The following is a 72,089-nucleotide window of genomic DNA, read 5'->3' as shown; positions in this document are numbered from 1 at the left end:
AACTCAGCAAGACACCGGCCCTCCAAGACCGAGTTTAGACACCCCTGGTCTAGCACATCCAGTGGCGTAGCGCAAAATGCGGAGGCCCCCCTGCAGGGATCACTGACGGGGCCCACTGATGAAGTGGGGTGGGGGGGGATACGTCATACGTCAATTTGCATATCTATGACGTCATCACGTTCTACCATTTGTTTGTTTAACAGCCTATGGTTAATAAAGGGGTATTTATAATTGCACTACACTTTATATAAGCATGTTTATTTTACAATATTTGAATACAGTATGTCATTATAGATGTGTAGTGAATGTGCAGTAATCTCTCATATGTAATAAACTCAGACAAGTTCAGAAACTGTCACTAAAATATCTGTGATTGTGAACAAGAAAAGAATAAACGGTCCAATTAAATTGTTAAAATAAAGGAGAAGTAGATCGGTTTGACTGTACAAGGGAAATACCTCACACTGCCTGTGCTAAATCATTTGTCGTCGGTACGCAGAGGGGTGATCTGCTCTCGGGCTGCAGGTGGGAGAGGCTGCTGTAGGAGGACTGACTGGGCCGCCTGTCAGTGCTGTGAGGTGGGGGAGGGGCCGGTGTAGCAGTTGATTCTGTTCCCTTCTGGAACTCCAGTTCCCCCTCTACGAAGCGTATCCGCTAACAGCGTATGCAGACACACCCAAACACAACTGGATGTACGGAAAGCGAAAAGGGACAAAAGTGTTGGCAATGCTTTTTATGTCTTGCAATGTCAAAGTAGCGCAATAAAATCAATCTTACACTTACCATTACATATTACCTGTGGTTCTTGTTTGCATTCTTAGCTTTTTTTAATGTCTGAGTTTATGTTTTAATAATCCAGCAACAGAAGGAGACTACAAATGCTTTTTCCTGTTAATAAAAAAAAATTAAATGTAGAAACGTTTATTTTCTTGTTTATCTCTTTGGAAATTGCTATGGTATACCTGCTGTAAATTTGTCTCTAAAATGTAAACCTGTGTATGGCAAACATGCTGTCTAAAATAAAATTCCGCTTAAGGAATAAGGAAAAACCTTCTAGATTACGTTGAGAAACTTAATTTTCAGGTTCGCGAAAAATACGAACTTTAAGAACCACTCTGCTTCCCGTACATCCAGTTGTGCTTCTCGGGTACGTTGTTTGCGATCATACGTATGGTGCCTCGACAACAACGCAAACCATGTTGTTTAATTGCGTAAAGGGGAACAGACATTCCAAGGGGAACAGAATCGACTGCTACACCGGCGGCATCACACGCAGCTCGTTGAGAAGAGTAGGGACGGTACAATATGGACAAATGACAATCTAAAAAAATCCCCAATAACACACAAAAAAGTCGCTAGATTTGTCGCTAAGGGGGTCTGAAAAGTTGCTAAATTTAGTGACAAAGTCGCTAAATTGGCAACATTGGCGGCAAGCAATCAGAATGAAGTAGTCCACCGCTTGAGAGGTGTTCAGAGAACACAGACCTGTGAACTCTGGTTCTGACCACAGTTGTTCCCAGCACATCCTGATTTGGCAGAGTCCTGTACATTCAGTCATTCAGCAGAAGCTTTTGTCCAAAGTGACTTACTTGAGGAGGCATTCAGCGATTCAGGAAGAGGCAATACACACAAGAAATGCTGATTATACAGAGGAGCTGTTAGAGCTCAGAGAATGAACTGCTAGAGTAAGGGGGTGGAAGTCCTTTTATAGAGAGAAGGTACAGGTGGTTTGTCGAGCCCACTCACATGTGTCAAGCGCTCTTCAGAAATGCACAATGTGTTTTTAGAGAGATGTTGAGTGATTGTAAGAAAGTGTCTCATGCAAATGTGCAAAAACTGGTGCAAGTGTTTGTTAAAGAGTCGAAGATATGAAAGAGTGTGTTTCTAATGCTGGCTTGTCAAGCCCACTCACCTGTGTGAAGCACACTTCATAAATGCACAATGTGGGTCAAATGTGCAAAACTGGTGCAAGTGGCACACTCAGAATTAAGATTTTACTCAGAAGAAACTCCGCTAAACCCACTCAACTAACTAACCAGAGACAAATGTAGAAATCAAACTGAAAGATTCGGCATTTCTAAACAAAATGTGGCTCAAAACTACAGAGGTGGCGACCACTCTATTGGATAACTAACACAGTTGGCTAATAAGCTGAAATGGGCTGAGAACAAGTGGAGAATGAGTAAAGGATGTAGTAGGGGGCTGAGTGCAGACTTGGTGCAGTTGCAAGGTGAGCTCCACGTGTAATAGGGTTATATTGTATCTCTCCACTTGCATACATTGAAATACTAATGGGAAGAAAGGGGTTAACATTTGTTTATTGTTTTACATGTAGAGCGCCCCCTCTGTTACCTAAAAGAAAAATTCATTGTTGTATGTATTCACCTTATTCTCAGCTGACAAGCGGGCGCTGCCATTTGAATCTTTTTGTCTCGCGACTTCCGGTCACATTCACTTCCATTCATTTTTTGACGTTAACAACTGCTCGTTACGCTGCTTGATGTTGCAATTTAATATTTTCTTATTATATTATGCTATTTGGTCTGCATAGTCATGCAAACATTTGTTTGTTGAGCAAGTAGTTTGACCATTTTCTGCCGTTTATTATTCCTAGTCATTTCTCTCATAGGCGACTGAATCGGAAGTTCTAAGACAATCGCGAAAACAGGTGCACTTCCGCATTTTAGAATAAGGTCAATAGGAGGAAGCCGTTGCACGAGGCTGGTAGATTAGATCTGCGCTCATTTTTCTGTTCAGACTGTTTTCACAACAATGAAATCGATAAAAGATATATCAGAGTGAATATTTATTTACACAACGCAGAAGAGACGCAAAAGACTAGTTACACACGCAACGCTTTTTAATGCCCCCCCCCCCCCCCCAACCCTACTCCTCCCAGTGATGTCACCAACTCTATTGGGTGTGGAGTCTGAGATATGCAGTCTCAGTTTGCAAAACCAAGTCTGCATCAAAATATTATTAATAATTGAAATGAAGACAGGTGTTTAATTGTCTTTTTTTTGTGTGAAATAGCCCTTTGACAACATGAAGAACTTGTGCTAAATATGCCAATACAATGAGCAATAGTAGCTTTCAGTCAAGACAAAGAGCTTAGAATGACTAAGAGGCGACACTCTAGTGTAATTTGGTAATTCGGCGACCATTTTGGAATGAAAACTCTAATAGCCTTGCTGAAAAATCCAGCTTAAACCAGCCTAGGCTGGTTGGCTGGTTTTAGCTGGTTGGCCAGCCTGGTTTTAGAGGGGTTTTGGCCGTTTCCAGGCTGGTTTCCAGCCATTTCCAGCCTGGTCTTAGCTGGTCAGGCTGGAAAATGACCAGCCAAATCCAGCTAAAACCAGCTTGACCAGCCTGGTTTAAGTTTTGGCTGGACTCCCAGCTTGGCTAGGCTGGTCAAGCTGGTTTTAGCTGGTCATCTCCCAGGCTGGAAATGGCTGGAAACAAGCCTGGAAGTGGCTAAAACCCCTCTAAAACCAGGCTGGTCAACCAGCTAAAACCAGCCAACCAGCCTAGGCTGGTTTAAGCTGGATTTTTTAGCAGGGAGAACAACAGAATATTATAAGTCTGTAAAATAAACTATTTAAAGTGCTGATGATTGTGATAGTAAGTGTTGTATTTTAATTTTTCAGATTGTATCTCAGCTTTAATGCACTTTTTAAATAAAAAAAAAAAAGCAGCTGCTTGCCATCGCGACAGTAATGAGATCCAATGGACGGCCGATCACTTTCACTCCAAATTGGCGGAATCCGGGGCTGTTGCTGGGCGCTGCTGTTGCAATGGAACGCTCTATTGAGTGTCGCCTCTTGGTCATTCTAAGCTCTTTGGTCAAGATAAGGAGACACAATTTGTAAGTCATAATGAAAAAAACAAGCAAAGTCATACTCATTTTGCTAGAGTGAGTGTTAGTTTTAGGGTGAAACAATTAATCTGTGCGAGTGAATCCACTGTTCAGTTTGTTTTGATAATCTTTAATCAAAATCTGCTTCAGCTCTGTATTGGCAGCACTTCTGTGATGATGTCAGATTGACGGATTGTTTGAAATATGCTTAGCAACACCCCTCCAGCCATTGCAGCTGCAAATAGAAGATGAGAGGTGGGGCTAAAATAAAGCCACGCCCCCAACTCAATAATAATTTGGCAATTAATTCCTTTTAGCAATGAGATTAACAACCAGCCCTACAATTCTGTTGAGCTTTTAAACCGCACAATCACCACACTATTTCTGATTTTTAATCAACCTATTTCCACATCATATGACTGTGTAAATTAAGTGATTTACATTAAGTTTTTAGATAGTCTGTGAGATGTTTTCAACAAATGTGTAGACCTGCATCGTTATTCTCCTCACACTTCATTCATCAAATACATACATATATATATATATATATATATATATATATATATATATATATATATATATATATATATATATATATATATACATACAACTTATTAGGTTTAACCAAACATGGCTGACACTGTATTTTAGGGGAAAAAAACGAATTTTTGCAGTAGTTTTTATTTGTTTATTTATTTAATTTTTTATTATTAAATATTAAATATTAGTATTAATATTAAATATTAACAACAAATGTCATCAACCAAGCAACAACCCAGGTGGTTTCAGTCATTTAGTCCAAGACAAGTGGCAAGTCCTTCATCAAAGTCCTTGTTCGTATTGCTTTTTTAGTTTGTTGATCCCTCAATGGACTCAAAACACATTTTTATTTCAATTTTAAATTTAGAAAAAAAGTTTTACACTTATAAAACTTGCTCTTGTGGATATGGAATTGGGCCAACAACAACAACAACAAAAAAAAAAAAAAAAAAAAAAAAGGTTCATGAAATAAATATTATTATCCTTTTCATGGAAACCAAAGAAAACATTCTTAATGGTAAATAAAGAATCTGCCTTCACATAATCTTTTATAAAATCAAGAACACCAAAATGTCATTAAATGAGTGAAATAGGGTAGGCTGTACTATCCTAAAGGACTTTTAATTTGTCAGTAACCTGGGTTTAGCGCATCTGATGAACTGTCATTGCAAAATCAGCGTGTTTAAGGTCTGTTTTCTTTAAACTTCACTGGCTGAGTGACATCCGATATAAAGTGGGTCTCAGATTGTACCAGAAGCACTGCATTAAATCACATTTTCTCCGCTATGTCTTTATAGTATGAGCATTTACTTTACCCCAGTATATTCAATGGAGCTTCTGCGCTAGCCTGCAGGATTAAAGCCCTTGAGAGTAAACGGCTTTTCAACTCCTTTTACGCTTCAACAACTAAATGAATGCCAAAGTCTGTTAAACTGATAGTATTTTCATTGTAATACAACATGGATGCTCTAAAACACAGGTGTCAAACTCAGTTCCAAAAGGACCGCAGCTCTGTACAGTTTAGTTCCAACCCTAATTAAACACACCTGGGGCCTGTTTCAGAAAGGAGGTTAAGTGAAAACTCAGAGTATTTTAACCCTGAAATGAGAGAAACTCTGGGTTTTCCGTTTCAAAATGGCAGGTTTGTTAAACTCTAGAAAGCAGGGTAAGTCAAGCCTGTTTCTGAAAGAGAGGTAACTTTAACTCAGAGTCAGTTACTGTGGTAACTTACTCTGTGAATCTAACCTGGTCAGAAGCAGGTTTTATTCTCTAAACTCAGAGTTTCTGTCTGTCTGTCTCCTCCTTTTTAATGATGAAGCGGTATTTCTCGCCTTAGCCTTACGTCTCCACACACCTATTTTAATGCTCATTTTGGATACATGCATAAAAATGATTGATAGAAACGTCATGATGCACATAACTTTTTAAAATATGCATAATAAACACGCATAACTGAGTAGGATAAACTTTTATTCGATAGAAAATGTGCGCATAAACTTAGATGGAAAAACTTTTACTGAACAAATTACAGTATGTACATTAAAAAAAAGATCATGATCATATGATAATGAAAATGTGTGTAAATGGACAAACCAGCAGGCTGGGCACACTGTAACACGTCTTAAATATTGTTTTAGTCATTCTAAAATGCCTTAACTGTTTCAGTATTAGTGTATATTATTAATTACCTCCGAACGTCTGGAGCGTGTCAAGAGTCTCCACGTCTCATGGCTTGAGACACCCCCACGTGTTCATTGTGTTTCAGCATTGTCTTCTGACATCGAGGCGCAAGTACATTAATTAGGCTAAATAAACGACGCAGCTTCTTCTACCACAGTAAATTCTGTTTTTACTGTTGATATTTGGTGCCAGTTTAATCAGGAAGTGACAATTTTTTTCTCTTTGACTCGTTGGATGGAATTTTATTCGCATCTTTTATGCAATATTCCAGTTTTGCACATAAATTTATGTAATATATTTGGATGGAAACATAGCTATTGCCTACATTTTAGTCACACACAGAAGAACTGTACTAGAATGGCTTATCCTTTTTTAATAAATAATTAAATTAAATTCACCTTCGACATGCACTGTAACTAGATTAATGGGATTATTATTCTTTCTAAAAATTATTTTTAGTACTGCTTACCTTCTAAATGTTATATTAACCTCTATCACTTGATCAATAAAAAAGGCAGACACACAAGTGCACTGTTAAATCATTTAAAACTAATAAATGTATAAAAAAGTTTAGAAAAAAAATATAAACGTCATAAATTACATTACTTATTTTATTATACTTAAATATTTAAATACTTAAAAAGTTAAATTAGGCATTAACTTGAGCAGCTGTTTTCCCACGCTAACTGTCTCTTCTTCACTGATGGTTGCTTCTTTTCAAATATATACGCTCATATTTGCTATAACTTTGCATGAGAACATCAAGTTCAGCTGGAGAAAGAAATGGTGATCTCTTTTATAAGATATTGCCATAGTCACTCGTAATGTCTGCGCTCCATTGATAATGCCTTTTTAAAGTCACGGTGCGCGCACTTAACTCTGAGTTGGTCTACTCGAAGTTGATTGACCCAACTCAGATCAGCTGTTCTGAAACCGAAAACTCTGAGTTTTTAATCTCTTGGTAAATCAACTCAGAGTTCAAGTTTAAACTCTGAGTTGTTTGAACCTCCTTACTGAAACAGGCCCCTGATCAAACTAATTGAGTCCTTCAGGCTTGTTTGAAACCTACAGGTAAGTGTGTTGGAGCAGGGTTGGAACTAAACTGTGCAGGGCTTCGGCCCTCCAGGGATTGAGTTTGACACCCCTGTGCTAAAAGGAACTGTATAAAATAAAAAAAGTCCCATTAACCGTTCACCAGAAGTTTATCAGTATGGGAATAATTACTAGCTCCGCATATGCCCTATTATTCCAAAATAAATGAACAGAAATTTCAGGATTCACAAAGCAAGAATAACAGTTGGTGTTAATATAATTCTTAAGCCCTTTAAGATTACACTTGTCTGGAGAGCATCTATAAATTAGTTTAAAGGTAACCACTTATTTAGTTTGTTATAAAAAAAATAATGTGTAGCGTAATGATGACCAAAGTTAATATTTGCAGTAGTACAATTTATCTCACGATCTATCCACTTGTTAGGTTTGACATCACGCGAAGCTGCTTCCAGGTCCAAGTGCTCTATTCAACTGAATGGGGAGACTCATGAAATGGTAATAATAAACGTTTACAAAGTGATTTAATGCTTTCGAAAATTACGATCGCAATATGTCCATGCCTAATATCCGATGGCCAAAAAGTGATTCATTGTTTTATAAATTAAGTTTTTGGTATTTGTTATGCAGCAAGCCCAGAGATTGTTGTGTACACTATGATTTTATATAAAATTAACTTTAATGTGTGATAGGAATAAAACGTGATCATAAACGAATGATTTCTCCACTCAAATGAATGGTGGCTTGGACCCGGAAAGAGTATTACATACGTCATCACTTAACAAGCGGACTGGCTTACATGGAGTGGGCGAATTAGTTAATAATAAGAAAAGTGATAGATTTTTAGTTTTTTATGATAAATATTATGGAAACAGCACGGATACATAAGTCCTCCTTTCCTCTTGCTGTATTTGTGTTATGTATATGTTTAATCTTATTTATTATTTTTTTCTTTCTTTTCTCTCTTTTGTTTCTCTTTTTATTTAATTTTTAATGTTTATATTATTTATCCTGATCTGTTATTGTCATTGTGTTCTTTTGTGTAAATTGAATTTTGTATGTTTGTTATTGAAGTCAATAAAAAATAAATAAATACATGGAGTGGGCGTGGTTTATTACCTGTGCTTCACCCAGCCAGCAGGAGGCGATCAAAATATTACGGCTTCATTGTTCAGCGCCTGAGGTACTGAGAACAGGTTACAAATGATAGCTCATCATCAAAACTCTCCCAATACGTGCTGCAAATGGCGGGCATCGGAAATGATGGATTATGAACAGGTAGGCATTTTTTCACTATTGTTATTTTTTAAAAATGAAATTACAAACGCGACTGAACCCTGAATTGCTGTTCAACAGTGCAAAATATGTTGACAAGAGTGTTTAGATTGTTAATAATTCAGTTCAGATCGATTCTTTACCTCATAATTAACTAAGTTCATGTTGTTTGGTCAGTTTTGGACGAGATTTGATTTGATTCCAGTTTGATTTTGGTTTTATCTGTCTGAGGATAGACTGTTAGAGTGAGGTAAAGTTGGTTTTATATTGGCACATTCGTTCAGTTACAACCTGCGACGTGCTACCTATGTCGTTTACCATGGTACTTTGAATATTCGGTCTGAAATCCCATGTAAATATGACTTCAAAACAACATTAGCTAAATTTTTTGACTTTGAATAATGTTGTACTTTGATAATTCTATGAGTTCACTGTTTGAGTAAGGGATACCTTTTCTGAAATTATTAAGGAGAACGTCTGAATGTGTGAATATAAAACCAATTTTACCTTAATGACAGTTAGCTATCAAGGGAAATTCCCCCTACATCAGGCCAATCCTGTTCCTGGAGAGCTACCTTCCTGCAGATTTCAGTCGCTACCCATATCAAACACACCTGAACCAATTAATCAGGACCTGAACACCATGTGATAATTACAGGCAGGTGTGTTTAATATGGGTAGCAACTGAAATCTGCAGGAAGGTAGCTCTCCAGGAACAGGATTGGCCACCCTTGCCCTACATGAAACCTTATAATGTGTTTAGTTTAACTTGCAGTCTAGTAACTTTATGTAAAGCATTAGCCTTTTAATCTGCCACAACCACTGCACATGAGACTTTTATCATTTAGTAACCAAATGATACACAAATCTAGTAAAAACTAGTATTAAATAGTCAGTAAAACAAGAATAATCGTTTAAAAACAGGTTTTAACCCTTTAACTGCCCCACTGAGAAAAGCATTTTTGGATTGCATTTAACCAGGGGCGTAGATGTAGGGTGGAAAATCCACCAACTACTAAAATGTCCCCCCCAATAATTTAATTAACTTAAAAACATTGCGCTGACAGTATAAACATAGACATGCTGAAAGGGTTCATTCATGTTCTCTCCTCGAGTCGCACGGCCCACAAACACATATGAACATTGTGATTGGCTGTGCCTTTCCCTGCTGTCATGTGGAGAGGCTGCATTCAGATACAAACAGCACCAAAACAACTGCGCTGGGGAATTTCCCGATGTGAAGGTGTGTGACACGCACAAGTGAGGATGGGAGAAAAGCTAAGAAAGGTGGACATAAAGAGCTTTTTTCAACGAAAAGTGTAAGTTACATTTCACATCAAGTTCGCTACTGAATAAGTCCATCATGATATACAGACTGATATAGTCTGTGAACAATATTTCCTGAAAACTAACTTCAGAATAAACACCTACATGTAAACGTATATGACCCTGTCAGTTCTCCTAATCTCTTAGAGTAACATCTCCAATTTCGGTTGAAACAATTTTTCAGAAAAACTACAGCCTGTGCTCCATCTTTTAATAATACTATGAGACATGTTTAATTTGTACGAACAATAAATGAAAGTCTTCATTAAACTGTCTCTTTATCAGTTAATAAACATTTATTTAACATAACAATTTCAGCCCTTCAGCTTTTTGAAAGTTATTTGTTTTCTGAAAAACTGAACTTATTTGCAGTTATTCACCTGACTAATTATTCAATCTGTTTAATTGAGGTATAAATATGACATTTTAGTGACATATTAAGAACTAATTTTTGCTGTATTATCTTGATGGATAGTTTTTATAACTACACTTTTTGATGTACCAAAAATATTTCCTACCATTTTGTCAAATTGCTTTATTTTATACATGTGCATTTAAACGGTAAGTTGTATTACAGTTTTATAAATATTAAAATACTTTGAATTAGAAATTAGAACTTTAAATTCTCATAAGAAATCAAGAGTTCAGATGCCAAAATCTTTAACTGCCATGTAAAAAACGAGCATTATTCTCAGCCTCGTATATTTATGTTCAGTTATTTCACTTTAAAGGCAATGAAAAACACGTATTCGTCACCACACTGCAAAAAATGCTTTTCTTTCTTAGATTTTTTGTCTTGTTTCTAGTCCAAATATCTAAAAATTCCTAAATCAAGGAGAATTTTCTAGACAAACAAAATATATCGTCTTGTTTTGAGAAATAATATGCCAATATTATGTGAGTTTTTCCTTAAATCAAGCAAAATAATCTGCCAATGGGGTAAGCAAAATAATCTTATGTCCAAAGAAAAAACAAGAGTATTTTGCTAACCCCATTGGCAGATTATTTTGCTTGTATTAAGGAAAAACTCACCTAATATTGGCATATTATTTCTCAAAACAAGACGATATGTTTTGCTTGTCTACAAAATGCTTCTTTATATAAGAAATTTTAGATATTTAGACTAAAACCAAGACAAAAATCTAAGCAAGAAAAGAATTTTTACAGTGTATAAAAGTAAAATCAGTCCACACACAGGAGTTGGAGAAAATGCTAAATTTAGAAGCAAATATTAAATGGCGTTTAGAGATTTTTGCATCTAAACTATACTTATTTTTAAAATACAATTTTTTTTATCATACTTTTTTGGGGGGAAATCTGTAAACTCGATTTAAATATTTAAATTAAAAACTGAAGCCTATAGATAAATAACAAACTGGCCAGCGCATTCAACCTTCCTCAGTGAGAATTTGGCCATTTGAATAATAATAATATAAATTCAAACATAAAAATAATCCAACTTTTGGTCTTTCAAACAACCTGACCCCCCCTGACCCTGCTGACTATTTAATTTAAATTAAACAATTATATGAAGAGAGGATTACTTTATAATACATATTTAATAGCAGTTAAATAATAAATAACAATATGATGATGGAACAATTCCATGATGATGAAACAGGTCATGGTCCAGTACTCACTGACTTTGTCAGATGGTGTGAGGAGTCATATCTTCAGTTAAATGTTTTAAAGACAAAAGATATGATCGTGGATTTTAGAAGGCTGCTCACTCACAGGTGAGCACTTCCATTAAAAATCAGACTGTGGAAAGTGTGCAATCATATAAATACCTTGGCACAATTATTGACTCTAAACTTTCCTTTGATGAGAATTGTGCAGCAGTGTGTAAAAAGGGGCACCAGCGACTATTTTGCTTGAGAAAGTTAAATCATTTCCATATCGATAAACAGATGATGAATCTATTTTATCACGCCTTTCTTGAATCCGTTTTATCCTTTGCTCTGGTGTCATGGTTTGGAAATCTTTCTGTCAAGAATAAAAATTCACTAAATCAAATAGTTAAGTGGTCCAGTAAGCTTACCGGGGTATCACTAGCCAATCTAGAAGCTGTGTACACTAGGCAGCTAAAGAGAATTACAAATTAAATTTTAAATGACACTGCTCATCCCCTACATTCAGAGTTTCAGCTCCTTCCCTCCGGTCGTAGGTTTCTAGTATTAAGCTGTAAAACGAAACGTTACAAAAATAGTTTTATACCAGCAGCCATTAGACATTTAAATAAGACTTAAGCAGAGATGTTTCAGTGACCTGTACATTTTAAATCATTTAAAATATTTACTTGGGGGAGGGGGGTGGACACTTAAAGTGATTATTTATTTATTCTTTATGTTTATGTTTTATGTCCTAATGCGCATTTGTTGTTGTTACTGTGCGAGTTGCTTTGTGTGGCACTGTTGTAAGATGAGGACTCTTGACTGCAAATCAAATCTACCTTCGGGTATAAATAAAGTAACCTAACCTAACCTAAAATATATACTATATATTAAAAAAAAACTATATTCATTCTTGGCAGCGGTGTGGGGGATTTGTATTCACTCGTCCTCAGTCCCCACCAATGTCAAGTGCAGACCTACGCCCTTGCATTTAACTCCTAATATTGCTAGTTAACACACTCAATGCGTTTTATTTTCAACACATCTAATATAAAATTTATTACATCATATAAAATTTCAGCTTCTGCTAAATGGTTGATTATGTCTGTTTATGGTAAAAGTACCGGAAGTAATACATGCACTATGAAAATCAGAGAAATATGAAGTGTTTCTGTTTTTTGTTAGTCCTAATTGATGTTGTTTTCAAATACAATAAATCCGTTAATATACAGTTTGCAGTGGTGCTCATTCATTTTTGGAGGGTGCTCCTACATTTTTTCTGGTGCTCCTACATTTTTATAGTTGGGAGCACCGGCAATTTCAAGCTCTGCATTAGACAAATACTGCTTTTTATTTATTCTTATTTTTATTTATGTATTGGTCTGTCATTTATTTACAGTGTAAAATTATTTCTTTTTAAATGTCAAAAACATTCATTTTTTTAAGCACAAAGAGAGACATTTACTATTGTTTGTTTTTGATACTATTTTGTGCTAGGGGTGTCACGATTTAGATTTTTAATCGAAATCGATCGAAATTTATGCTCAATTTCGATTATCGAGTCAAAAAATAGAATCGTCGATGCTGCCACTCCCCAATGTCACGTCAGCTTGGCTTGCCAAGCGGGAAAAAAACAGGCTTGTTGAAGTGCTTGTTAAACTGCAGAAGCAGGAGACCCGTCGACAGAACTTAAACCCTCTCCTCTTTCAATGAAGTCGCCGGTGTGGAAGTATTTTGGATTTCCAGTGAGTTATGTTGACAACGTTTGTGTTGTCGACAAAAAAAAAAAAAACACAGTTTAGCAAGCTCTGCTATGTACGTATTACGGTTTGTCCGATACACAACACCGGCGTCGCGATCCTCCACCCGCCCCCGTTGCAAATCCGCTGGCGAAAAGTACACACTCAGGCCCTGTTTACACTGTCTTTGTTTTTAAATGGCATTTTAGAACGACAACAATTTGACATCCACGGTGGCGTGTAGCATTTCTGAGCAGCCCTCCTTCCTCTCTACCTCTGAAAATGCACATCACGTGACCACACAGACACAGACGCACTCACAGCCATGCGCTCGAGTAGGTCCAGGCAGTCAGAGGACTGCTTCAATCTTTCACTCGCTTGTACTTAGTCATTTTAGCGAACACCTCAGATACTGTTGGCTGGTTCCTGTTGGTTGTGCACCTTTTTTACCGATGCCATTATAACGACACAGATCACTGCCTATTCACGAGTCCCGCAGAAAAAGTGATTGACAGGTGGTAATTATGTGTGTAACTTATCTTTATTCATTTACTGTATGATTTGTTTATGGGTAAAGCAAAGACCATGCAGGTCAGGTAGTTTAAACGTCAGGCTACAAATAATTAATTGGTCATTCATTAATTATTCATAATCGAATCGAATAGTCCTTTAGAATCGAAAATGTAATCGAATCAAGGATTTGGAGGATCGTGACACCTTTATTTTGTGCTGTATTAATTAGTTACTGAGCAGCAATAAGTAACACTGTAAAATATAAGGAGTTCATAAGTTCATCTTATTCTAAACTAGTGGGGTTTCAAATTAATGCATAATAATTGTGAAACCGTGATTGTTTCTCAGACTATAATCGTACAACCAAAATCTATAATCGTTGCATCCCTACACTACTGGCCAGTCAAATCAGCGTGAGACTGAGATGACATTATTTGGGCATGTTTAGCTGGAGTTTTATCATTCACACAGGATGATAATAAAATTTGAGAGAAGTTTTGGTGGGACCAACATCAGACTGATGAGTTGAATCTCAGATAATGGGTGGTTACTGGGTGGAGGATCCTGAGTTGCGAAAGAGAAATAGCAGTGCTGATGTCAACACTGATGCTATTTACAGCCAGAAAGTGACCAGTCAGTGAATGGAAAGTGCTTTTCTTCTTCTTTTTATGTCATTGTGAGAGCAGCTGACTGGTGATGAAGGTCAGATACTCCTACGTAAACAGCAATGATGATATGAGTCTTCCTCCTGAAACCAGGTAGTTAGTTGGAATTGGTTACACTTCGTGCTGTAGGTACGTTTTGACCCTTCTAAAGCATAAAAACACTGCGGCACGGCAGAAGCACAGAATATGCACTGACTTAAGAAATGGTAATTGTAACTGAGGTTTAATTTTAATACTGATTCGTAGAAGTGTGAACCTACACTAGTCTCACGGTTCGGTTCGCTTACGATTATCATGCCATCGATTCGGTTCAATTCGATATTTCGGTGCATCACGGTGCATTGACGGTGCTTTCCATACACAGTTTTATATTTTCTTCACAGCAGCATTTCTTGTATTAAAATGTATGAATATATTTATATTTATATACTATTTGTAATACAATTTTGTCATTTAATACAAACAGTCAGATTTATAAAATGTAACTTAAAACAAAACGAGCATTTAGCAAATAATATAAACAAATATAAATATCCAGCTCAATATCTGATCCTTGTCTAGTTCTCTTACACCCCTTTGATTGGTCACACCCTCAATCAGCTGCGCGCTGCGTTCTTCACAGATGAGTGATGCTGATAAGCGGCAGGCGGCAGCGGCGATCTCACAGCTGATGTATGATGGTGGAGAAAATTCGGCAGACACGCGACCGTTTCTGGATGCAAAAGTAACGCTGTAAAACAGCCGAGAAGAGAAGAAAAGCCACGCCAGCAGGTCAAATGGGCCACTGTGTGTGTGAGAATGAGAGAGAGAGACAGAGCGAGAGAAAGAGAGAGAGAAATGGAGTAGGCTACTTTCATTCTCTCGATCTCGGTGAAATAAGAGCTATTGTTGTATATGTCAGTGAAAGACTGATCCAGCAAACACACACAGTTAAATTGTGCACAGTTTATGAGTTTTAAGTAGTTAAAGCGCTGTAAATACTAGCGATCGCCTCCCTCGCGACAGAGCGCATATGAGGTAAAGGACGTCAGTAATAACCGGTTATGATTATTACTGAACCGATACCGAATTGTCCACGTCTGCATCGCAGTGCACCAAAGAAACGATTAATTTTGACACCCCTACTGATTCGGGTGTATCTGTATCCCTGCAGACAGTCGGTCAGAACTGTGTACTGTCATCTTTAAGAAATTCACTCAGACTCCATTTCACATTCAACCATTTACTGACGATAAGTTGTGGTTTTCTGAAACAATACAAAAATAATCTCACATAAGTAATTATATAAATACCAATAAGAACAGCAAATCACAATACTTATGAAATATGAATACAAACTGCAGTAACCGCACACCATATAAAACATCTTATAACATCTCATTTAACATCTTAAAAGATGTTAAAAAGTCTTTTTTACGAGGTCTTACATTTTGTTCAAGCGTTGTCCAAAGTGTTTGACTCCAACAAAGCATCTCTATGCTCTATGCACGCTATTAGTTATGACGTTCTCCACATGTTGCGAATTTATAGAGCAAAACAGACGGATAAAATGGGAAAATGTAAGTTTATGTACTCCTGGTTGGAGAAAGACAAGTTTAAACAGTGGCTGAAATAGAGGTGTAAACCTATACTAGTCTCACGGTTCGGTTACGATTATCATGCCTTCGATTCGGTTCAATACGATATCTCTGTGCATCACGGTGCATTGACGATGATTTCCATACACAGTGTTATATTTAAGGGGGAAAGCTATAACAAGCTGTCTGTATAAACACACAGACACACACACTTAAGCCCTCGCAACAGGGAGAGCTCGCGCTGAGCGGAGCAGAAAAACTGAAAAAACGAAAAAAAAGAAGCACTTTTCCGACGGTCCCTTACTGAGAGCTCCTCTCAGCGCGAGCTCTCCCGGCTAAACACATATTGCGAGGGCTTAAACGGAGCAGTGATGTAGAGCGAAAAAAAAGAAAGACAGCTGTGAAACATATGTAATGTAATGTGTATTTATATAGCACATTTATTGTGTATGGCTGTACACCCAATGCGCTCCACAATCATGAGGGGGGTCTCTCCACACCACCACCAGTGTGCAGCATCTACTTGGATGATGCGATGGCTGCCACAGGATAACGGCGCCAGTGCGCTCACCACACACCAGCTATTGGTGGAGTGGAGAGACAGTGATAGAGCCAATTTGGTGGAAAGGGATGATTGGGAGGCCATGATCATAAGGGCCGATAGAGGGACTTTGGCCAGGACACCGGGGTTAGACCCCTACTCTTTCACGAGAAGTGCCATGGGATTTTGTAATGACCACAGAGAGTCAGGACCTCGGTTTAACGTCTCATCCGAAAGACGGCGCCCACTGACAGTGTAGTGTCCCCTTCACTTTTACTGGGGCATTAGGACTCACACGGACCACAGGTTGAGCGCCCCCTACTGGCCTCACTAACACCACTTTCAACAGCAACCCAGTGTTCCCTAGTGGTCTCCCATCCAGGTACTGACCAGGCTCAGCCCTGCTTAGCTTCAGTGAGTAACCGGTCTTGGGCTGCAGGGTGACATGGCTGTGGCAATATAACCAGCTTTGTCTTTTTGTAGGAAACACACTTTAGATCTTTTTAGGGTAAGAGGTTTTTGAGTTGATGCCGCTATAACTTAGGGATGCACCGAAATGAAATTCTTGGCCGAAGCCGAATATAAAGCATTGCTTGGCCGAAGGCCGAATACCGAACGCAGTGTTCTGCATTTTTTTCCATTTAGTTTGCCAATCTTTTCACCATTAAAATAATTAAATAGTAAAAATTAGCTTTTTACTATTTTGTGTTGCTTTTCAGAAATAAATCAAATAACAAAAATGCAATTTCAAAAATATTTATTTAACACTGAACATTTTTTTAACATTCCAGCAGATAATATACAAACAACGCACAATATAACTTACAATAAATAAATTAGTAAAATAAAAAAATATTTTGATTTGGCCATCTTTGAAGCCCCCCTTCTTGAATAGCCTATGTTAGGCCTATAACTGACTGCTGAAAGAATGCAACTGTATGTCTACAACAACAAATGTACGTTGAATAGTGCAAAAAATGTGGATGACAACAAATGAATAACTGTCCTAGATATACGCCTACTTAGCCTTCTTCTTCAGGAAAAGTGGCAGGTTCTTCTTTATAAAAAGTAGCTTCTCTGCTGTCTCGCATGAAAGTCGGTTTCTCTTCTCATCGATGACATGAGATGCAGCACTAAACAGTCTCTCGCTGTCGGCTTTCGGTGCGCGGCTCATCTGTTGTACGAGCCTGTTTACTCTCTGCGCTGTGCATCACCTGACCGTCTCCAACACCTAGCGGCTTTCCCAAGTCCAACTCGGCCTGGATCATTTCCCGTGTGCGCAGCTTTTTCCCCAAATCCAAGTAATGATCTTTATATCGTGGATCAAGCACAGTCGCGATGAAGTACAGGAGTTCTGAGTCTGCCTGACTAAATCATGCGCTGACAGCTTTTAAAGCCTGATTTATACTTCTGCGTCAAGTGACCGGCGTAACCCACGGCGCATGCTACGCGCGTAGCTGTGCATTTATACTTCTGCGTGCTGTCTCTGTTGGTCTGCATTAACACTTCCGAAACGCTAGTTGGCAGTGAGGTGTAAATGTTCCTCTGTGTCGAGTTTCTTCGCTGCTTTTTTGCGTTTCCTGAACACTTCCGGGATGTACAAGTGGCTCAAACTCGCTCATTTTGAGGCAGGAACCGGCGGACGTGCAACAACTTTAACTATGAGGTAAACACAAAACAAATCTTTCCATCCGGAGCTCCTTCACGGGACTCCACACTTGTAAACAATCGCTCGTGCCATTCGCGCGGCTCTCGGTCCCGCCCAGACTCTTCAGCGCTACCAAGCCGAACCAATCACAGAGCTTGCGCTACGGGTTGTTGCGACGTGTAGTTACAATTTTTGAGAGGTGCACGTCAGCGACGGCCACGGCGAAGGGCTATGCGTCAGCGCCGTAGCATACGCCGGTGTTTGACGCAGAAGTATAAATCAGCCTTAAGATCGCACTTTTAGCTGTTTTCACTCCATGGCCTGTTTCAGCCTCTTTGTTTACAAGACGCTTTAGTGCTGTAAGTAAATGTATGACGTCTGCCACAGATGAGCTTATCTCTCTTGTTATCTGCTCAAAGAGGGCGAGAAGAGAGAGAACGTTCCTCTGGACAATTCAGCAGAACAGTGTCTGCAAACGGACGTTTTTGCCTCTTTCTCTGACACTTTATAGTGCTTCCACACTGCCGACATGTTTGCTGCATAAAGCGCGCGCCTTTCACTCTACGCGGGTCACTATTTGATCGCGTCATTAAAAACGTCATTGTTCGGCAAAATTTATTCAGCCTTTTTACTTATTCATTAATTTCGGTTGCCGAATATTCGGTGCATCCCTACTATAACTGAATGTGTGTCAGGAAAATCGAAAACAAAACCAACTGAACCGCGCTCATTTCTGGCCCCCCCCCTGGTTATACAGCGCCCTTAGCATTTGCCTATGGTGCCTATGCCACGGGCCGGCCCTGAGTTGCCTGAGTGTTGTAAATACTCGCGCTCACCTCCCTCACGACAGAGCGCATAGGAGATAAATGACGTCAGTACATAATAACTGGTTATGATTATTACTGAACCGATAGCGAATTGTCCGCGTCTGCATTGCCGTGCACCGAAGAAACAATTCATTTTGACACCCCTAGGCTGAAACCTGTCTCTAAACAGCCACGTAATTTATTCTTTCAAGGTTTGTTTCTTTCGAGCTTTTCTGTGCTCCATTGATTTAACTACAACTGTTTATTAAGTTAAAGGTTTGATACTGATTAGAACTTGAAGTGGCGATGCGGTCTTAAAACATTCTGAGAAGGTCTTTAAAAAGTCTTAAAGGTATTGAAATTACCTTTAGGATTCCTGCATATACCCTGTAGGTAGAGAATTGAAAATAGGTACTTAAACAAACGTGATACTGGATTGTCAACTATTTACACTCGTGAACTCGTTTAAATGTCGTAGAAACAGCAGTGTTTTGTTGCAAGTGCTGATGTGATGCGTTTGAATTGTGAAGTGTAGATTTTTGATGGCATTCAATGCTATAATTCTGACGTTGAAGGGGACATATTGCACCCCTTAATTACAAGATGTAAAATAAGTGTCTGATGTCTCCTGAGAGTGTGTGTGAAGCTCAAAACACCACACAGTAATGTTTTATAACTCTCTGAGACTGACCCTGTTAGTCAAATTGTGCTGATTTGTTTCAAGTTGTAATGCATATACAAAACCTTTTATTATGTCAAAGAAGAGTGTAAAAATATACATGTACATTACAGATCTCAAAATATACAACATTTATACAAAGAGTGTTTCAACATGAGGCATTTAATACACAGTGAGAGAACACCTAATGCTAAAGCTCAGATGTCCACTGAGAGACTGTAAATGTGAACTGCAGCCATTTGTCCATTCGTCTCTCTGTCTGTCTGTCTGTCTGTCTCTGTCTGTTTTGTTTGTAAACGGTAGAGCAGAAATTGTTGGTGGTTTTAAAACTTTGACCTTTCCAAACGGCGGTATACCTTGAAAACGGTTATCGTTCCATGTCTAGTCTGTGTGTCTGTTTGTGTCTGTCTGTCTGTTTTGTTTGTGCGTCTGTCTGTCTGTCTGTCCGTCCGTCTGTCCGTCCGTCCGTCCGTCTGTCTCTTTTGTTTGTCCATTCGTCCTGTCCGTCCGTCCGTCCGTCTGTCCGTCCGTCTGTCCGTTCGTCTGTCTGTCTGTCTGTCTGTCTGTCCGTCTGTCTGTCCGTCTGTCTGTCCGTCCGTCTGTCTGTCTGTCTGTCTGTCTGTCCGTCTGTCTGTTTTGTTTGTTAATTCCTCTGTCTGTATCTGTCTTTTTTGTTTGTCCTTTTGTCTGTCCGTCTGCCCGTCTCTTTTGTTTGTCTATTCGTCTGTCTGTCTCCCTGTCTGTCTGTTTTGTTTGTCTATTTGTCTGTCTGTTTAGTTTTCTCATCCGTCTGTCTCTGTTTTGTTTGTTCATCCCTCTGTCTGTCATTGTCTCTTTTTTTGTTTGTCCATTCGTCTGTCTGTCTCTCTGTCTGTCTGTTTAGTTTGTCCATCCCTCTGTCTGTCTGTATGTCTTGTTTTGTTTGTCAAATTCATCTGCCTGTTTTTCAGTCTCTTTGTTTTGTCTGTCTATCTATCTGTCTGTTTGTATGTCTGTTTTGTCCATCTGTATGTCTGTTGTTCAGTCCCTCTGTTTGTTTTGTTCATCCGTTTGTCTGTCTTTCTGTCTGTTTTATTTGTCCATGCATCTGTCTTTCTCTTTTTCTTATCTGTTTTGCCTATTTATCCATCTGTCTGTCTGTTTTGTATGTCCGCCCGTCTGTCTGTTGTTTGTCCATCTGTCTCTTTCTGTATTGTTTGTTCATTTGTTTGTTTGCCTGTCTGTCGATCTGTTTTGTCTATCCAGCCATCAGTCTGTCTGTTTTATCCGTCCGTCTGTCTGTCTGTTTTGTCTACAGTGTTGTTAATAGGCCTGCATGATATTGGAAAAAACAGACATTGCGATATTTACTTTTCCTTTAATATATATTGTGATATGAATACAGTTGCACCAGACGACTGAATCAGCTCTATTAAAATAATAAATACCTTTAAAACTTTGACTTTTCCAAACGGTGGTATACCTTGAAAACGGTTATCGTCCCATGTCTAGTCTGTGTGTCTGTTTGTGTCTGTCTGCCTGTTTTGTTTGTGCATCTGTCTGTCTGTCTGTCTGTCTGTCCGTCCGTCCGTCCGTCCGTCCGTCCGTCCGTCCGTCCGTCTGTCTCTTTTGTTTGTCCATTCGTCCTGTCTTTCTGTCTGTCCGTCCGTCTTGTCTGTTTTGTTTGTTCATCCCTCTGTCTGTATCTTTCTTTTTTGTTTGTCCTTTTGTCTGTCCATCTGCCCGTCTCTTTTGTTTGTCTATTCGTCTGTCTGTCTCCCTGTCTGTCTGTTTTGTTTGTCTATTTGTCTGTCTGTTTAGTTTTCTCATCCGTCTGTCTCTGTTTTGTTTGTTCATCCCTCTGTCTGTCATTGTCTCTTTTTTTGTTTGTCCATTCGTCTGTCTGTCTCTCTGTCTGTCTGTTTAGTTTGTCCATCCCTCTGTCTGTCTGTATGTCTTGTTTTGTTTGTCAAATTCATCTGCCTGTTTTTCAGTCTCTTTGTTTTGTCTGTCTGTCTATTTATCTATCTGTTTGTTTGTATGTCTGTTTTGTCCATCTGTATGTCTGTTGTTCAGTCCCTCTGTTTGTTTTGTTCATCCGTTTGTCTTTCTGTCGGTTTTGTTTGTCCATGCATCTGTCTTTCTCTTTTTCTTATCTGTTTTGCCTATTTATCCATCTGTCTGTCTGTTTTGTATGTCCGCCCGACTGTCTGTTGTTTGTCCATCTGTCTCTTTCTGTTTTGTTTGTTCATTTGTTTGTTTGCCTGTCTGTCGATCTGTTTTGTCTATCCAGCCATCAGTCTGTCTGTTTTGTCCGTCCGTCTGTCCGTCTGTTTTGTCTACAGTGTTGTTAATGGGCCTGCATGATATTGGAAAAAGCAGACATTGCGATATTTACTTTTCCTTTAATATATATTGTGATATGAATACAGTTGCACCAGACGACTGAATCAGCTCTATTAAAATAATAAATACCTTTAAAACTTTGACTTTTCCAAACGGCGGTATACCTTGAAAACGGTTATCGTCCCATGTCTAGTCTGTGTGTCTGTTTGTGTCTGTCTGCCTGTTTTGTTTGTGCATCTGTCTGTGTGTCTGTCCGTCCGTCCGTCTGTCTCTTTTGTTTGTCCATTCGTCCTGTTCTTCTGTCTGTCCGTCCGTCTGTCTGTCTGTCTGTCCGTCCGTCTTGTCTGTTCATCCCTCTGTCTGTATCTTTCTTTTTTGTTTGTCCTTTTGTCTGTCCGTCTGCCCGTCTCTTTTGTTTGTCTATTCGTCTGTCTGTCTCCCTGTCTGTCTGTTTTGTTTGTCTATTTGTCTGCCTGTTTAGTTTTCTCATCCGTCTGTCTCTGTTTTGTTTGTTCATCCCTCTGTCTGTCATTGTCTCTTTTTTTGTTTGTCCATTCGTCTGTCTGTCTCTCTGTCTGTCTGTTTAGTTTGTCCATCCCTCTGTCTGTCTGTATGTCTTGTTTTGTTTGTCAAATTCATCTGCCTGTTTTTCAGTCTCTTTGTTTTGTCTGTCTGTCTATTTATCTATCTGTTTGTTTGTATGTCTGTTTTGTCCATCTGTATGTCTGTTGTTCAGTCCCTCTGTTTGTTTTGTTCATCCGTTTGTCTTTCTGTCGGTTTTGTTTGTCCATGCATCTGTCGTTCTCTTTTTCTTATCTGTTTTGCCTATTTATCCATCTGTCTGTCTGTTTTGTATGTCCGCCCGACTGTCTGTTGTTTGTCCATCTGTCTCTTTCTGTTTTGTTTGTTCATTTGTTTGTTTGCCTGTCTGTCGATCTGTTTTGTCTATCCAGCCATCAGTCTGTCTGTTTTGTCCGTCCGTCTGTCTGTCTGTTTTGTCTACAGTGTTGTTAATAGGCCTGCATGATATTGGAAAAAACAGACATTGCGATATTTACTTTTCCTTTAATATATATTGTGATATGAATACAGTTGCACCAGACGACTGAATCAGCTCTATTAAAATAATAAATACCTTTAAAACTTTAACTTTTCCAAACGGCGGTATACCTTGAAAACGGTTTTCTTCCCATGTCTAGTCTGTGTGTCTGTTTGTGTCTGTCTGCCTGTTTTGTTTGTGCATCTGTCTGTCTGTCTGTCCGTCCGTCCGTCTGTCTCTTTTGTTTGTCCATTCGTCCTGTCCTTCTGTTCGTCCGTCCGTCCGTCCGTCCGTCTGTCTGTCCGTCCGTCTTGTCTGTTTTGTTTGTTCATCCCTCTGTCTGTATCTTTCTATTTTGTTTGTCCTTTTGTCTGTCCATCTGCCCGTCTCTTTTGTTTGTCTATTCGTCTGTCTGTCTCCCTGTCTGTCTGTTTTGTTTGTCTATTTGTCTGTCTGTTTAGTTTTCTCATCCGTCTGTCTCTGTTTTGTTTGTTCATCCCTCTGTCTGTCATTGTCTCTTTTTTTGTTTGTCCATTCGTCTGTCTGTCTCTGTCTGTCTGTTTAGTTTGTCCATCCCTCTGTCTGTTTTTATGTCTCGTTTTGTTTGTCAAATTCATCTGCCTGTTTTTCAGTCTCTTTGTTTTGTCTGTCTATCTATCTGTTTGTTTGTATGTCTGTTTTGTCCATCTGTATGTCTGTTGTTCAGTCCCTCTGTTTGTTTTGTTCATCCGTTTGTCTGTCTTTCTGTCGGTTTTGTTTGTCCATGCATCTGTCTTTCTCTTTTTCTTATCTGTTTTGCCTATTTATCCATCTGTCTGTCTGTTTTGTATGTCCGCCCGACTGTCTGTTGTTTGTCCATCTGTCTCTTTCTGTATTGTTTGTTCATTTGTTTGTTTGCCTGTCTGTCAATCTGTTTTGTCTATCCAGCCATCAGTCTGTCTGTTTTATCCGTCCGTCTGTCTGTCTGTTTTGTCTACAGTGTTGTTAATAGGCCTGCATGATATTGGAAAAAACAGACATTGCGATATTTACTTTTCCTTTAATATATATTGTGATATGAATACAGTTGCACCAGACGACTGAATCAGCTCTATTAAAATAATAAATACCTTTAAAACTTTGACTTTTCCAAACGGTGGTATACCTTGAAAACGGTTATCGTCCCATGTCTAGTCTGTGTGTCTGTTTGTGTCTGTCTGCCTGTTTTGTTTGTGCATCTGTCTGTGTGTCTGTCCGTCCGTCCGTCTGTCTCTTTTGTTTGTCCATTCGTCCTGTCCTTCTGTCTGTCCGTCCGTCTGTCTGTCTGTCTGTCTGTCCGTCCGTCTTGTCTGTTCATCCCTCTGTCTGTATCTTTCTTTTTTGTTTGTCCTTTTGTCTGTCCGTCTGCCCGTCTCTTTTGTTTGTCTATTCGTCTGTCTGTCTCCCTGTCTGTCTGTTTTGTTTGTCTATTTGTCTGCCTGTTTAGTTTTCTCATCCGTCTGTCTCTGTTTTGTTTGTTCATCCCTCTGTCTGTCATTGTCTCTTTTTTTGTTTGTCCATTCGTCTGTCTGTCTCTCTGTCTGTCTGTTTAGTTTGTCCATCCCTCTGTCTGTCTGTATGTCTTGTTTTGTTTGTCAAATTCATCTGCCTGTTTTTCAGTCTCTTTGTTTTGTCTGTCTGTCTATTTATCTATCTGTTTGTTTGTATGTCTGTTTTGTCCATCTGTATGTCTGTTGTTCAGTCCCTCTGTTTGTTTTGTTCATCCGTTTGTCTTTCTGTCTGTTTTGTTTGTCCATGCATCTGTCGTTCTCTTTTTCTTATCTGTTTTGCCTATTTATCCATCTGTGTGTCTGTTTTGTATGTCCGCCCGACTGTCTGTTGTTTGTCCATCTGTCTCTTTCTGTTTTGTTTGTTCATTTGTTTGTTTGCCTGTCTGTCGATCTGTTTTGTCTATCCAGCCATCAGTCTGTCTGTTTTGTCCGTCCGTCTGTCCGTCTGTTTTGTCTACAGTGTTGTTAATAGGCCTGCATGATATTGGAAAAAACAGACATTGCGATATTTACTTTTCTTTTAATATATATTGTGATATGAATACAGTTGCACCAGACGACTGAATCAGCTCTATTAAAATAATAAATATGTTTAGATTGATTGGGATGATTTTGTAGGATAGTGCTTGTAAATAAAGTAAAACCAATGACAAGCATATATAAATTCAACAAAGCAAAGATACAAATGAACAGCGCTCTCTGCTTTCCTCTGAGGCTGTACTCACACTATGTACAGTTGCCTCGACCCAGGCCAAAGCACGCTTGTCCTCCCTCCCTCCCGTCTCCCCCGACGGCCCGCGCTGACACCACAAACGGGCCTTGGCACGCTTACGTCATCGATGCTGCACTGTTCAGTGAGAAGCGCTCTCTCACTCAGCAGCACAGTGGAGATTTCTCTAGTTATATCGTTTCAGTCGGTTTGATATGCAGTGACATGCAGTCAAATATTTCGCCAAACAGTCCTTAGGGATGCAGTGACACGCAGTCAGATATTTCGCCGAAAAGGTCGCCACTTTTGGCGCTCATAAACAATCATGATGTCCTCGTGCTGCAGGAATGAGGAGGTCTTCTGAAGATGCAGCTGTCGTGCAGTGAGGAGTTCTCGTCTTTAATGAACTACGGCAGTTTGCGTTCACTGAACAGTAAGAATGATTAATAAATCCATATGAAACAGCCCCTTAAAGTCACGTCTTGCTTTTAGTTTCGGGCTTTGGTTTTGCACTCACACACAAGCGTACCGTGCCAAAGCCCAAGTGAACCGCGCTCAGACACACCTCTTCCAACCGGGCCAGGGCCGGCCAAGTGAACCGTGCTTGAGCCCGATTCAGCGCACTCACACTTCTCAAACGATCCGGGAAACGGGCCTGGGCACGGTACGGATGGCATAGTGTGAGTAGGGCCTGAGAGTAATAAGTAATAATCAGGTGCAGAAATTGAGCAATCAGATGTGAAATAACTCAGTCCTCATCAAATAAATAATTGAATACATCTTGGCTATGGATGATATTTGGCATTGTGATTATTTTTCCTGTGAGATCTTTTTTGTGTTCAACAGAAGAAAGGCACTCATTACAGTTTGTAGCCACCTGAGAGAGAATAAATTGTGGGTGAATTTCATTTATTGGGTGAACGATCCCTTTAAAGTGTGTCCGTCTGTCCTTTTCTGGTTTTCTCTCTCTCTCTGTGTCTGTCTCACAAGACTTCCTGGTAGGGAGAGGAAGTGCTGGCGGTGACGGTTGGGTGACGTTGATAGTTGAGTTTGTCATAGATGGTTTGAGGCTGCAGGGGGAGTAGAGAGAGTGACGTTACTACAGGTTCCAGAGAAATGTGAAGCAGCTCTGAGTCATTAATGACCGTAAATGACCACACTCATCTAGCAGACCGCTGAAATTATTGTCCTCGTCGTATTCAATTCCTAAGAATGAGTTTAAATGTTGTATATGGCTGATTCCAGCGTTATGGATGTGACCTTTGCAGTAAAAGTTCAAAACAATAATATACAGAAAAAGTATACGTTAACATCTTATTGAAACATCGGTTTATATTTTCCAAAACAACTCACCACAGAGTTATGGGATCAAAACATTTCAATCTGTGAATATTTTTTATACTTTAAATTATAGGGGTGTAACGATTTATCGTTGTACAATTTATTGCGATGCAAAAGTGTCACAATATGCATCGTGGCGTTATGACGATTTGATTACGATATGACGTCTGTTTTCTCTTATTAGTTGAGCTGTTTGCACGTGAGCTGCGTTCCACCTGCTGTCGCACGTGAGTTCAGATTGCAGCAGCAGTAATGTTAGCAGACCAAGATGAGTGGAGCTGAAATAGAGGATGGCCCATCCTCTTAAAATCAGACGTCAGGCAACATTTCGGTTGTACAGTCATTGCTTTAGACTCGTCCGCTTTTCGACACGCATACTGGGTCAAACATCCTAAGTTTTAAAGTCTTCACAGTGATTTACATACTTTGCACAGCGACAGGGAAACCTCTTTATGGTGTTGAAAGAGGCACATACTGTATTTATAAGGTACAATTCACCCTAAAATATCATTCTGTCTTCATATAATGTTCCCGCCGCAAAATCACACATGACGTGAGCTGTTACTACAGAGGGCGGACTTTGATAGACGCGCGCATATGGCAAGCCGTTTTAGCATTTAAACCTTTGTTCAGACTATCCATAAATATATTTAGAGATATCTCTAATTATATTTTGACTAGTCATAATTATAATTCGACTAGTCAGAATGACAATTAGAGATATCTGCAATTACAATTGTACTAGTACGAAATCAGATTGGAGATATCTGCAAATATATTATGACTAGTCATATTCCTCCATTGACTTCCATTGAAAAATATTTGCAGATATCTCTAAATGAGTTTTGACTTTTCACAATTGTAATTAGAGATATCTCTAAATGAATTTAATTAAATATGAATTAAATACCTGGAAATGTGGATTTTTTTTACACACACAAAAAACGCAAGTGACCAAGCAAAGCCTTAAGCTCTTACTGTTAAATTCAATTGAATAGAAAGCTTTTTTTTTTTGCACCTTTACTTAAATTGTTCCTTAATTTTGTCTCTGTCATTTCAATAATATTTTTAAGAAGTTTTTAAATTGTTTTATTTTCCAGAGACAGGCCTGTTTAATTTATTTTCTTAAAGAAGGTTCAGTTTAACAAGTTGAAACAAAAGAAATACATAAAAAATAGTTTACTTGGTAAAATTTGCATTTCAGTTTAATTTTCAATTTTTATTCCAAATATCGTGATACATATCGAATCGTGAACATTATATCGTGATACACATCGTATCGTGAGCTGGGTGTATCGTTACACCCCTATTAAATTAGCAAAATAAACATGCGTTATGGATGTGACCAAAACGTCAGTGAGTTTACAGTATACAACATGTTTTGTAGAAATTCAGTGAATTAAACTGCAAAACCCATAATAAATAATGCTCATCAGAAGGAGAAAAGTTGCCTTTTCTTAGAACAAAAATGATTCATTTTATTTTATTTTGACATTTGCATTTTTTAGAGAAAAGCTTTGTTATGGATGTGACACTTTTTTGTTATGGATGTGACGGATGTGAAATTACCATTTGTGTGACTTTGGTAAATCAAATATAATAGTTTGAAAACATTGACTGAGACATTTTGAAGTATTTTTAAAGTATTGTAAAGAACTTGCCTATTCAATAAATATAGAAATGGTTTTGCTATTTTGGTACAACTTACACTAACACTAACCCCAACCCAACAGTCTACTTATAATCTAATGAGAATTAGTTGGCACATTGATGCAGTGTAACTTAAATTCAACAAACAGACCATCAAAATAAAGTGTGACCAAACAATAATGAGTAAATAAAAACTACACACAAAGCACCAGTGTGTGTATAATAATCAGCCTGAACAGAACGGAAAAAATATAAGGGAATAAAAATCTCGGATGTTTTTATGGTGATTAAGGGATAATTCCAGACTAAATAATCTTACAAATGTTTGTCAAATGCTAAATTGCTATGAAATGCACACTTATGTTTATAAGCACAAGCTTGAGAGGACTTCAAGTATGAAGCAGAACAGTGATGGATTAATCGCTGGCCACTTTATTAGGTACATCTCTTTAGCATATCTTGGCAGATATTATTAAACTTTTTGCTTTGGCTGCAGCTCGATGCATTTATGGTGTAAACATGATCACAATGATCTTCTGTCGTTCAAGCTGAGCTTATAGGGGCAGTTGTGGCTTAATGCATATTGATTTAGACTAGTAATTGAAAGGTTGCAGGAATTGATGATAGTGGGAGTGAATGTACTGCTCTCTCTCTCTCTGTGTGTGTTTTTGTGTGTGTGTGTGTGTGTGTGCATGCTCTAACTTTTCAGTCGTGTGTGTGTATGGGTACTTGGCTGGGTTGAAAGCAGACGGCCAATTTGAAGTGTGGTTTAGCATACTCGACAATACCCACTTCACTACTTCTCACTTCACTTCAGAATGGAGAAGTGACCTTTGTCTTGGTTATCGTGTCAGACAGGCTGGTCAGAGTGTTCTAGATACTGCTGATCTACTGGGTTTTCCTACACAACCATCTCTAGCGTTTTGTATTTTGCACGAATAGTCTGAATGCGAGATTTCAGCACAGTTTTTGCTTGACGTGGGTGTGAATGACAAATGGATGTAGGGATGCTAGATTCTACCAAAGTTCCTTTAAGGCAAGTTGTGTCAAACTGATCTGGGTTAACTAAAATAAAATAGCTGCACAGCTGATGAGTCAGAACTAAACACTTTATGCTGGGCGACACGGTGGCTCAGTGGTTAGCACTGTCGCAAGAAGGTTCGATTTCTGGCTGGGTCAGTTGGCATTTCTGTGTGGAGTTTGCATGTTCTCCCCGTGTTGGCGTGGGTTTACTCCACAGTTCAAACACATGCGCTATAGGGGAATTGATCAGCTAAATTGGCTCTAGTGCATGTGTGTGACTGTGTATGGATGTTTGGAAATGAAAATGAATGAACCAAACTCTTTCTGCTGCTCCTATCTGTCTGTCTGTCTGTCTAGCTTTTGTGTATGTGTCTGCTGATGATTCACATCGAGTTTACTAGAAATACTGATTAAAAATTAAGCTCATGTAAAAAAGTTTTGCTTGTCGCTGATTTCCAGTTTTGAAACAGAGCTCAATCTGAATCATTTCATTGTAAATAGCATGTGAATGTGCACGTTCGGTGTGTGTTACTTCCAACCAGGGCCGGAGTTAGACTCCTTTTCAGCCCTGAAGTTTCAAGCCTTATGCCCCATTCACACGTGGCTTCAGCGTCAGCGCTTGACTGAAGGCGTGTCTGAAGTTGGGGCTGACGCGATCATCATAGCAGTGTCAGCCAATGAAATTCAGTCAGCAATAGGCCACTGTCTAGCTGGTGTATTTGCATACAGCGATCTGATTGGCTGACGCTTCCGTCGGCGCTTGAAAAGTTGAGCTAGTCCCAACTTCTGCCGCAAGCAACACCTCTGAAGTGGTGCGGAAGAATCCACAATGCAGTTCGGCAACGCCTGACGTCACTCATTCAAAGTGAATAGGAAGTGTTGACGCTGACGCCCCGTGTGAATGGTGCGTTAGATCGGCCCACCTCAGTTCACAACTGACTATATTAAAATAAGGTCATTTCCAATTCAGTTTCTAATGACACTGTCACGTCTTTTTCAAGGACTCGGCTGCTTTAGAACTTCAAATGTTTTTCATAAATATGAGAACATTAAAGGGTAGCTAAATCTCCAACAGTATTCTTTAAAACATCACAACGTCTTTTCCTTCAATATCTGAATAAATGTTCTGTGCTAAATTCTTTATAAATATCCAGTCCTTTGTAATTGTGGTCACACAAAAAAATAAAAATAAAATATGTACACCTACATATGTAACCTAAACAGTATTATATGTATTAACACTAAAAATGAAAAAAAAAATACTCTGGTGAGATTCGAACTTGGGTCGACGACATTGTAACGCATTGTGCTGACCGCTGGACCACAATGTTGCTATTATGCTGGTGAGGTTGGAGGAAAAAATAAGTATTGCACTGTCATCTGCAAGACTCTTTTAACCACAGTAAAATTCATTAATATTAATTATACGAATTCTTATATTCACTAAGGTGCCGCTGTTTGGGGTCGAATGATAGTCACGTAATTAACCTGCAGGCTGCATTTTGCTCACGGGGCTGCGAGAAAATAAATAAAAAGAGCAAAGCTGCAGCAAAATAATGAATAAAAGAGTGAGAATATGGTCAAATAAATAAATAAATAAATAAAAAGTAAGACTACTGAGAGTACAATAAGCTAGGGACACCAGCCCTCGCGCCCAAAGAACAGATCGGCCCATCGGGAATTCTCTCGGTCCTCCCGATTAACCAATCTGGGCCTGCTTCCAACTGTCCTTACTTATTCAATACACTGATTTAAGGCAGTTCTGAAGGCGAAAGTGTTTCTGATCTGGTACTATTAAGGAAGACCTTATAAAGTGGCCAGAGAAAGTATAAATTGAGTACTCACCAAGTTTTTATCGACTTTGATGTCGTCCACTGTTTCATAAATGGACATCCCGTTCACAACACTTTCAGTTCGCTTCTGTAATGCAGATCATATCAGGTGAGCTGCTGGACACATTTCCTCATTTCTGTTCTAATAATCACGCTGGTATGCATCTAAATAAACAACTGTGTCTAGGAAGTACAGCGGGGGAAACAAGTATTGATCACGTCACCATTTCTAAATATTTCTAAAGGTGCTGTTGACTTGAAACTTTCCCCGGATGTTTATAACAACCACAGAAATCCATAAAGAAAACAAAACTAATGAAGTTCTGTGTAATGAAATAAAATGAAGCAGGGAAATATCATTGAACACATGAAGAAAGGGAGGTGTAGTTGGGCAGTGAATGCCCAGACAGCAGCTGAAATCTCTCAGTAGTTCTTCAGCAACCCTTTGCCCCTCCTCTGTGTAAATGAATAGCAGCTGCTTCAGTCCTACATCTACATTAGCAGGAGGATGAAGATGAATCCAGGGTGGACATTTCAGCAGGATAATGAGCTGTAGAATGGCCCAGCCAATCACTTGAGCCGAATCCAATAGAGAATACAAAATAAAGCTCAGATTTGATAGACGAGACCCCAGTGGTGTAGCGCAAAAAGCGGAGGCCCTCCTGCAGGGATCACTGACGGGGCCCTCTGATAAGGAGGGGGGGGTTGGAGACGACAACGATCACTAATTGAGGAGCGGGGAAGGGAGGCGGGGTGGAGCGACAACACGTGGAAGCCTTCACAAACTGAGGAGCGATCACAAACCGGAAGTGGCGAGAGCGTCAAAGTAGCCAGAAGTCAATCATTTTCAATGACAATCGGCGGCGAGTAACAGCACGGCGCGTCTTCTCCCATGTGGGCGTCGAGGAGACTTGAAATCAAGTAAACTTTATGGTATGATATGACGCGGTTCGGCGGCAAGCAATCAGAATGGAGTAGTCCACCGCTTGAGAGAAGTTCAGAGAACACAGACCTGTGAACTTTGGTTCCGACCACAGTTGTTCCCAAGAGTTTGATGCGGTTGCCGGATTTTCAATTATTGAAAATTGCGATGACGCAGGGCCCCCTAATCCGCTACACCATTGCGAGACCCACAGAAGCAGCAAGATTCTCTGTTGAAGTCAGTGAGAAACTCGCACCTGAGCAATGCATGTGGCTTAATTCTCCATATGAGAGACGTCTTCAAGCTGACATTACCAAAAAAGCCTTTTAAATAAAGTATTGTTTGAGGTTTTTGCCCAAATCTAGTTCAATTCCTTGTCAACAGCTCCTTTAGAGATATTATTCCCAGGAAAAAGCATGACATCTTGTTCAATACTTATTTTCACTGCTGTATTTAGAGAGAGTCCTCTCGCAGATTTGTCTGGATGTGAAAACATTGAGATGTCTGATTGGTAAGACGGAAATAAGCTGCTCACCTTTGCAGGGCCTTCAGGGTTGACGTCTTCATAGACCGTGATCCCAGCTTCACTTTCAGTTTGTCCTGAAATATATCAGATAATGAGGTCTGTATAATATTCAGCTGAAGACAATATTATAAGCCCTCCTGTGACATTTTAATTCTTCAAATATTTCCCATGTGCTGTTTAATTGAGAGTAGGCTTGTGCCGGTTTTCGGTAATGCGATAAATCACGGTAATGAATATGCACGATATTGTTATCGCGGGCACTTCAAAATACCGTGAAAAATAATAGATCCGAATTTATATTTTTAGAACGTGCATTAGCTTATTTTCCATCAACCGCTTGAAGAAACACTGCGTATATGCTGCGCAGAACTGATGCGCACTCTGATGTAAACAATGCCCACATGTAGAAGCACTGTGTGCATGCAGTGCGCGCCGCCGCTGCCACCGCACTCTAATCCTCACACGAAGAAGAAGTATGGCGGAAGGAGGAACGCTGCCGACAATTTATCCCCCTTTAGCTTATTTTCCATCAACCGCTTGAAGAAACACTGCGTATATGCTGCGCAGAACTGATGCGCACCCTGATGTAAACAATCCCCACATGTAGAAGCACTGTGTGCACGCAGTGCGCGCCGCCGCTGCAACCGCACTCTAATCCTCACACGAAGAATTTATCCCCCTTCAAAAATGGTAAAGCCAGAGGTTTGGAAATATTTTGGGTTTCAAAAAAATGTAGAGGGATTGCTGATCGAAGACGGTTTCCCTTTGTGTAAAACATGTGGACGGAAAGTGGCTGCTAAACACAGGAACACGTCTAACATGTTCGCTTATATTCGCGACAACCATCCACTGCAATTCAGGGAGATAAAGGTAAGACGCTTCTTTTCTCATGCTGAATACCACATAAAACAACTATTTGAAAGACAGGATGGCAAAATTACGTTAACTTATTTCCATTTGCTGCATGTTGCTTGCTTCCATGTAACGTTAGTTTAAGAGTTAGCATGAACTCCTCTGGTTACACTACACTTAAGTTTGCGTCTCGTATTTTAACAACAAAATACAATACTCAGCTAAAAGTAAGTTCTGTAATTTAATAATGGAAATTAGGCAGAATAATTTGATTTTAAGCTAAAAAAGGAATGCAACACAATCATACATTTTCACACAGTGCGAGTAAACTTGATGTTTACATGTTTACAAGAGAGTACAAGTAAAGTGCAAAACTTAAGCTCATCATCGTGTGTCTTCTATTACTAAAATATAGTATCAAATGACAGATGCATTTAGTTGAAAGTTGGAACTTGGTTTATTTTTAACCTAAAAACAAAAAAAACGAAAAAATTTACTTTGCTTGTATTCTCTGTCTGAACAGCATCTTTTATTTAAATTATCAGAGGTATGAAGTAATATTTTTCATTCCTATTTTACAGAGTGGCCATGCATCTAGCAGTGCTGGTTCATCTTCAGCTGAAGCCATCGTTCAGCCAACAGTTCAAGAGGCATTCCAGCGTCAGGCTTCATATGGACCTTCATCATGGAGCAGGAGGGTAAGGGCAGCATGAAGTCAAAGACTGAAGCTGAGATCAAACTGTATCTTTCTCTGCCACTAATAAAATCAGAGGCAGATCCATTGCAGTGGTGGAGTTTGCATGCTGAAGAACTTCCTCATCTTGCTACCTTGGCTAAGTTTGTCTGCATTCCTGCAACAAGTGTTCCTTCAGAGAAGGTATTTAGTGCCAGTGGACATATCCTCTCACCTCAGCGTTCAAAGCTCAAGCCAGAAAAAATGAACATGCTCTCATTTTTGCACTTTAATTTCGAGGACTAAAATATGCCAGGCCGCCCAGAAGAGATACCAGGAATTGGTTGAAAATGTTTATTGTTGATTCTTTAAAAATTGTTTTTTTGCTCTTAAATCTATTTAAAAACATATAACAAATGTTGTCCTTTTGCAGTTTGCACATTCACTTTGATATAATTGCTTAAGTTTACTTTTATATTGTGTATTGTTTTATTTATATTTATTTGTATTTAAATGTTTATAGTACTTTTAGTTAATTAAAAAGTTATTAAAGTTACTACGTTGACGAAACTGAAGTTTTTTGTGTTTTTTTACCTGTTTCTCTTGTAAAATTACAATACCGTGATAATACCGTATACCGTGATAAAAGCTCAATCAATTAATCGCAGCATGAAAATGTGATACCGGCACATGCCTAATTGAGAGACCATTGGATGACAGCACATAATATTTTACTAAAAACATTGCATCCGGAAACTATTGATAGCGCTTCTCTTTTTCCACATTTGTTTATGTTCCAGCCTTATTCCACAATAGTTTGAGTTCATTTATTTCCTCAAAATTTCACACACAATACCCCATAATGACAATGTAAAAAAAGAGTTTTTGAAATTGTTGCAAATTTGTGAAAAATAAAAAACCTAAATAAAAATAAAATCATTTTCTATATTTTGTACTGTGAGGATTTAACAAATAAAATTGAAACTTCAATTATTACATCTACAAAAACAAATAATTTCAAAAGTAGAGAATACATTAGGATAAAATGTAGAGAAGGAGAGGAAAAAAAACCAGTATAAATAAATTAAAACAATTGAAAGGACAGAGGGTGCGTTTTAGGACTATTGGGCTCCCTGGCTGGAATTGCTTGGGGTCCCCAAATCAATATATCCGCTCCTTTCTGTTAAACAATACTTGAGAAAGTTTTGGTAAGTATTAGACAGGAGGCTGGATGATTTTGATAATTTTAAACTGTATATTGTCATGTTTCTGCATGTAAACTCACCTTTACGCTTCCTCCACCGAAAGCACGCTATGATTATTCCGCTGAGTATGACAATAGCAAGGATACTGATGCTTATAGTCAACCAGAGCTCTTGACGGAAACCTAAAGAAAGAGTTTAATGAGTACAACACAATTAAGGAACAACTTCTAATCCAAAACATGCATGTTGAAGAATCTAACATAAAAAAACAGCAATGGCCCTCTTAAAGTAGAGTTTATTAATAAACTAATTCTAGAGGATCATGTGCTTATGATTGAACACAGCTGGCCTGCATTATCTATTCACCAATCAGACGATTCCTAAGCCACTATAAATACCCTTAGTTCCATATTACAGCCATCTTCATTTTGAAGAATCCCCCCTTCCACTCCTACTCCTTTCCTACTCCTTTCCCAGTGGTTTTCACTGTTGCCTCACAGCAAGAACGTCACTGGTTAGTCCTTACCAAGCCAGCCAACCTTTCTGTGTGCAGTTTACACGTTCTCCCCATGCTCACGTGGGTTTCCCCCAGGTTCCCTGGTTTTCTCCCACCATCGAAAAACATGCAACTTAAGTTAATTGACTAATCCGACACCATACACATGCTCCTAGCAAGTAGTTATCTCTTAAGAGCAATCACTATCTGTTCATTAGCTACTCCAGCAGGGGAGTTCTCCAGTCCTACCTGAGCTCAAACTCCCCTCTCGCCCTGCAACAGGAGGGGGCCCCGGGCTCGAGGATCTTATAAGCTTAGGGCTCTCTCCCGGGACAGCATGCCAAACAAGCTTTATAATCAATCATCAGCTAAGTGTGGACTCTTGATAAAAATAAAAGTAAATAAAGGAGCCTTAATAGTGATGATGAAGCTGTTATGACTGATCTGTGGGGATGTGAAGTGCTTCTGTTATCTTCATATGCAAGTTGTTTAAATTAAAATTTTATTTGTTCCAGTGTGATATGCAGTAAAATGCTTACATAAAAGTTTAGGATGAATTTGTGTGTTTAATTAATGTAAATGTGATGCCAAAGAAACCTTTTCTAGTGTAAACATCATTTTCATGAACCTAAGAATAATCTCTAGAGAAGCGTTTGTGGAATGAGTATATTGTAGTGATTTATCATGTATTTCATTGATTAATTAATGTCAATCAAAGGCGGCAACACCAAGGCTCCAAAAATACAAATTTATTAAATTAAAAAGGCTGACACAGAGCTTGCTGGCACGCTCTGTGTCAGCCTTTTTAATTTAATAAATTTGTATTTTTGGAGCCTTGGTGTTGCCGCCTTTGATTGACATTTATTTGCACTTTTTGCGGTTTTGGCTGAGCACCCAATTTAGAGAGATGTGCGTGCTTTTGTACAGTTTTTTCATTGATTAATTAATACCTGTAAAGAACCTTAAATTTTACGTTTGTATAACTTTGTCCTACAGTAGCATCTACTACAGTTTTCTTTCTGTAGTACAGGTTTCTGCTCTTTTTGCTGATTATTAATTTATATTTATTTTTAAAATCAATAATCTAGACTTATTAGTGCTTTTTATTAATTTTAGAGAATAAATAAATAGTTTAGAAAGTTCATTTGTATTTATTGGGTTTGTGTGCTGCAGTAATTATTATATTTCTTTCTTCCAAATTTCACTGTGAAACTGAGTGATTGAGTGAGGAAACCGCTGGGTGGAGCGTGCTTTTATTTAAAGATCATGAACCGAGAAATAAAAACTCCCTTAATCATTTGACATGAGGTAATTATACTATAAAACATGATAGTGGTTATTGGAGGAGGCTGGGCCCTCTTATAGTATCTCAGGGGACCCTAAAAGTGTGTGTGCCTGTAGAATCATCCTAACTTAACCCCCCTTAGCAGCACCCATGAATATTCATTCATTCATTTTCTTTCGCCGTAGTCTCATATTTATCAAGGGTCGCCACAGCAGGATGAACCGCCAACTATTCTTGCATGTTTTACGCAGCTGATGCACTTCCAGCTGCAACCCTGTACTGGGATACACCCACTCTCACATAGACACACACACACACACACACACACACACACACACTCATGCACTACGGGCTATTTTTTTCCCAATTCCCCTATAGCGCATGTGTATTGGATTGTGGGGGAAACTGAAGCACCCAGAGGAAACCCACGCCAACACGGGGAGAACATGCAAACTCCACACAGAAATGCTAACTTAACCAGCCAGGACTTGAACCAGCGACCTTCTTGCTGTGAGGCGACAGTGCTAACTAATGAGCCACCGTGCCACCCCTGCTCTTGACTATTCATCCCTAAATGCATTCTTGGCTTAGTTTTTAACAGCAGATGGCGCCATATGCTTTATGCTGCACTCTGCCCCAATTACCTACAAATACCACTTGAACCTAAAATAATCATTATTACAGTTATGAAAGTTTTAAGCAAAGTACTAGAGTGTTTGTGAGCTGTGTTCACATTAATCTCATTATTTAAAAAGGCAATTTAAAGATTTGTATTGCCATATGCCCTTAATGTCATTGTATAGTTACAAATTTTTTCTTTACGTATGTTTTTAGACTACATTTTATGTACAATTGTATTTATTGTAAATTCTTCCTTAAAACTCTACTTTTTGTATTAGCACTATATGTTAGGCACCTAGGGTCTAAGAGTAATGTAATTTCGATTCTCTATATGTCCTGTACATGTGGTTGAATTGACAATAAATCTGACTTTGACTAATAACCACCCTAGAGCACTGTCTGAGGTTAAAAAGTAACCTAGAGCACCACCTGCAGTTAAAACTAGACTAGAGCACTGTCTGCTGTTAAGAACTAGCCTAGTTAAAAGTAGCTTATGGTCCGTTACCAGTGGTACTGTACGGTTTTATGTCCGTTTCTACTGTCAAAATGTACCAAAAAGCTAACTGTACCACTCTTTGGGTACACTTTACAAAGGGTACCTAGCACAACAAAAGGGCACCAGAAGGCGGAGTGAGATGCGCAGCTAAACACTATTGGTTTACAGAGAAGCGTCACTAGCACGTACACAAGCAGGAGGATGAACACACTGAAAGAAATGACTTTAGTGGAGTTAAATCTAATAAATTGACTCTTATTTTTTTTATTTTTACACATTTACTTGATGTAATAAATGAAATGAGTGGAAAGAGTTCAATATTAATATTTATTTACTCGGAATATTTAAGTATTTTCTAATCGGCACAAACTTAGTAATATTAAGTCAGTTTTAATAATTGATAAGTCGCAATGGATAGTTCCCAGCATGCTTTGCAAGGGATTGAATTGCAGGAAGCGCCATGATTCAAAACACAGCTGAGAGATTACAGCGTAATAATATATACATATAATAACGAGCCATGGTCGACCCGAGCAAAAAACAAACCTTGTTGTCATCTTGATGTACAGCCACAAAGGCAAGAAGAAGAGCAGAATCTGTCGTGTCCTGTTGTTATGCACAAGGCCATGCAAAGCGTGAACGGTTTCTCTTTCTCTAGAAGCTCTATTTCCGCGTGCTCACTGTGCATCTATATTTAAAATAGCGAACTTCTTGAGCTGATGATAATGACGTACGAGTGATTATTGAAGTGCTTCTGACATCCGATCCTTTCAGAAACGGACAAACGCAAGAGTGAAGCACGAAAAAACAAAGAAGCGAACGATTCTTTCAGCAACCTTAAACATGAGCTAATTGCCATGTTTAACTATTATCATCTCCTTTTGGACTATTTTGAACTCAGAATGACAGACTACTTTCTAAGATGTAAACGTTACATGTGCTGGTGAAGAATAAAGATGAGATGTTTGTATTGACTACATGTGTTTTGTATCGTATATGAACCCAAATAAGGCCTACATGTATGTTTTAAAGTTGTTGTTTTTTTTTTTTTTTTTGTAACTGGTAAAATTTTAGACACTGTATATATCTCTAAAACAAATGTATGTTTTGTTTATTTTATATAAGCACACACAGTACAGTAGGCTATTTCGCATTATCATTGTTCTGCAGCTATAATGAAGTCCTGTTCATACTGTAGTAATTAAAGAGGGTTTTTGAAAATTACCTTCCATGCAGCATTAAGTGAATGAAAACATCCAGCTCATGGTTAAGTTTGCTGAAACAGTAATAGTTTGTTGTAACTTGTAATCATTCCGAGTGGCTTGTAATCACGTATCTATTACAGATCAGTGCTTATACTGTATCTCTCAGGCCCCGTTTACACTAGTGCGTTTTAGTTTTAAAACGGCGTTGTAGAATGAAAACGATCCGCGTCCACACTCGCGTTTTACCCAGCGTTTCTGAACAGCTCTCCGTCCACACCAAAACGCTGAAAACGCACATCACGTGACCACACAGACGCTCTCGGGCAAGCGCTCCAGCATTTCTACCCAGATGAGAGCTCTGCTTGTCGGACTGCTCATCACGCATCTCCCGCTGGATCTAATCTCACTATATTTGCTAAACGTGATATTTCATTCATGTTGTTGTCTTTATCTAACGACATATTCCCTGACTTTGGTCATTGGAATCTATTAAGCTACTTGTTCACGGGTAACATGTTTTGGTTAAGCCAAAGATAAGTTAATGATTAATCCAGGTACATTGACTGATCGCTTGCCTTTATTTCTTACAATGTATAAACTTATTGTATGTTATACTTTTATAATTATCGATTATTAAAACTGATATTCAGCAAAAGAGAGGGTGCGTTTCGTATTTTCACTGAAATTGAAAGGCAACAGTTGTTATCGGCTCCGTTTTGTTATAAATATCCACACAGTGAAGATGACGCTCATTATGCAGCACGACGCCTCAACATTTCTGCTGTCTGTTAAGTTGCTAATATTAAAAAGAAAATAGGCAGTTCCTTAAATCATGTTTACATTTTGTTGTTGAGAAAGTGAAACAACGTAGCCAAGGTGATGTGAATGAAGTTATAAAGTACACTGTTCCCTTTGAAGATTTACCCGTGTCCTCGGTATGTTTTCCATATCAAACTGAGAAGGGGGAGACTGCAGCCTTGATCAAACTTGCGAAGTCTTAACTTACGAGAAGTTAGCTCCGTTTTCGGCGCTCGAGAACTCCGGCGTAGTGTGGACGGATGGCGTAACCGTAGCAAAACTTATGCGTTTTCAAACTAAAACGCACTAGTGTAAACGGGGCCTCAGGCTAAATCTGCATGGGGCTCCTCACATATAGCGTCCGAAACCACATTAAAACATGACGCTGTTCACACATGTGTGGCGCGGCCAATTTTGCCAATGTGTGGATTAATACTGAATGTGTGCCATTGTTATTACTTGGGGCTAGGGTTGAGAGTAGACTATATGCTGGTGTTTGACTGCATTGATTTGTTGCATTTCTGCATTGGGTTCTCCCACACTCTCTGCTCTGACTACTGCACTGAACGCAGTCGACCAATCACAACAGACTGGGTCATCAGACCAATCAGCGCAGATTAGCCTCACACTAAAGGCTGATTTATACTTCTGCGTCAAATGCATACGTATGCTACGCCCAATGGAGTGATTGTTTACAAGTGTGGAGTCCCGTGAAGCAGCTCCGAATGGAAAGTTTTGTTGTGTTTACCTTATGATTAAAGTTGTTGCACGTCTGCTGGTTCCCGCCTTAAAATGAGCGAGTTTGAACCACTTGTACATTCAGGAAGCGCTCAGAAAAAACAAAACACCAGCCAAGAAACTCGACACAGAGGAACATTAACACCTCACTGCCAGCTAGCGTTTCAGAAGTGTTATTGCAGAGCAGCAGAAAGAGCACGGAGAAGTATAAATGCACAGCTATGCGCGTTGCATGCGCCGTAGGTCACGCTGATCACTTGATGCAGAAGTATAAACCAGGCTTAAGGAGGGGTTTGGGAACAAATGAATTGCTGAGCGAATCAAATGGGAGTCATTGAGATAATTAGGTAAAAATAAATGCATATTGCAAGACATGTTTTTTGATCTTGAACGCAAATCAGCATGTTGTTGGAGACCCCTAAAACCAAAATATGACCTTTATAATGCATAATAGGGACTCTTTAACATTTATTCATACATGAGTATTCATGTATGTAAAGCATTTGTTTAGTAAGAAGTGCTTCTCATACGATATGTGAACTTCAAGCGAGAATGACGTCGACTGCAGCTTTCTGTCTAGCCACAGCCATGTTACCCTGCAGCCCAAGACCGGTTACTCACTGAAGCTAAGCAGGGCTGAGCCTGGTCAGTACCTGGATGGGAGACCACTAGGGAACACTGGGATGCTGTTGGAAGTGGTGTTAGTGAGGCCAGCAGGGGGCGCTCAACCTGTGGTCTGTGGGAGTCCTAAAGCCCCAGTAAAAGTGAAGGGGACACTATACTGTCAGTGGGTGCCGTCTTTCGGATGAGACGTTAAACCGAGGTCCTGACTCTCTGTGGTCATTAAAAATCCCATGGCACTTCTTGTGAAAGAGCAGGGGTGTAACCCCGGTGCCCTGGCCAAAGTCCCTCTATCAGCCCTTATGATCATGGCTTCCCAATCATCCCCTTCCACCGAATTGGCTCGATCACTGTCTCTCCTCTCCACCAATAGCTGGTGTGTGGGGAAGCACTGGCGCTGTTGTCCTGTGGCTGCCGTCACATCATCCAAGTGGAGCTGCACACTGGTGGTGTTGTGGAGAGACCCCCCTCATGATTGTGAAGCGCTTTGGGTGTATGGCCATACACAATAAATGCGCTATATACATACACATTACATTACATTTCTGTCGAACACCACGCCCAACAAAAGGGTACCGCAGTGGAGACACAATTCTGATAAAGGTCACCCATACTGAACTGTACCTTAACCGTATTGTACTGTACTCACTGGAAACAAGGCATTAGAGCTAGGGCTGTGCAATTAATCGAAAATCTGGTTTTCATTTTGGCTTCTAACGATTATGAAAAACCATTAATCGAGATGAACAATTATTGCATCACAGTGTTTCCTCTAGGATTTTTTCCAGCTGTGTTGGTAGGCCTTTTTTACTCAGATCTACCAGCGCAGTAGATCGCAGTAGAGTGAGCGCAGTATTACAAGTCGGGATTGCATTTATGTAATAGCCTAGGAGCATTTGAATCTCTGTGCTTGTGCGCCGATTTCCTCTGCTCGTGCACAAACCTCTTGCACTCAAATATACGCTGCTTAAGCGCAGATCTTCTTGTGCGCTCTCAATTAAACGCTGCTGAAGTGTGATTTAGTGTCTTTATGTTATGGGTATGTCTCCAACATTTATAAGATTTGCTAGGAATATTTATGAATTTCTCTAATAGACCTACAGAGTGATATTAATGCATCCTGAAGTCAAGTGAAACGGCTATACGTCGTGTTTGCTGGCCTCACGAATCACGCACCTTTCAGTCAGTCAGTCAATCCCAATCCTGACATAGCTGCGTTTAAACAGCGCAAACATTACTCCTTATAGTTATGCCATATTAGACGGTTCTGTGTGAATAACTGAAGACGCCCCTTAAATGCAATCGCATGTTAAATTATTTTAAATTAGACGGCCCATCCATAACCAACCTTAAATCATACCTGTCGTTGGATGCGAGGAGTGAGATTTACGCGATTACCAGCTGGCTTCCGTTACATAAGGGCAAATATAGATGACCAAAACCTCATTTACTCATTTTACTCATACTTTTTATTATTTATAATGTTCAAGGCATTGATATTAAAATTAAATGCTACTTTTGTGCCTTTATTAGCCTTTTTCTCGCCTGTTTACTGGGTTAAAAATCTTACATTATTCCTTCTCCACCTGCTGGTGAAAGCTAGAGCAGCTGGCGATCTTCAATCTGCAATCTATTGCTTCTCCTGCAGTTCCCGGATGTAATGTTGAATCATTCGATGTCATTGTAATGTTATCAGTCGAATTTGATCCACTGAATTTATGGAAGCGAATATTTGAACTGAAATAAAATGAGCTGAAGATTGCCTTTTGAATATTATACATCGTATTTTTAAAGGGTATTGAATATTTTGTAAGTGAAATCTGAAAATTTAATATGAATTATTGAATTTTTTAGTTTGAAAACGTGTTTGAAATATTTTTTTGTTGAAATATTCACAGCTTAAATAAACAGATATGTTAAATTTCAGCACCTAAAAATACAAACCCTGGAATTCAAGTCATTAAAATCAAGAACTTGTTAATACGGTGTATTATTTTTTTCAGTTTGTGACATTCAACAAGCTTTTTAATTCAAGACTTTGAAGGGCAAATAATTTTGAGTTCAACTGATAATCGTTTTGAATAATCATGATTACAGTTATGACCTAAAAAAAACATGATTATTATTTTTCCCATAATCGAGCAGCCCTAATTAGAGCGCTGTCTGCTGTTCAAAACTAGCCTAGAGCGCTGTCTGCTGTTAAACATGCAAACTAAACTATAATATTTATGTAAATCTTGCTAACTTTACAAGTGGACCTCACGAATGGTACAAAACAAAAAATGAAGCTCATGATGCATTGAATTGAAAACGATTGGATAAGTGTGGTTTTGCTATTAGTGGACCTCCAGTGAGTGACCTCTATAAAATGGTCGCAGAAGTTATTTTGATCAAATAATAATAAAAAAAATAGCACAAATAAATTGACAATAATAAACTCCATAAAAATGGGTAAATGTATATTCATTGTGACTAGAGTAGTTCATTATTTCAATCCAGACCTGTACCTGTATATTTAGATTCCTCAGTGCACACTAGAGTCTTCTCAGTGCTCTTTTGGCTGACAGTGTTGTTCGCTGTGCATGAGACTTTCCTGCTCTCTGCTGGATGGAGGCTGATGTTTAGCTGCGGTCCGAGACTCTTGCCCTGATCACTGCTCCAGCTGTAGGACGAGTTCAGATCATCCAGTGTTTCACAATGGAGATGAAACGTGCAGTTTTTTGACAGACGGGAAATCTTGTAGTCAATCTGCACATTTTTGACGCGATCTGTTGGAGAATTATATACAGCAGTTAGTTGAATATACTAGCGGTGTAACAGTACATGTTTTAAATACCAAACACTTTCAGCTGATGATAATTTCATGGGTGCACCCTTATAAAGCTAAGATGGCAAATGAGAAACACTACGGTCTCAGACTTAAAAGACATGCATTTGATCCCCATTGTAAGCAACCCAAGTGCATACAGAGTGTGGCATTTGAGACATGTTCAGATCTTGCTGCTGCATACTGTTGTTTTAACACAGGTTCATAGAAAACATGTGCTTCAACTTACATTTTTATGAAACATGTTTGACTGCAGTTTGCAGGTAAAATGAACACTATTCAATTCAATTCAGCTTTATTTGTATAGCGCTTTTACAATGTAGATTGTGTCAAAGCAGCTTCACATACTGTAAATGGTCATAGTAACTGGATCAGGGTAGTTCATTTAGTGTTTAAGTTCAGTTTAGCTCAGTTCAGTGTGGTTTGAAGTCATTATTGAGAGTCCAACACTGAAGAGTGAATTCAATGATGAGTAGCTGTTCAGATCCTGAACCATGCAAGCCAGTGGCGACAGCGGAGAGGCAAAATAAAAAACTTCACCAATAGGAAAGTGAAGAAAAAAAAACCTTGAGAGAACCAGACTCACTAGGGGGGGAAGTGTGACGACAACAACTTTGTTACTTTTAACTTGAATAATATTGACAAGGACATTTTGTCAACAAATAAAGGATTATTTTCTTGCAGTTTTTTGCACAACACCAATTGAATTCAACAAAATAACCTAATGCAGTTAATGATTTGTAATCACACTTTTTCTGCCATGGTCAGTTGGCTCATATACCACACTTTGCATGTTTCCACAAAACAGGTAAAAGCTTGCCATCTTTTTATGGAGGTTTATCTATTTTTACAAGATGTAAACAGGTCTCTGATATCCCTAGAGTGTGTATGTTACAAACCCCCTTTGGTGTTCAGTTCAAAATAGCCCACAGATATTGCACAGATATTATAACTCTCTGAAACTGACCATTATATAGGCTTGATCCTAAATGTGTTATTTTAGTGACTGTCACTTTAAATTCAAATGAGATTGTGTTCTTTTCAAAAGAGGGCAGAGCTACAAATGCCTGTGTGTCAGCATGGGCAGGGCTTTCCTTCTTAAAGGGCCATGAAACCCCCTGTTTCAGCAGGATGTTTTCACACCTCTAGTTTGGAAAAAGTCAGGAAAGTGGGTGTGTCTAGCTCTGTTTGGGTGGGAGTGTCGGGGGAGGGAAAATGGGCAGGGTTTGAATAAAAATGGGAGTTGCCATTTGTGCACGCGCTGCTGACCGAGGAAAAACACACACACGCAAGGGAGAGGTGTGTTTAATGACGGTGAAATGTTTGATACCGCATGACATATAACAGGCAAAAAAGCCTCTGCATTTCTCTGTAACTCGGATGCACTCAGTAGGTCAGAAAGCCGTGTGTGTGTGTAGACTATCCTGTCACAAAATGTGGCACAACATTCAACACGACGGTCGGCAAAAGTTTGCTTACAGTGTTCACGTGTTTACACTCAGAGAGCAGCATTTACAGCGGATCTTTCAATATTGTAGTGATATTAACGTACTGTAAACTAAGTAACTTAGAAATCATTTTGACTAAGGTCTGTCTTTAAACACTGAAAGAGTACAGCTGACCATACCAACTATAACTTTGCCATCTGAATGAACAAAGAAAGGGCACTGATTGCACACACTTACCGAATCTGTAGTGAGAATAATCAACACGTACTGTACCTGCGTCTTTTTTGTAAAGGAGACGAGCAGCAAATCCGGATCTCACCATTGATGAGAAATGCTCTCGAGTAAAAAATGTTCCAAACAAACACATTTCAGCCGCGCACCACGTGCTCTGATCCACACGTGAGTCCAGCAGCATTTCATAGAGAGAAAATGAAACAGAACCTTCACAATATAAAAGCAACACTTGCGATCCGCATCTCCAAACAATTCTGTTTCTTTTCCCACAACTTTTGGCAACACGACGCATGTCGTCTCTCTGCCGTCTGAACACTGTTTCAGGGACAGTCTAAGAAATCTAGCATGCATATTAATGAAATTGCAGCGCATACATAATGAAGCGCGCTGATTGGTTTGAACCAAGCCATACTCATGAATGAATGCAACGCACTCAGAGACGTAATACGGAACACCCAGGTACAGACGTCCAGTCTACACGCTGGAATACACGCTAAGATCTCATGGCCGTGACGCAGCTTCAAAAATTAGTTTCAAACCGGAAGTACGAATTTGCTCAAAATAACGCAAAAGTAATTAATTTTACCTTTTTACGGTAATTTATGTGTCTTAATAGTGTTTATGGCAGTGTGGGACACATATATGACTGTTAACAGCTCAAAACATGTGTTTTGGTGTTTCGTGCCCCTTTAAAGGGTTGAATGTCAGTCAAAATGTTTCTGCAGACCGTTTATTATTACAAATAAATTTAATTAATTTATACCATTTAGAGGCTGGTTAAACCCCTTATAAAAAATTATTATGCATAATAGGCTCCATTTTGAAATCTATATTCAGTGTACATATTTTTTTAGCCACTTATTCTGATAACATTTTTTTTGTTCTGTTTTTGTCACGTTAGGGTGATCAAAACAGCAACAAAAACAGGTTGTAGAATCCAAGTGCAGTTTAATATAGTATTTTGCAGAGAAAGTGACAAAAATCCAAAGTAACAAACAAAACAAACAAATGAGGACTCAAACAGTATTAAACTTGAACTAGACTTTAACAAGAATAACAGGATACAGACTGGAAGCAGGAACCAACATACCGACAAAGACGAACGACGAACTAACAAACAGAGGTGGAATAGTTGAATATACTGTATAGTCCAGGTAATTAACGGGGAAACAGAGACAGCTGTGATTGCAATCAGTGTATATGAAAGACCGGGTGTATGCACGAAGGAATGTGTGGATATGTAGTTCTTAAGCCACTGTAGTTCGCTGGGAGTAGCTGGTCAACTACAGTGGCATCTTGTGGACAAACAGTCATGACAGTTTTAAATACAGATAAAAATATTTGCTTACAGCTTAATCATAACCAGTGTGTTTTTTCACATTTTTATGTATTATCAATGTGGCAAAGAATTAAAAAAAATATATATAATTTTATTTACATGACTGAAATAACCACATCATTCCACGTTGCCCACCAATAATTTTAATGTATTTCTAATCATTTAAAGAATTCACTGTCACTTATATTTTACTTTAGTTTAGAGTTCATTTGTTAATGAAATTCTATATTTTATTTTCTGAATGTTTTATTATTATTTTACCAATTGTCTGTCACCTTGTCTTTTGAGTTTATACATGTTTGCCATATGCATATGATATATAGTTTGTCAGGATAACTTTAGGAATAATAATATTATTAATTATAATAATGATGATGTTTCATTCATTCATTCATTTTCTTATCAGCTTAGTCCCCTTATTAATCCAGAGTCGCCACAGCGGAATGAACCGCCAGCACGTTTTTATGCCCTTCCAGCCCTTCCAGCTATCTCTGGGAAACATTCACACTCATACACTTCGGACAATTTAGCCTACCCAATTCACCTGTACAGCATGTCTTTGGACTGTGGGGGAAACCGGAGCACCCGGAGGAAACCCACGCGAACACAGAGAGAACATGCAAACTCCACACAGAAATGCCAACTGACCCAGCCGAAGCTTGAACCTGCGACCCAGCGACCTTCTTGCTGTGAGGCGACAGCACTACCTACTGCGCCACTGCGTCCTTAAAAACCGCGGGTCTTTAAAAAGTCCTAAAATGTCTTAAATTAAAATCCGGGAAATTAAGGTCTTAAATTGTCTTAAATTTAACATAAAGGGGCAGTAGGTATTACGTTTTCAGCCAGTGTCCTTAATGACGATAGGGAAGCACAGTGGTCCACTGTAAAAATCTAATAGTTGATCAAATTAGTGTGTATGAAACAGTAGAGAAATGACCATCTCCGTGATTTATTAGCTTATTACGGTAGGTCGGCTACAGACCCTTATGGCGGTGTGCACCTGCATGCTGTCATTACGCAGTTGTCGAGGTGAGGTTCAAAATGCAAAGATGGGAAAGTGTCAATTTAACGACGTGGCGATGAGGCAATGTGTAAACTCTGCAAAAAGGCTTTTTCGTTAGGGATCATGGGGCTCAAAGCCGTCGAATCGCACATGAAAGGAGGATAACACCTGCGGGACGTTGTAGCAGCTAGTCATAGCGGGTCCAGGTTAATCCCTGCATTGTTTGCAGCTAGACCTAACAATGTTAAATGATTAGTTCAGACTAGAGCTGAAGATCTTTGCTCCAACCCAACGCCTGAACACCTTTTAGACAGGGTCAGGCTTGGGCTTGCGCAGTAAATAAACAGTCATGTGATGCATTTCGATTAGCGCGAGGAAGTAATCAAATCGTTTTTTACAACATTAAAATCCATCTCTTTAAAGGTGAAACAAATGATGACGGAGAAGTCAAGAAGAGTAAATTTTGACTGCGGTCAGGCCAGCTGCTAGTTCAATATGAACGGTCATTCTAGCCGCCAAGGTATTTCGGCGGTCGCTCATACACTGCGTATTACGGTAGAGCACTAAACAGCAATGTACAGCGAGCTGACAGGGAAGATGAAGAGGTCACTCACTACACTGAAACCGCTGTCATGGAAAATTAAATGAATGTTCTTGACTGGTGGAAGATGAACAAACAATCCTACCCACATATTGCAAAATTAGCCAGATCAGAACTCAGTGGCAGCAGCAGTGAAAAAGTGTTCACATCAAATCCCTTTTATTGTCACAGCATCATAAAAAAACAATGAAAGTGATTTGATTTGTAATTTTTTTGCACTTTTTTCCTCTAATTATACAAACATGTTAGTCAGTTCTTAAATGTTTATCTTGTTGTGTAGTTTTATAGTAATATGCTGCCAGAATAAAAGTAATTAAACTCACCATGAACATGCAGCACGATCAGTTTTGTTGGATGTTGACGACCTCCTACTTTCTTTGCAACAATTGTGAAGTTTCCAGAATCCTGATGTTTTAGATTCTCTATTGTTACACTGATATTGTCATTATTCTGCTGTATCCTTTCAGGAAATAATGATTGTTCCACTGGTTTGAACTGATTTTCTTCATACTCAGCAAATGTGTCCCCATTAAATTTCCATTCTACATTTAGATTGTCTTTTGGTTGATTAGCAGGTAAATCCAGTGAGTCTCCGACAGCTTTGTGCACGACCTCATCATCAGCACATGACCCTAGAAATGCAGAAATAATAAAAGCAGATTAAATACTTGAGTCATATTACACTGTAAAAATATTTGTTAATGAACAGTTTCTGTATTTTGTAAAGCGTTTTTCGTTTATTTAGGGTTGGGAATTGCATTATGGGATGTTGATCTCTGCTCTGTCCACTTCTGATGTTAAAAACTCAACTGTACAATTTAACAGTGACTTTTAGTGATATTTTAGTAGTTTAAAATAATATGTATCGGAGATAATATCTAGAAAAATGAGTCCAGGTACTGGCAGTTTATTACAAAGTTGTTGTAGCAAAATATACACTACACCGACTAGACAATATATCACTTTAAACTATTTTAAAATGTTCATAAATAGGGTTCGGTAATATGGTAAAAATTATCTCAATAATAATTTTTTTATATTGAACTACAATATGTATTTCGATATCAGTTGTTAATGCTTCCAGATTTAAAAGAGTACCCCACAATGACTGAAGCTACAAAAATGAGAAAGTCCTTTAAATGGCGTAACATATTTTCGGCTGATAAATTTTTGGCAGCCGAAAATTGGGTACATCTCTAATAACAATACACTTCTAAATTCCCATTGTTGCACATTTCTGCTGTGTGATCGGCTTTTAGATCAATATAGAGTAAAAAAGTCCAGAACTTATTGTTATTGACATAAATGTTATCGCGATTTTAATATAGTATAATGTTTATTGGCCCGACCCTATTCATAAATGTCACTTTTTAAACCTTTAAAGCTTGAAAACTGTTGGAAGAAAGCTCAAGATCCCATAATGCAATTCAAAAGCAGAAATAAACAATAAAATCATGAATAACATAATACAGAATACTAAGTAATGGTTATTTTTTGCAGTATATTTTTATATTCAACACATTTCATCAACATTAACAACTTCCATTGTCTCTTAAGTTTAACTTCGAAGCTAAAAAAAAAGCACATCTGTGTCTGAATTCTGCTTATAATGACAGTTCTCTCTTTAATTTAGGGCTGCACGATATTAAAAAAATCCAATATTGCGATTATTTTTTTTTATTTTGCAATATATATATAGCCATATGAATACAGTTTCACCAGATGACTTAATATGTCTATTTGCAAAGAATCTATAATGTTAGATCAATTGGGAGGATCTGCGGTGGGAGTGCATCTCCATAAAATGTATGCATACATATAAGTTTTTTTGTGTTAGCAAGTATTTTACAGTACTTTAGAAATACTCAAAACTGTCTCTGTCAGTGCTTTCAAATTATTATATTTGATTTACCAAAGTCACACAAATGTAAATTTCACATCGGTCACAAACATAACAGACAGATGTCACATCCATAACAACACTTTTTCCTCATAAATGCAAAAATATTAAATGAAATAAAATCAATCATGTTTCGTCTATAGACCTTTTTCTTGGAACGCAAAATGACCCATGATGCTTTGCGTGTATGCGCAAGGAGAAAGCGAAGAAATTCCGTTCGGCAGCTGATGCGTGTAAACAGTCACATTTGGACAGTTTTGAAACGATAGTTTTAATCTATTTTACCTGCTTTTATCATCTTTGAACTAATACTGTTGTCCATCAGCATCATCTCCTGGACTGATCATTTAAAGAAATGCGATCTAATAGGATGGAAAACAGCTGCTGTGAGGCGTTTTCCCCTCGTCAGACGGCATCTTCTGCAGTTTAAATGAAGCCTCGTCATCGCTAAAGTCAACATTTTCTCTTTATTTCAAATAAATAGCCAGCCCAAACTAATGTAATTCACCAAAATGTTTGACACACACACGTAGCCTGTACTGTGCCACTGACACACTGATTTAATAACTGTGACAACGTGAAAATATAGGCTAGTGTCATTTCACATGACAGAAAAACACACCGTGGTAAAAACAACACACGACATGAAACACAAACGGCTCGCGATTAGAATGAACAGCAAATCAGCAGCAGAGGATCAATAACAGACTTTTATTGCTCATTTTTGTAAATTGCACAACTTTCATACCTGTTAAGTTTCATGCCAGTACTCTGGTTTGCTCTCTCTCTCTCTCTCTCTCTCTCTCTCTGTGTGTGTGGTGTGTGTGTGTGTGTTTGTGTGTGTTAAAGAGCCGCTGAGCTAACAGCTGACAGGCCGGGAAAACACACACACAGTATTTCTGACGGCAGACACGTAAACTAGGAGAACGTTTTTCTCGTATTTTTGACGCGCTTGAACCACATGTGACAGATTATAACGGCTTTAATAGACACATTTCTAAGTTGTGTGTCACAAAAACACTCTGTTATCCATTAAAAACGCTATTGAAACCCATTTTCGGAGCGCAAATTACCAGTTGTACATGCTGTAAACGGAAGTTTTTAGCATTCTACCGGAAGACGCTGGTCGCTATAGCGCCCTCCATGCAGCAGCCATGAAAAAGGTCTGTGGAGAGCCAACTCTTATCCTTTTGATGAGCATTGTTTCTTTTGGCTTGTGCAGTTTAATTCACAGAATCTCTACAAAGTATGTTTTATTCTGTAAACTCACATAGTTTTTTGGTCACAACATAACGCACGTTTATTTTCCTCATTTAAAATATAAAATATGTTTACAGATTGATATTTTTCTGATCCCACAACTCTGTGGTCAATTGTTATTGAAAATATAAACAGAAGTTTCAGAAAAGTGAAAGTGAATTTACAGAAAGTGAATTTATGTTTTGAGTTTTTACTGCAAATGTCACATTTGTAATGCTGGAATTGCTCATATATATATTGTGTGACTATTGCGAATGATCACATTGTGATATTGATGCTGAAATCATATATTGTGCGGTGCTACTTCTATTTGTCAAAAATTACGTTTTTTTTATTTAATAGATATATTTTGTCAGGACAAAAGAGAGTATACTGTGGGGTAATGAAGTTTTGTCTTTTTTTAAGTTTTTTGGATGTCATTGTGTGCTTATATCTGTCATTCTTCAGAATATCTTGTTTTGTGTTTAGTGAAAGAAAGAAATGTAGAACCACTGAAGAGTGAATCACAGAGAGAGTCATTTTAAGGAAATCAGCCCATTTTCACATTGACTGAACCATGATGATTACATTTTATTCTGCCTTTATTGAATCACTCTTAACACTTTCTCTCTTGTCTTGGTTTTATAAACGTGTCTGGGTAGAATAATAGCTCATTAAATCAAATGGTCTAGTAAATGTAGTGTCACAGCTTAGTAAAGCACCCATTGATGATGCAGATAGGCATGTACTGCGGTGGAGCCCCTAAAAGGTTTGGGATTTTATTTCTGTTTTTTTGTTTAACCGACAACTGATGCTTGTTAACTGATCATTGACCAGAGAAATGGATCATTTAATTTCGATTCATGACTGATTACTACTATAATCTATCAAAGCCCATGCACAAGATCTATATTAATCAGGGGTCGCCACAGCAACTTATCCAGCATATGTCTTATGCAGCGGATGACCTTCCAGCAAAGCACAGTGTCTAGCCCGACTCCAGAATGCCCCCCTCCTCCAATTTAAGTAGGTATTGGGTTTAAGATTGTAGAGTTGGGGTGATGGAGGGATGCCGAGAGAAGTCGAGTAAAAACATGAATATTTACATTAGACATCACCTACACTGTTGTTGTCTATTGGACGGAATATGTCAATAGAGTCGCTATTTTTGTACAGGGTAGCGCTCCTTTGAAATGAATGAGGGACAAAGGTGCAGTGGAGGACTGGCCATCGGGAGCCACAGATGTATATACATGTATCTATGATCGTGAGTTTCCCGCTGGTCAGTACGCAAATATTTTTTATAATTTTGAAAATGATTATTTTACATCACTTATATCATCACTTGCATCAATCGATGGACAAGTGATCGCACGTGCATTGCTGACTAAGAGTGTGTTTGTTTGCCTTGAAATGTTTTATCCTTACATATTATATTTGGTGTAATCCATGTCCTAAAACCCTCCTGCTTTTACTTCTCATACTGAAGATTCTTTTGATAATCAACTTGGAATGCACTTGGATCCACACCTTTTCGTTCCTGTTTTGATCACGCTAACGTGACAATTGTTCTTCTCTAATAATTCAGCAGATGAAGACAAAATGCAATGAGCACAATGTGGTGGCACAATGAGTTGCTTTTGGAGTTGTGAGATGATCAGATATAGATGTGTGTTTCAGAGATTTTGCATTAATGTTCAGTTGCAGCTTTCCATGTTTCCAGCTTGACATCCTTTCAAATCTGAAATGTTGTTTTGCTGATTGTAAAAGGCCTCAGCCGTCCGTCCGTCATGAAAATGCTTCAGTATTACTATTTTTCTATTATTATTTCCTCCAGAACTGTCTTGAGCTCTCAAAGAGCATCTCACACCTCCAAAGGCCATAGCTTTCACCCCGTTCATTGTGTTTTGTCTTTATTATCATTTATTAGAGAGGAAAAAACACCTCAGTGGCAAATTCCAACTCGCTGAACTACATTTCTCTGGCTGATATTTGCTTTGATATTTGTTTATCAGGAAGTGAAACACTGCTTCATTTGCCGAGGTTTTATTCCATATTACGGTTTTGCGCATTAATCTAATTTGCGACTTTGGATGGAAACAGCTTGTGACAAGCCTCCCTCACTATAAAACATGTTTTGTTGTAATGCTACTGTCACGGTCGGTGAGGGGAAAAAGGAGCGAGGACTCAATTGCAGAAAATGTAGGATTTATTATAAAATACAAATAAAAATAAAAGGCAAAACAAAACTACCCCGAGTGGGAAAACATAAATAAAAAGGCAAAAACAAACTTGACAGGGCTGGCAGGACAAAGCAGGACTGGAAACAACAAGACAGAGTAATATCGACGACGAACTGGCAAAGGACTGAAAACATGAGGGGTGTTATAAAGCAAAAGTAAATTGACACACAGGTGAACACGACAAACTAATAATGAGTTAACAAGGAGGGTGATTCTAGACAATAGACGGGAGAGCGCATGACACAGAGAGACAACACAAGCCATGCGCTCACATAAAACAGGACAAGAACATGCAGCCAATGAGAGAACTATTAACCGCATGTTCATGACAAGACAAGCACAACACTGAAGCACACGACAAAAGCACGTGACCACAATGTAAACACATAGCCACGTGCTTTGACAACAGACGCAAGACGCAAGACACGAGGACACGATGAATGAAAACACTCACTGTGCGCTCACACACGCAGCGTGCATGCCTCATCCCAGCGCCGACCAAAACCGAAACCAACTAGACTGAGACGCTGGGAATGAAACACCACGCTGCACACAGACGAAAACACAAACACTAGTACAAGAGCGCGCGCGCGTCGGAGGCAAGCAGAGCCCGTGCGGCCGCATCAAGCGGGAGTGTGCACACTCCGCGCACACCCACGAAGGGGCGCGCACACACGGAGACACACACAATGACAGAAACAAGTGCTCGACCCAAGAAAACTCGAGCCGAGCACAACAGGACAGAACTAGACATAACTAGTATCCAGATTCTGCCACTATATCAAGAATTTACATGACCAGATTGGCAGAACCCTGACAGCTACATTTTAAAAACTACACAATGTAAAGAAATTGGATGTGAATTGATTGGATTTTGAGTGATTTATCATATATCAAAATGAAAAATTATGTTTAATGTTTTTAATGTTAAAATCAAAGTTTTTTGTGTTATTTCTTATTGACGTAAGAAGCTGTCATGATTATTACATATTATACTATAAAAAATAGCCACAAATTGCTGATGTGGGAATAAACAAAACCCCTTATTGCAGAACCAAGAGTTATAGAAACTGCTTTGAGCCAGAAGAAGTCACTCAGCTGAATAAGGACAGGCCTTAGGGACATTACTTCATTTTATAACGAAATAATAGCACATAATTTGTACATTAGTCATTTAACGATTTTAGTCCAGGGGGGTTTAGTCAAGCTGGGAATATTCTTTGCATTATTGTAACGCAGGGAGTGACACCGACAACTTGAGGTAGGATCCACATACAGGTTTATTTAGAGTCAGGCAAGCAATGGTCAACACAGGTGCAAACAGATGTATAGAGGCAGTCCAGAATCGTAGTCAATATAACAGGCGAGAGGTAGAAAGGCAGGCGGCAGACTAAGACAAAAGGCTAACAAGGCTGAGGTCAAAACACGGGACACCAAGACAAGAATAACGCGTTGTAATGTCACTTTACATCTAACAAGACTCTGCAATGGGAGTGAGTGTGTGTGCTGCTTAAATAAGTGTGTGTTATCAGTCTCTGACAATCCTCAGGTGGTGCGAGTGTAATCATTCTAGATGAGGAAGCATGTGTGAGTGTGAGCGGAGTGCATGTATGAAAATGTAGTCCAGAAAAGGCAGATTTGTAGTCCATAAGTTAATGTGAGAGAGATCCTTATGAAGTACGATCGCTGGTAATCGTGACAATTAAATTAGAAGTTTTGTTGAACAAACCATTAACTATGACTTTTAGCTCAACAAACTCCTAATTAGCTGCTTATTAATAGTTATTAAAGTTGTATTAGGCATGTAGAATAAGATCAAGCAGAACATGTGCTTTATAAATGCTAATAATAGGCTGTGTATTAATAATAGGCAGGAAATAAGCCACTTATTAAAGGAATAGTTCACACTAAAATGAAAATGACTCATCATTTTTCTCTTGTAGAGGGGTCACCAAACTTGTTCCTGGAGGGCCGGTGTCCTGCAGATTTTAGCTTCAACACTAATCAAACACACCTGAACAAGCTAATCGAGGTCTTACTTGGTATACTTGAAACATCCAGGCAGGTGTGTTGAAGCAAGTTGGAGCTAAACCCTGCAGAGACACCGGCCCTCCAGGACCAAGATTGGTGACCCCTGCTCTTGTTGTTTTACACTTTTAGAGACACTTTTTAGATGGTATTTCTGTTGAACACACACACAAATAATTTGAACTATGCTGGTTGATGGCACCCACTGACTTCCATAGTGGGAATAAATATGACTGTGGACATCTGTTTGGTTCTTGTCACAATTTGGTACGTGTATTTCATGCAAGTACAGTTCATATAAATATATTTTAAATATTGCTATTTATTATTTAACTGCTAATAAAATGTATTATTAAGTAATCCTCTCTTCTTACAATTTATTAAGTTAAATTAAATAGTCATGCGCGTATTCAAGGGGGGTCAGGTGGTTTGTAAGACCAAAAGTTGTATTATTATTATTATATAAAAATTTATCTTATTATTCAAGTGGATATATTCTCACTGAGGAAGGTTGAATGCGCTGGCCAGTTTGTTATTTGCCTGTAGGCTTCAGTTTTTAATTTAAATTAAGTTTTAACAGATTACCCAATGAAAATTATGATTTAAAAAAATTGTATTTTAAAAATAAGTATATTTACATATTTGAAGAGTTTAGATGCAAAAACCTTTAAATGCCATTTAATATTTTCTTCTCTGTGCGTCAAACCCCGCTTCATTCGTGCGTCAAATCCGATTCATTAGCGTGTCAAATTCACTTCATAACATGACTGACTCTAGCTTCGTTGCTAAAAGGCTAACATGGATTTTATGAAGAAAATAACAGTGTTTGTGTGCTTTATGAAGACTGAAAAACAGCGTTAATACGTTTAGGGCCGTGTCTGAGTCCACTACATGCTTTCAGAGGTGCATCCAGCTCTGTGAGCTCATAAACTCACAGAGCAAAACGCTAAATTTTTGAGCACTTCAAAACGCGCAAAACGCTCAATTCGCCCTGCGCCATTCGTGCCGCACCGTTCGCGCGTATCGTGCCGCTGGATGTCTATTCGCACGTTTGCCTTGACTTAACATGTAAATCACTCGCGCTTGACGTGCGTTCCGCGTCTGGTGTGAACGCAGCATGACGCTGCCAAGTTCAAACCTCACTTGAATAGTTATTTTTGTATTTTTATTTCATTTTTAGTGTTAAGACATATAACACTATTTGGGTTACGTGTGTAGGTGTACATATTTTTATTTTTATTTTTTGTGTGACCACTGTTACACAGGACTGGATATCTGTAAAGAATTTAGCACAGAATATATATTCAGATATTGCAGGAAAGGACATTGTGATGTTTTAAAGAATAGTGTTGAAGATTTAGCTACCCTTTAATGTTCTCATATTTATGAAAGGTATTTAAAGTTCTAAAGCAGCTGAGTCCTTGAAAAAGACGTGACAGTGTCATTAGAAACTGAATTGTAAATGACCTTATGTGAGGTGTTTAGGTGATGATTTAACCTGGGTCTCTTGGACACAAAGCTGGGGCTTTTCCTAGTTGAGCTAACGTCTCACTAGATGAACCCAAGAGCAGAAGAATAATAAGGGAACTTGAGGCTTTAGTTTCAGAAAAAAAAAAACAAAACAGATGATCTTTCCTGGAAAAATAGAATGCAAAGTACAACAGAAATAACTGAAGCAGAGCTTCTAGTAAACAAGCAAAACAAATTAGACACAAGGGTCAAAAAACACAACAGTAAAATGTCACTTAGCTTCTCTAGACAATCTGGAGAACACCGGGTGGTAATGGCTCAAGACTGAACACAGTAGCTTGTAACACACACTTAGGGCAAAACACAGGTGCTGCAAATCAAGCTTGAGTGGTGGCACACAGCAGATGGTGAGAAAGTGGTGCCATCCACTGTTCAGGAGGAAGCATGAAAATTTGATCCTGTTGTGCAAGGAGACAGGAGCACCTCCTTCTGGTCAGGAGGAGGAATGCAGCTTAATGTGTTCTGACACCTTATTTTAATATAGTCAGTCGTGATTCGTGAACTGCGGTGGGCTGGTCTAAGGCTTGAAACTCCAGGGCTGAAAAGAAGTCCCACTCCGGCCCTGGGCCCACTTATCATAATTTCATCATGGTTTAACTTGGTTAATTTCTTCACAGTGACAGCCTCTATTTCTTTTGTCAACTCACATGCTTCAGATTATATCAGTGTAAAGATTCCAGCTCTAGACAGCACAGAAACTGAAAACTCGCTCTCGTGCAGGTTTCTCTCTCAGCTCCTAATTGCTTTTTTAATTTAACATGTTCTTGCGCTGCAACATATAGGCAGAATGCTTAATATAACACCAGAATACCCGAATTTAACAGTCGGTTAAATCTGAGTCTAAAGCGAAAGAACTTAAAGAAGTGAATTAAGTTGTGTTTTAGTTTATTTTGTTTATATACATTGTATTTGTTAGGATTTATTTATACATTCATTCATTTTTCTTCAGCTTAGTCCCTTACTTATCCGGGGAAGCATACAGTATGTTTCACACAGCGGATGCCCTTCCAGCTGCAAATCTGTACTGAGAAACACCCCTACACTCTCATACACACACACACACACTTTTACACTATGGCCATGTTTGTTCGTCCAATTCACCTATAGCGCATGTTCTTGGACTGTGGGGGAAACCGGAGCACCCGAAGGAAACCCACGCCAACACGGAGAGAACATGCAAACTCCACATAGAAACGCCAACTGACCCAACCAGGACTCGAACTAGTGACCTTCTTGCTGTGATGTGACAGTGCTAACCACTGAGCCACCGTTTTTAGGATAACCTAATTGTTTCATGTTAAATCTAGTTAAATTTGTAAAAAAATAAAAATAAAAAAACATTAAGTTAACATGTTCGATTCGTGTTGGGAAAACTAGGCTTGCCACGATAGATGGTGTTGACGGTGATACCGTTTTTCACCGTGTCACCGTCCCCACATTTATTTTTTTTTTAAGTATTTGTTTTTTTTATTAAATATTTATTTGGATTAAATAGAAAATATAATTATAAAGACATTATTATATAGACAAGAGCATGTAATATAAATAACAATCTGAACATGGCTACAATGTGTCATATTTCATTTATCCTGCGAGGAGAATGAGAGGAGTCGAATTTACAGAAAGAGAATGGCGGACGATTTAGTGTCAAAACGCAATGCAAAAGCACCTGTTTGGCAATATTTTGGGTTCAAACCAAATGCAAAAAGAAAACCTGAAAATGTTTATGAGGCAGTCTGCAAAATTTGCCTGACAAAGCAGTGTTTCCTCTAGGATTTTTTCTAGCTGTGTCGGTAGGCCTTTTTTACTCAGATCTACCAACTTCCTGTGGCGTTATTTCAATGACAAATATCGTGAGCGCAGTATTAAAAGTCGAGGTCGCATTTATGTAATAGCTTAAGTGCATGCGAATCTCTGTGCTTGCGCGCTGATTTCCTCTGCTCGTGCACAAAACCTCTTACCTCCAAACCTCCCCTCAAATATACGCTGCTCAAGCGCAGATCTTCTTGTGCACTCTCAATTAAACGCTGCTGAAGTGTGATTTAGTGTCTTTATGTAATGGGTATGTCTCCAACATTTATAAGATTTGCTAGGAATATTTATGAATTTCTCTAATAGACCTACAGAGTGATATTAATGCGTCCTGAAGTCAAGTGAAACGGCTATACGTCGTGTTTGCTGGCCTCACGCATCATGCACCTGTCAGTCAGTCAGTACGTAACATTAAAGAGTTGAACAAACAGGGCACAGCACTTCTACGGTTACGGAAAAGTTTGCGCTGTTATAATTCACTTACCTTTTAATATGTTTTGGTGCGATTATCACTCTCTATTAAAAAAAACACGACAATGTTTTAAATGAGAAGCTGTAAAGTAGCCGTGGCTGGATCAATTTTGGTGTGGCGCCCCGCCATGGAACAATGAATATAGCGGAAACCATGCAAAGGAGGCAGCATCTGGACGAAACACAACTAATTTATACATGCACCTTCAATGCACCTACTTGATGTTTAACAATGGGTCTGTTGCGGGTAGATGAGATCAATAGCCATAAATAAGCAACGCATACTCTCATTTTAAAAATCACGCGACCATCGTCTCACAATTATTTTTATTTTTTATTTAAACAAGTGATTTAGCCATGTCACGTCATTAATAAGACAAGTGCAGAGAGCAACCATCGGGGCAACAGCCGTGAGCACTTTTTCCGAAGTTCAGCTGTTCTTTTTTGCACTTGATTATTATGCGTTTAATGTAAAAAAAAAAATCAATAATAGAAAGACAAGAGGTGTATCCTGTGTATGCGCGTGTCTTTTTTCCCTGAAGCCGCTCTCTTCAAAACCCAAAAGTTGCTTTGTCTGTCTGGCAATATTTCGCCTTTTAATCGAATGAAAAGTTTATTTAGATGAGCCAATATAAAAAATTTGCACTGTGACGTGCGGCCACACATCGAATCTGAGGTCTTATCTCATCTCTCTCTCTCTTGCTGTCATCCAGACCTTGATACAGACGCCACACAAGTCAAGTCACAAAACTGAAGCTGGTCCCAGCTGACAGGTAGAATAGCTGAAGCCTTTGCGAAATCTGTCAAAATACAGCACTAAATTACAGGCATAAATGTTTTGACATCCTAAATCTGTAGGATGTAAAAAACGCAATTTGAGCCAATGTTGTGTAGAAGTTGTCGCCTAATAATTAAATTAATTCTAATAAAATGGAAACCAAAATAAACAATTCAATGCATTTTTCGTTTGATAAAAAAATATACAGAAACGAAAAAAAAAAAATCAAAGGGTGGCTAGTTTGTATTATTGTGTTTTAATATTAATAAAATATGCTCAGCCTATTTAAGCTTAGTGGTCATATACGCCGCCAATAGACAAGCCATTAAAAAATTATTATTTTACTGTGTACTGGGTTATAATGTATATTTTACAATAAAAACTAAATGAAGCATGTCTTGCTGTCATTTAAAACATGCAATTCATAACACATCAGAGCTGTAGTCTATTACCATTAATCAACAACAAGAAACAAAGGCTGCTTTCACATCTCTAGATCGATTGTTTTGTTCTGAAACAGGAGTTAAAATGGTTGCGTTTGTTTTCTGTGTGGTTCGCTTTCACACAGGAAAGTTTCTAAATGGATTAAAATAGTTATAACAAGTTACGCGTGAGTAAACTCTCCTCACATTGGTCAGAGTTTCACAGTTTATTTTCCTGCTTGGCTGTCATGTGTCCCTATTTTAATTAATGACGATAAGCAATAAGACATAACAAGTGAAAAGGTGCAGTTTAATTTAGAATTTTGACACCCGCAGACACCATCACCAAATATAAATCAGAGGTACGACTTTCTCATACACACAGTAGCTTTTGGCAACAGTTATGCATTATAGGCTTTACATCAAGGGGGTCCAAACTCGGTCTACCTAGAAAGAGCTTGATTAGCTGGTTCAGGTGTGTGTAATTGGCGTTGGAACTAAAATATGCAGGACAGCGACACTTCAGGACTGAGTTTGGACACCCCTGATTTACATCATAGAGAGAAATAACAGATAAACCGAGACTGCAGTTTGGTTAAATGGATAAGCAAATCTCGTTATTAGTTCAGTATTAATTCACTTTCGTATTCGACATAAAACATACTTTTATTGGTATTCTCTCTTCATATTGCTGTATATGGCTATTACATATCCATAATACACTGTGATATAGCCTGGTTCGTCAATACGTTTGATCGTATTACATTTTCCCTACAATCCAGGGCTGGAGCAAGCTGAACTGGCGCTCTAGGCAAACAACGATCATGCCGCACTCACAAAAGTGAAGAGGTGAGGGTGGGAGGGCTACTGACTACTCTGCCGCCTCTATGGATGCGCTGCTCTGCGCACAGCTTATTTTTACTGGGGCATTTTTCTTTTTCTTTTGCACTGTCTCTCTATGCCGCCCCAGCAAGATGCCACCCTGGTTGGTCATCACCAATATTGCCCATGCCTAAATCCGCCGCTGCTACAATCAATCCATTCCAGAGTTTGTGTCAACCGAGCCCAGACCACCTCATTCAGCCGATCTCAGATTGATTGTTTTGGCATGGATCAGAGCGCAACTGCAACGTTCATATATGCTAAACCAGGGGTCAGCAACCTTTCGGAAACTGAGAGCTACTTCTTGGGTATCGTTTAATGTGAAGGGCTACCAGTTTGATACACACTTCCTAATAACAAATTTGCTCAATTATTATTAATAATTAATGATATTCATCTATGTGAAGACACTGATCATGTTAATGATTTCTCACAATAGTTGTCAACATTGATAGTAAACAGATAAATATCAATATGCAACACTTCATTTGTCTGAAATTGTTTTAAAATTTCTTTTCTTAATATATAACTTTGTCATTTTCAATTTTACACCAATGCAAGTGTGATGTAAAAAGAATAGCTACAAAAATATTAGATGCAGCTTACTGGTATGTGGTGCTATGAAAAGCTAATTTTATAACAGGCCCACGGGCAACTCATGTGATCCTCGCAGGCTACCTGGTGCCCGCGGCACCATGTTGGTGACCCCTGTGCTAAACAAACCAAGTTCATGGGCAAATGCGACAGGTTCCCAAACAAAAGGTGTGAAGGTAGCGTTAATTAAAACTTGAAGACTGAAAGTTGTGTACATGACCTCGAGAATAACTTTTTTAAATGACTGTGAACAGCAGATTATACACTGTAATAAATAATGGGTTCGATTTGTGTTGGGACAACATGAAGGAATTAAGTTAACTTAGTAGTTTTAACAAATTTAAGAGGATTGAACACAAGTGCGGTTTATTTATAAGCTAATTTCAAGAGGATCACAAGCTTATGATTGATCACAGCTGGTTCTGCATCAGCTCTGCATATTGCACCAATCAGATGAATACTGACTCACTATTAATAACCCGAGTTTTCCACTTCAGTCATCTTCGTTTTAAAGAAATCTCCCTACTCCTCCAAGCGGCAACCTTCCGCTCTCCTTTGGAAGCCAATATGGAAGTAACTAAAACTGCAATTCATCGACTCCCCTTTGGGGGCTGGCTCCAGGAAGTCCAGGTCATTTCTGACTGTAATGGTAAATTGGCCATTTTTACAGCTGATAAAAACATGTTTACACCCTGCTACAAAAGATGGCTTTGGTGCATATAGCTATGATTACCTTTCATGAGAACTGTGAGAGGGTGAAATTTTATATAACTCATCCCTTTCGCTTTAAGTTTTACTAAGTCTGCATAATTAAGGGTGTGGCCACTTAAGTGACAGCAGGGTCTCGGTGCCTCGTCACCTCAGTTGATTCCGGCTGATTAGCTGCTGAGCTCGGCCTATACATCGCATTTTTGTGTTGTTTAATGTTTCTTTACACAGTCAGTTGCCTTTTGGAATGATTTCCTACAATTATCAGATGATATGGCATGCTGTGTGCACTTATTTGTGCTCACAAAGCGTTCAAGTTGCCTCCATTTCCCAGGTGAGTGAAGTTGTATACTTGCATACCATCTCTATAAACGTATTTGTTTCATTTAAGATCATTTATTATTTATAATGTTCTTTAGAGCTGTAATGCACTCCAGAATCTGACAGATTGATTAGCTGTTGACTCTAAAACAGTCTGATGCAATGCAATGATGCGCGAACAACATGGCGACGGTTGGACACCAGAAACCTATGGGTGACGTCACAGATACTATGTCCATATCTTTTACAGTGTATGCTGTTGCCTCAGAGAAAGAACGCCACTGGTTAGAGCCTTCACCGGGCCAGTCAGCATTTCTGTGCGCAGTTTGCATTTTCTCCCTATGCTCGCGTGGATTTTCCCAGGTTTCCTCCTACCGTCCAAAGGCATACATCTTAAATAATAGTGATGGGTCGTTCATGAACGATTCGATCATTTTGAACGAATCTTCAATATGACTCGGGAACTATGAGTCCTCTCAAGGAGTGATTCGTGCATCCGCTCGTGCGCACATTTGTGCAGGTGGTATCGTTCATTTCATGTCTTTTGAGTCGTTCATCACGGAAAGGCAGAAGCCAATCATATGCGTTTAGAGCCGGAAAAAGAATTGATCCTTTTATCTCTTGAGTCCTCTATTGGGTGTGAGTCATTCGTTCCTCATGGGCCAATCATATAGTTTAGAGCCGGAAAAAGAATTTAATTGAAAGGTGAACTAATTATCATGGCTCCTATCAGCTCAAACTGTGTACATTGCTTAAGATTATATGTGACTGTCAGTGTAACGTGAATGAACCCCTGACATTTGAAGACATGAAGAGGTGAGCTGAGCAAAGAGACAACAATACCTTCATAGACAAAAGAGCAGGTAAACGTTGAATTATTATTTTCTCCTTCTTATATTCTCTTCATGACTTATTTGTCGTGTGATCAACCTTTTGGGCTAGTTGTAGATGTGTTTGAAACCAATTCATAACATTTTAATAATATTTTGATAAATTGAACCAAATGAACGAAATGACTCGAACAAAGATTTGTTCATCTCGATGAACGAGACTCAAAGATCCGAGTCAGTAAAATGATCTGAACTTCCCATCACTATTAAATAAATGGACTAATGGCATCATAGGCATCATAAGTCAAACTCTTAGCCAGCTATATCTCTCAGCTATTCCTAACATGCTCACAAGCAGGGGAGTACTTAAAGGGCCATGAAACCCCCTCGTTTCAGCAGGGTGTTTTCACACCTCTACTTTCGAAAAAGTCAGAAAAGTGGGCGTGTCCAGCTCTGTTTAGGGGGAAGTGTCGGAGGAACTAAAGTGGGATGGTGTGGGAGTGTCTATTTGTGCACGCGCGAGTTTCAGAGTCAAAATACACACCCACACAGACAGGAGAAAGCGATGGTGTTTAACCTACATGGACATCTGTAGTCGAATTATTTGCTGAATTAATAAATGTTGGACTTTAACTGCAGTTTGGCTCTTTCATTCAGGGAATTCATTCATGCCCCTCGCGACAAATGAGATATTTGATTGGAGGAACTGCTCTAAGCGTGTATTTTTCATGCAATGTTTGATACCGCACGGCGAATGAGAGAAAAAAAACTCCGCATTTCCCGGAAACTTAGATGCACACGGCAGGTAGCGTCAGAAAGCCGCGTGTGTTATTCCGGTCACTAAATGCGGTGCTAACATTTCTGCACTCAGTGCTATAGTTAACTTAATTCGATACGAGCAAACTGAATAAACAAAGAGCACTGGTCGCTCACTTACCAAATCTGTAGAGACAGGACAATCACCAGCAACTAGAGCCGCGTCTTTATGGAGAGAACACTACAAGCAAATCCTGATCTCAGCGTTTGCAGATGAGAACAGCTCTCAGGTAAACAATAATCCTCCTTAGACACGTAAGTTATTGTTGTCGAGCGTCGCGTACACTGTTAATCCACACGTGATCCAGAGAGAAAATGAAAACGAAACTTAACGGCAGCAAACTATAAAAGCAACACTTCACGCTTGTTTTGCCAACACAACGTGGCGTCTTTGTGGTGTAAACACGGTGACACAAATGAATATTAATGAAGTTGCACAATAGAGCGCGCTGATTGGTTTGAACCAAGCCTTACTCATGCATTAATGCATCACACTGTAAGACGTAATAAGACTCACTCAGGCACAGACGTCCAGTCTGCACGCTGGAATACACGCTATTATGTCATGACCGTGACGCAGCTTCAAAAATTCGTTTCAAACAGGAAGTACGAATTTGCTTGAAATAACGCAAAAACAACCAATTTACACTTTTTAGTGAAATATAGGTGTCCTAAAGGTGTTTTTAGCAGTGTGGGACACATATACCACTGTCAAAAGCTCAAAAAATGTGTTTTGGTGTTTCGTGACCCTTTAAGACCTACCTGAGCTCAAACTCTCCTCTCGTCCTTCAAATGGGAGGGAGCCCCAGGCTCGAGTATATATACAGCATGTCAAACACACTTTATTATCAACCATCAGCTAAGTGTGAACTCCTGAACACAATTTAAAAACCTCTTTTAAGCTCATTTGAAACAAGTAGTTTGAACAAACAGCAAATGTCATCTTTTTGAGCTTAAGTCTGTGTGTTTTTACTGATGTTCAGTGTTGCAATAGCTGACTTTTTTAATACTACAATGCAAACCAAAAACAGTGACCACAGAATCGTGATACAAATTGACTGTTTTGAACTGTTGTGAAGCGTTCAACAGAATAAAGAAACTCAAACGGAGTTTGATCAAGCGAAAGCTAAAAGTAAACGATGGCAGAATTGTCATTTTTAGGTGAACTAACCCTTTAACAGTGAGAATTAGCCCCTAAACTAAAGTGTGACAAGATTTTAAAAGCACTTTTATTTAATTTAGCTTTATTTAATTGTGTTTTATATGTGATTTAATGCTTTGTGGTTGTTTGTAAAAGGTGAAAGACCTGTCTGTAAAATGTGTGAACCCACACTGCAACCCCTAGATCACTGATTTTCCTTCCATTACACTATACATGTTCACAAATAACAGCAAACCTGAGCCGTCTGTGAGGAAAACTGAAATGGAAATAAACGCTTGATAATAAACAGACTAGAAATGCAGCCTACAGCTTCACCACAGTGTTCGATCTAGTATCTTAGAACCACAACACCATCAGAATGACTTTATTTCCACTGTAAACCCGAAAGTCCCCAACTGTACCGTCTGTAATGCTGTTTATAGAGTACATTTGCTCAATGATCTGATCTGTGTGTTAAATTGCTTGTGTTATACACAGCTCATCTGCCAGTTGCTGATCTATAAGGAAGTGTTTAACTCTACCACAAACACCCACAGACTAAAGTTTCTTAGCATTTGATCTTCTTAATATGTTAATTAATTAATTATATTATTGGCTGGAGTATTATTTTCACTGTATGATGATGCTACGCAGGATTTTGCTGCTCGAAGGCTGCTTGCAACGTACTTTACATGTAGCCACACTTTCTAGAGATAAAGCTTGAGGTTTCCTGAGCTGAACAGTTCCTATCGCAAAGATGAAACATCGATAAGTCGCTGTGTTAGGGTTAAAAAAGTCAATCTTAGGCCTGGGATATGCATTAAAAACAATAATAATAACAAAAATAACACACTTACATTCGTTTAATAGACAATAAGACATCTAGTGACCATTTTAAAAATTAAAGTGACTTTAGATTGTAATATATTAACTCGTCCCACCCCGACGCTGAGATGTAAACACAATATACATGTTCAAAAAGTAAAATCTACTATAATATTTGGATTTAAATGTCATTTTAAAAACCCAATACATTTAAATGTCGTGTAAAATAATTTACTTTAAACATGCAAACACAGCAGTTTTCCAGATGCTGATTCCACAGCATGCACATAATATTTCCAGCATCCTGTTGATCAAAACATTAGCAATAGTTTCACTCACCGTGAAGAAGGAAAAGCAGAAGAGCTCCTACAATGGAGCGGCGGGAGCTCTGAAAGACCTTCATGTCCAGAGGTTTAGCTGACAGACTGAAGCATCCGACACTGCAGATACAGCCAGAGAAGAGAAAACACACACACACACACACACACACACACACACACAGACAGACTTCCTTACAATGACTTTCAGTTTGTGCACATCTGATGAGCGGACAAACACACACACACACACACACGCCTCCTCGAACTATAGGGGGTTTCAGCTGTATTTCTGTCTGCTCCTCCCACTGGGGTCTGAAGCAGAAACGCCAACTTTGTGTGTGTGTGTGTGTGTGTGTGTGTGTGTGTGTGTGTGTGTGTGTGTGTGTTTGTACGTAAACACCAAAGCCCTGCTTCATCATGGAGGAAAGTGAAGTGAAAATCCACCAGGAAATAAGGAAGTTTAACTAATAAAGAGACTCCCTGTCAAAGTTTGCAGCTTTCTCCGCTGATGTTGCTGTGTGAAGCTGTATAAAAGTGTGCGTGTGGTGAACCACACGATAACCAGTCTGTGTGAAGCAGTCATACACTTCATGCCGTTTTCTAACCCCTTACGCATTTATCATCCGAAAAAGAAGGTGCTATTTATTTCAGAGCTTAGAAACATGCTCGTTTCCACATCAGCTCGGGTTATTTTGAGCTGCGCAGGACATTGCTGTGCAGCGACGTGCAGTCCGTCAGAGGAAGTGAAACTGACAGAGCTTTTACTTCAGATGGAAACTTTACCGATGGTCAGCAGAAGAGACCTGTTGTGCATCTCAAACTGAAGAGTTCACCACGTAAACAACCAGAGGAATCTCAAATGAGTGTTTCATGAAAATGTTAGTCATGTCATTTATTTTAAGCTATGTATTAGTAACAATCGCAGAGCAATTTCCAAGCTGTTTGTGTATTGTGGCTGGCACGGTGGCTTAGTGGTTAGCACTGTTGCCTCACATTAAGAAGGTCGCTGGTTCAAGTCCCAGCTGGGTCAGTTATGTCATGTTCTCCCGTGTTGGTGTGAGTTTCCTCTGGGTGCTCTGGTTTCCCCAACAGTCCAAACACATGCACTATAGGGGAATTGGATGAACTGTATGAGAGTGTTTGGGTGTTTTCCAGTACTGGTTTTGTGGCTGGAAGGGCATCCGCTGCATAAAACGTATGCTGGAATAGTTGGCGGTTCATTCCGTTGTGGTGACCTCTGATAAATAAGGGACTAAGCCGACGCAAAATGGATTTGTGTATTGCAGCAAAAGTTGTAGAAAAATTAGTCAGTGACCATCTTGGGTTCAGGGTTGCCAGCTATTTTTCTCTTTCCTCTGCCCAAAAAGTCACTCAATGTTGCTAGATTACATCGTACGTCAATTTGCATATTACTGACGTCATCATGTCTCACCGTTTCTGTGTATGACCTTATTCTTCGATGTGAAAGTGCGCCCGTGTTCATGATTCAGCTCCCTATGGGAGAAATCACCAGGAATAATAAACCGCAGAATATAGTCAATGTGTTTGCCAGCGACACGCACATATATATATATATATATATATATATATATATATATATATATATATATATATATATATATATATATATATATATATATATATATATACACACACACACACACACATGCGCACACACACATATCTAGAGGAGGGATTGGGGGGTCTTTGGTTCACTAAACGGAACAAAAGAGCTAAAGCAAGTCACGTGTGAGTAAACTCTCCTCACATTGCAGCGTCCCACTAAGCTGTCAGGAGAGGTGGTGGTTTGGTGGTGATTGACAGGGTGCGCGCGCCCGCGACATGTCTGAGGAGAGATGCGGTGGGGAGGGGTTAGAAGGGTGCGCGACGATGCCAATTTGAGGACCGGGAGGGAGATACAAGATTACCGGGAGATCATCACTCGTTTGCGGACATCCAGAGACTCGCGAAACTTCCCGCCCTACTCATAATTCTCTCTTCATATAACCGAATGCCTATTACATATCCATAAAACACTGTGATATAACCGCGCTCGGATCGGATCGCTTTCTCACTGCAATCAAACCGCTCCAGGGTTCGTTTCTATCGAGCCGAGACCACCTCACTCAAGCGATCTCGGAGCGATTACTTAGGCGCGAAACAGAGCGCGATTGCCCTGTTCACATATTCCAAACCAACCGCGCTAACAGGGCAAACGAGATACGTTCCGAAACAAAAGTGTGGGTGTGAAAGCACCCTAAAATAACTGTAATCGATAAAATGTGCATCATATCTATGCATACATGCGAATTAGTCAGAAAAACGTAAATTGTTCTAGCTTTCTAGATATGATATAGATATCTAGGAGAGGGATTGGGGGGTCTTTGGGGCTAAGGCCCTTATCCCTTTCGACCCTAGCAACGCCCCTGGTCTGTCATGACTGCAAAAAGTTTGATAAACCCATAGAGTTTTACTTTATGGCCGGGCTTTTTTTCGAAGTGACCTGATTGGAAGAATTTTTTCTTCACTCAGAAGTAATTTAAATGTATTTTAAAAGTGGGTCAAGATAGGTCAAACTTATGTGTCTACATTTTTAACATCTGGGCCAAATACAATATTTGATCTGGCCCAAGTCTTATGTGCCGCCTTAAAGACAGTGCCACCTCTGCCAAACCCGGGCCATGTTTGGCCCACATGCTGTAAGCCAGTGCCGAACGAATGCCTGCTGTGCCAGCTTTATGCCAAATCTGGGCCAAAGTTTTTTGCTACCTGGGTTAAGGGTAGGGATGTAACGGTACTGTAAATACCGTCATACCGCAATATTAATTTTTATCGATATTACCGTAGTCGCATGACTCGGTAAAACTATAGGTCTTCTGAGAAAATTTGCTCAGGCGAATGAAGCGAACGGGAGGTACCGGAAACTACAATTCCCATCAGCCCAGGCGTGGCCATCATCCCTTGCGGTCTGTTGTCACTACAGATCCAGTAATGCGGAAATGGAGTGTGCTGCTAGAAGCGGGGATCAAAAAGAGCTGGAAAACCCTAAAGCGGGTGTTGTCGCCGCGCGCGTACTGAATAGCGGTGTTGTCGCGCGAGTTCTTATCAGCTGGGTTGTTGCGCGCGTACCGAATAGCGGTGTTGTCGCGCGCGTACTGTAAAGCGGGACGGAGGGTATGTCGCGTCGCGGGGGCACTTTCTATCCAAGACTAAAAAGGGCATGTGCACTGCACAGGTTAAGCACTGTGTGTGCACGTGCCTGCAAGTTGGGGAATACGAATAATAACAGTCATGGGGACTGCAGAAACACAGCACACTGTTCAGATTGATGCAGACATGAGATCTCTGTCTCACTTATGGTTTCCCACTGCTGTCAACCTGGGCCAAGTCATATCTCTCTGTCCCAGAAACCTCAGTCCCAAATGAGAGGGTTTTTTTCTGTTGCAGGGGACATTGTAAATACCCAGAGATACCAGCTTTTACCAGATTATATTTATATGATAATTTTCATTAAAACCCATCTCTATCTAAGTGAGTGAGTGATTAAATGTTGAATGTGATGAGTTTTCAACAATACTAAATTGAAACTTTATTTTTTTACATGGTTTAATATTTTTTTGTTATTAAAATTGAAGTTCCTGTTTCAAAGCTTACAGATAGATGGCTAATTTGTATGTCATTGATACTTTTGGCACTTTTTTGGAGTATTTTCATAAGTTTTGTTTTTTCCTGTAAATGATTCAATAAATACCGTACCGTGACATTCATAACGAGGTATTACCGTACCGTGAAATTCTGATACCGTTACATCCCTAGTTAAGGGATATTTTAAACTGAAATTGCACACACACACACACTCATCAGAGAGTTAGGTTACATCTTGTAAAAAGAGGCATTATAGATCCCCTTTAAAACCAAGTTTAGGGTCTGAAGTTGAGACTGAGCAATATAAAAGCAGACTGTGACCTGAGCGAGTGAAGAGGAACAGCAGCAAAGCACTTTATCATCAACAGAAAAATGATGAAAGGCCACTGCTTCCCACACGTAAGCTGCGTCCCAAATCGCATACTTATGCACTATTCTACGCCATTTTGTAGTATAAATAGTGTAAGTAGTGAGTTCACACTGAAAACTAATAAAATAATAAGTGCACTTTAATTACCCGGATGATGCACTCATTCAGCCGCTAAAATGAAGTGTGTATTTTTGTATTACTTAGATTTTTGTTTTTGCTAAATCGCCCAGCCCTAATTAGGCGGATACAAAATAGAGTAAAACAGGGGAGTCAAAAGTCGGTCCTGGAGGCCCGGTGTCCTGCTGATCTTAGCTCCAGCTTGCTTCAACACACCTGCCTGGAAGTTTCTAGTATATCTAGTAAGGGCT

The 72,089-nt window shown here is 39.1% G+C and overlaps 1 protein-coding gene across 4 annotated transcripts; it reads right to left on the bottom strand.

Moving 5' to 3' along the window:
* Positions 1-22,890: 22,890 nt before the first annotated feature.
* On the bottom strand, positions 22,891-67,813 carry si:cabz01074944.1. 4 transcript variants are annotated; one of them, XM_005172150.6, is made up of 7 exons: positions 67,726-67,813; positions 49,170-49,478; positions 43,902-44,162; positions 35,215-35,316; positions 32,414-32,478; positions 30,970-31,044; positions 22,891-26,180 (listed from the first exon to the last, which is right to left on the bottom strand). In XM_005172150.6, the coding sequence occupies exons 1-7, from the start codon at positions 67,787-67,789 to the stop codon at positions 26,094-26,096; spliced, it is 963 nt and encodes a 320-aa protein (XP_005172207.1). In that variant the 5' UTR covers positions 67,790-67,813; the 3' UTR covers positions 22,891-26,093. The 4 variants fall into 4 exon arrangements, 2 of the variants coding, with proteins under 2 accessions (XP_005172207.1, XP_073764091.1); XM_073907990.1 differs by having other exon boundaries at positions 23,904-26,180; positions 43,896-44,162; XR_012383015.1 differs by lacking the exons at positions 22,891-26,180; positions 30,970-31,044; positions 32,414-32,478; positions 35,215-35,316 and adding an exon at positions 39,088-39,398 and having other exon boundaries at positions 40,358-44,162.
* Positions 67,814-72,089: the final 4,276 nt, after the last annotated feature.

Source organism: Danio rerio, chromosome 7 (genome assembly GCF_049306965.1).
Source record: "Danio rerio strain Tuebingen ecotype United States chromosome 7, GRCz12tu, whole genome shotgun sequence".
NCBI classification, from domain to species: domain Eukaryota; kingdom Metazoa; phylum Chordata; class Actinopteri; order Cypriniformes; family Danionidae; genus Danio; species Danio rerio.
The sequence above is the reverse complement of the archived record's forward strand: the minus strand, read 5'-3'. Positions and strand labels throughout refer to the sequence as shown.

Excerpts from the sequence above, each read along its gene's own strand:
- si:cabz01074944.1 (XM_073907990.1), bottom strand. The coding sequence starts at position 67,789 with ATGAAGGTCTTTCAGAGCTCCCGCCGCTCCATTGTAGGAGCTCTTCTG. Across the intron at positions 35,317-43,895 it reads ATCTAAATATACAGGTACAG|GTTTCCGTCAAGAGCTCTGG; the intron begins GTCTGGATTGAA and ends CTCTTTCTTTAG. Across the intron at positions 26,181-30,969 it reads TCAAAGTCGATAAAAACTTG|CCTCAAACCATCTATGACAA; the intron begins GTGAGTACTCAA and ends CTCCCCCTGCAG.